Genomic DNA, 60,948 nt, shown 5'->3' with positions numbered 1-60,948 from the left:
CGTCGTATGTGTATGGAGAAATAAAGGAAGAAGTTTTTACTGCATCGCTGTCTGCTGCCACAGTACTTCCCTTCTTGCTCTGTTATTGGCACTGACATCTTAGAAGCCTTATCCGCATCCATGAAATTCTCACCTGATGGATCGGTACGGGGTTGAGACCTCAGGTGCCAGTTCAGAGGAATTTTGCAAACTAACTGCTCACTTGGTGGATCCGGCTCATGTATTTGTCCTGACAGCCGCTGAAGAAACCCAGCTTTCCATGGTTCCTGACAAATTGTGGTCCACCTCCTAGACAGACATACTGAAATTGAATGTATCCCCTATGATGGTATATCTGAAACCAGGATACACTACCCTGGGTCAAACAGTATCCCCTTACCTGTCTTTGGTGGCCTCCGACCGGGGAGGCAGGTGTACCTATAAGGTCATATGAAATGTCCTACCGTACTCTAGCAGGTGATTAGCCTCCACTGCTCTGCCTGGTTGGTTTTGGTCTCCAGCGACTTTCTCCAGGCCGCTCGTGTGGTCCAAACCCGGCAGTCTCATATGGGTTTGCTATTGATTGGTACTTAATGATACCTAATGAATATCTGCCCCCTTCCTGATTAGAAGGTTGAAGGCCTGAGGCCTGTGGATGCGCGGAAGAATCACACTGAAACCTGCTGTTCAGCTAAATGAAACTTCTCTATTCTAATCAAGCTGCATTGGGTTTTATAGACGGTGTGCATAGTTAGTACGTCATGAAGTACGAATTTGTAGCTGATTGGTTATTTTCCTGTATGAGTCTCTTCCTCCAAGTGCTGACATCCTTATCTTGGGATTTCTGGATGAGGAATGCGCTATATGGATAAACTCTGGAACACGGTGGGAGCGAGTAGTTAGTCAGCACTTTCAGACAGGCAGCTGTATAAGTAGTGGGAAAAAGAAACACATATTTGCAATAGACATTTTACTTAGTTTATTACAATCCATTACAGTAGCATATACCAACAAGGTACCTTCTCCTAGATGATATGCAACATGTGACAAGTGGGTAGAGGCCTGCACTCTCTGAGTGGTTTTTAAGAGGTGCTGAGGAGCTGTGTCACAGTAGCGATGAGTGCAACGTGCTCTATGTAATCTTGCACACAAATCAAGGTGAGCAACAGGTTATGGATAACTAGTGGAATTAAGTGAACGTGACACCAGTGCCTGACTTAAAAGGTCTTGGTAGAGAAATAAGACTAACACGTATTTGAGTAAACTACAGGCACATCATTTACTACTGAACATGGCAGTCTGCAAGAATATTAAATAGTATAACTTGCATATTGAAGTTGAACACATTATACATGGATGGACAAGCCCTGGGGAGGCAGTATATGAAATCTGTGAAGGCTATAGAGAGAACTGACTATGGCTGACAGTAATTTGCCATTCCGGACATATGAGCTAAAGTTCCCCAGTACTCACTCCATGGTGCTATGGAGATTCTCTGCTGTCTGAAGCTTGTGCTTTGTGTCGGCTGTTGGTTGAAATCAGGAATGAAACAGCTTGGGAGATTTTCAAGTCTGGAAGAACAAATGCCAACTTTTTTCAGTGTAGTGAATTATTGATTAGCTGCTGCACACATGATTGCTTGAAAGTGTAAAGGATTATCACTCAAAATTCATTTAAATGGTCGAAAATGAGCAATAATCGTTACATGTAAACACGGGCACCATGCACTTTTTGTTTGAACGATGGATTTCAGTACGCACAAAATCCATCATTCAAGACGTTGAAATTCATTCCATTTGAATGAATTTCACTCATCTTGCAAAAGACTGCACAATAACAGTGTACTGATCTTGTTTTGCTTTGCATACATAATCAGTACACTATGTACTCTGGAGAACAAAGGAATCTGCTGTCAGATGTTTACACCGCTGGGCGTATATTTAACATTTGCACAGCTGAGTAAATAACTCATGGTGGAAAAAGAAGGTCCCTTTACATGCAAATGAAGATGTTTAAATTGTTAAAGCCATCAACACAGCTTCACTGGGATCTAAGCATCCTTCCGCTTCCTTCTGCCTCTCTCTCCACTCTAACTCTCCTGTCAGCTTCCCCTACACTCTGGCTCCACTGTTCACTGACTTCCCCTCTCCCCGTTTATAATTCTTTACTGCGACAAAAGTCCAGGATACCAGAAGCTTTTCAGCCATCCTCCTTCTCTGGGAACTTCCTTCAGATCTGCCGTGGTTAGCTCCACCTTTGACCAATCAGGGATCTTCTTTCCTCTGCTGGGTCCCGTAATTGCTTTGTCATCGAAGGTCCCTCAACCACATACAGAGATTTTGCAGGTATTAAAATGATCGCTTTACAGTAAAATGACTAAGTTACTGTTACGATCGTGTGGGCAAACTAGGCACGGGGCCCACACGATCTTGACCAAAGCGGACTGGGTACGCACACAGGTTTCAGGCAAACTGACCCTGTGCTACAGGGGAGGAATGGCATGGCCCTACCTAAGCGGAGACATTGCCCCAATAAGGGCAGCCCAGCGGTCTTCGGATCTCGGCCCTAGCTGATGCTAGGAGCCACGCACCATAATAGGATGCATTCACATGCCACATAACAGGGACTGAACAACAGGACACAAAAAGCCAGAATACACAGCATACAACAGACAAAATGCAACCACTAGTAACAGATAGGAAGCTGAATACCAGGTATTAGTTGACATTTTGTACAAAACATGAAAGCTAGCAGGCCACTTCACGGCTCCTGGTTATACTGCTAGTCCCTACACTAATCAGGAGTCCAGCAGAACCGGACACTGTTCACACAGCATGCTGCAACAGGACAAGACACAGATAGCAGGTCACACAGCAAGCTAACACAAAACTGACAGAATTTAAACATACAAACGGACATGAAACAGCAAGACACAGATCACACAACAAGCTTGCAAAAGACAAGGATTCATGATTGCTTATCTTGAACACCATACAGAGACTGACCACAGACTCAGGAGATTGGCTAGCAGGAAGTACCACACCCAGCCAGCTCAATCAATTAACCCTCAGAGGTCTGTGCTGCTAGGAAGCCTAGAACTACAGATCCCAGCAGCACACGTAACAGTTACATTAACTAGTTCCCTATCTTGACTCCTTCTTATTAAATGAAATCCAGCACAACTACCCAGTGCTGATAGAGCTGTAGGACAGTTGCTCTTGACTTGCAGTTAAGTACTTTTATACTGTAGTGTCACACTTCAGGTCACTATTGCGAAATGAGATTCTCAAAGCACAATCGTTAACAATCCCTAAAAGAAGGAAAAAGGGAAGCATTTAAAGAAACCAGGAAGGATGAATACAGAACTTGCACACATGTTAAAAACGAAGAAAAATATGTTTATCAAATGGAAAGAGGGGGATATCTAAAGAGGAATATAATGTGGTCTGCAGAAACCCTAGGGCAAGTATCAGAAAAGCTAAAGCTAATAATGAATTGAGGCTTGCAACAGAAGCCAAAAGCAATAAAAAAGATTTTGGGGGTATGTCAAAAGCAAAAGAAAAGTCAAAGATGCTATTGGATGCTTACAAGATGAATTGGTTAAGAATGATGTTGAGAAGGCCGAACTTTTAAATTCCTATTTTGCATCTGTTTTCTCTCAGAAAATAGATGGAACATCAACTGATCTTCCCTGTGATATTGGGGGAATAAAAGAATGCAGGCTATCTATAAGCAGAGAGATGGTGAGGAAACACTTAGCTAACTTAAATTAATTCAAGTCTTAATGTCCAGATGAATTACATCTTAGTGTACTAAAGGAAGCAGCGGAGGTAATTGCTGAACCACTCGTCATAATCTGTGAAAATTCCAGGAGAACAGAAGTCCCAGAAGATTGGAAAAGGGCAAATGTTGTCCCTATCTTCAAAAAAGGGAAGAAGGTGGATCCAGGAAACTACAGGCCCGTGAGCCTGACTTCTATACTGGGAAAGATCTTTGAACAAATTATTAAACAGGATGTAAGCAAGAACTTGGATGAAAATAGAGTAATTAACCAGAGCCAGCATGGGTTTGTAACAGACAAGTCATGCCAGACTAATCAAATTTCCTTCTATGACAGAATCACCAACTGGGTTGATCAGGAAAAGATGGTGGATGTAGTACATCTTGACTTTAGTAAAGCATTTGACAAGATATCTCATACTATACTTATTTAAAAAATGACCAAATATGATATTGACAGGGCAACTCTTAGGTGGATTCACAACAGGCTGAGTGATCATTCTCAAAAAGTGGTTGAGTGATCATTCTCAAAAAGGGGTCATAAATGGCTGTACATCCAAGTGGAAGAATGCATCAAGTAAAGTCCTAGGCCCAGTGTTGTTCAACATTTTTATAAATGATCTGGAGGAGGAAATTGATGGGAAACTGATCAAATTTGCCGACAACACAAAGCTAGGAGGGATAGCTAACACTAGAAAAGAGAGACAGAGTATTCAAAAAGACCTAGAAAAGCTTGCACAGTGGGCAGTGACTAACAACATGGTAATGAAAAAAGCACATACAGAATGGGAAGAATTAGGCTAAGCAGCAGCACATGTGAAAAAGACTTGGGTATACTAATAGATCATAGACTGAACATGAGTCAACAATATGATGCAGCAGCTAAAAAGGCAAACACAATTCTGGTGTGTATTAAGGAAAGCATAAAGTCTAGATCACTTGAGGTAATTATCCCCCTCAACTCTTCCATAGTCAGACATCATCTGGAATACTGTGTCCAGTTCTGGGCACCTCACTTTAAAAAAGACATCGACAAACTGGAGCAAGTTCAGAGAAGAGTTACCAAGATGGTAAGCGGTCTGCAAATCATGTCCTATAAAGAATGGTTAAAGGATCTGGGAATGTTTAGCTTGCAAAAAAGAAAGCTGAGAGACTTAATAGCTGTCTACAAATATCTGAAATGCTGTCACAGTGCAGAGGGATCAAACCTATTCCCATTTGCACAAGTAAAGACTAGAAGCAATGGGATGAAACTGAAAGGAAGGAGACACATTAGATATTAGAAAAAAAGTTTCTGACAGTGAGGGTGATCAATTTGTAGAACAGGTTTCCACAGGAGGTGGTGAGTTCTCCTTCAATGAAAGTTTTCAAACAAAGGCTAGACAAATATGTGTCTGGGATGATTTAGTGAATCCTGCACTGAGCAGGGGGTTGGATCCGATGATCCTGGAGGTCTCTTCCAACTCTACCAGTCTATGAGTCTATAAGAGATTTACTCAAACAACAATATTGCTAAGTAATTCTGTTGTCCTGTTTAAATCTTGGATTTTATGGTCAATACAGAAGGACACACACTTGGGAGTCCAGAGAGCAGAGAAAAACAAAACCCAACACTTCCTCTTAATGTGTACACGTGTGTATATGCCAAAATTTCTTAAATTCAATTGCTATCTTTCATCTACAGTGTTAAATCGTAACAATTGTCCATAAATTTACAACATAGACACTACATATTAGTTAGTCCACTGTCTTCTCAGGGATGTCAGTCAGAGATTGAAGAAGTAGAAAAGAAGGGAGGGATGAAACGTCAGCAAGACCCAAGCATTCCAAAGTTCCTAACTAACTCTTCCTTTCAGTCCTGTCCAACTTTTGCTATTCATTCACTCAATCTCATCTCAGGGCAATAATGCACGTTCACAGCACTCACCTCACAAATGTCCAGACAGCATTTATGTACAGATTCCAAAACTACCCAAAAACATACCATCTGTCAGGTTCTTTGCATGGATCAAAGCAGGACAAATGCTCTCCTTGGCCAGCAACAGGGAATAATCAGTCAGATTTGTAAGAAATAAAATTTTGTTAAACTTATCTGGTGCGCTTGTTTGTTTTTCATGGAAAATAGAAAATCACAGTGGATTCTTCACTGGGGTCTGGAATAAATCCAATGCCCCAGTTGTGCACCAAATTGTTAGTGCAAATAATTCTATTTGCTATATGGTTTGTGTAATGGGAATAAATCATTTTCCAGAAGATTTCACTGGTTTGCTCCAGATAGGTTATAATGAAAAGCTTCATGCATGAATATATGTATTTGAACTTAGGGGTACTCCCTGTGAGCCCCCATACCCTTCTGGTTTATTGAAAGAAAGTACAATACAGTTATACTGAATATGACGCACCAATTACATGCATGCCCCTTCCAACATCATAACAACTCATGATTGGCCTCGTATGTAATAACGCTGATGATTAACATATGTTTACGACCCAGGTGTATGTTGCAATGTGAACACGTAATTCCTATATACCCAAGTAAAATAGACTTTATTAATATTCCAATCTGGACCAAGGAATCCAAGGGATGAGATAAGGAGCAGCCCCCCTCTTATAAGCAGTGGGCATTGCAGGTCTTTCTCATGAGAAACACATCTCAGGACCTTGTTAAGACTTGGAAACTTGTGTGTGTAGGAGTGTATTGCAGATATCAGCAGAAGAATGCAAAACCCAAACAGTGTGCAGTATTGAACCAATTAACCATTTCACTGCTAGCTATTTTCTATGAAGGTGAATATATGAACATATATATATATATATATATATATATATATATATACTAGCTGATATACCTGGCTTCGCCCGAGTTAATTTGGTACTGGTGTTTATCTGGTGTTCACACGGAAAATCTTATGAAGTGGTGGTTACTTTAGAGATACCGGGAAAAAATATGTTCACCATTTTGCATGGTTCTTTGCGTTACCCAGGAAACACCATGTGGAGGTAACCATGCGACGTTTCCTTTATATAAAATGACATCGGGAAGTGAGAGAATTAGATTACGTACGTAAAATTTGGATGCTAATTCTTTTGCGCTTAGAATTGAATAATCAAGTTGGAACCCATTAACTTTTCCAATTTATGACATAATCAATGCCTGTGCCAAATTTCAAGTTTCTATGACACCGGGAAGTAAAAGAATTAGATTCCGTACGTAAAATTTGGATGCTAATTCTTTTGTGCATAGAATTGAATAATCGAATTGGGACCCATTAGCTTTTCCTATTTATGACATAATAATCAATGCTCTTGCCAAATTTCAAGTGAGAGAATTAGATTACGTACGTAAAATTTGGACGCTAATTCTTTTGCGCATAAAATTGAATAATCAAGTTAGGACCCAATAACTTTTCCTATTTATGACATAATCAATGCCCGTGCCAAATTTCGAGTTTCTATGACACCGGGAAGTGAGAGAATTAGATTCTGTACGTAAAATTTGGACACTAATTCTTTTGCGCTTAGAATTGAACAATCGAGTAGGGACCCATTAACTTTTCCTATTTATGACATAATCAATGCCTGTGCCAAATTTCAAGTTTCTATGACATTGGGAAGTTGGAGAATTAGATTCCGTACGTAAAATTTTGACGCTAATTCTTTTGCGCTAGAATTAAATAATCGAGTTGGGACCTCATTACTTTTCCTAGTTTGGACATAATCTATGCTCTTACCAAATTTCATGTGTCTACGACAACGGGAAGTTGGAGAATTAGTGGCGAGTCAGTCAGTGAATCAGTGAGTCAGTCAGTCAGTGAGGGCTTTCGTCATATATATATATATATATATATATATATATATATATATATATATATATATATATATGCATAGGCTGATTTAAGAAACACATTTATATTATTGTTACTACAACAGTTTGCCTTTGGACTCAAAATTGGTTAGAAGTATATGGACGAGCTTGAAAATAACTGGTAAACCACAAACAACTGAATGTGATCAACAGTTATCTATTAATTGACAGGCATCAGTTTTTATAAACTCACATGCCTCAATTACAATAATTCTAATTTATTATAATTACCATTTATTCATAAAAACACAAACATTAATATGCGTGATAAAGAAAGTAATATTTAAATCACTCATGGCAGGAGAGTAATCCTGTGTAATCCTTTGTAAAATAAGTGTAATGATTGTCCTTATAATAATGAGAAAAGGGGAATGATATGACACCCTACTGGGAGCAATAGGTATTGCAGTGGGTGTACTGAACTCCACTGATATAAAGAGAATGAAGAATGAAGTATCTCAGGCCGGAGCAGACGTGGCTTAGGTACAATCTGCGGGCCCAGTGGAATGCCATCCATGTTTATTTTCCTCAGTAGTTAATGTTTGGATTATGATAAAATGTGTTAAGAATATTAAAATTTTAGCTTAGCTACTCAGTTTAACTTGTTTGGTGCTGTCAAGAGATTTGTTAAAGATACAGAATGTAGTTTTTGAGAGTTGTATGTATACTTGTGTGGGCTCTGTTATTTTATTCCTCCAGCATATGACGTCATTAGCTGGTTATACCATGCCTTCCCTCCAGTGGCATTTTGCCGCAACAGTTTCTGGTGGAGAATGCGGGCATCACAACAGCACCCCTAGCCATGGATGCTTCAGAGACAGAGACCAGGACACTGGAAGACAGCGGTAAGTAACCATTGTGTTACTGCCTGCCTCCTGGGCTCTGCTCACTGTTCTGTGGTTTAGTGTGTGATGTGATGCAATCTGCCATGTGCCAGTGAATGTGACTGCTTTACATGTGCTTAACTTGTCTTTTAAGGTGTATGATTCTGTAAGCACTTGATAAGCCTCTAATGGGGGAGGCTGCGAGAAGTGACAGCAGTAAAAGCTGCCCAGTTTGTTTGGATAAAGAGCTCTGTGGTTTTTCGTTGGGACCCATGTGAGGCGCAGCAGGCCAGAACACGTTATATGTGTAAAGCATCTTAAATTAGGGACACCCGATGAGTCTGACGTGTATAGAGACTAGATACATGTCAATTTAGGCAGGGACATATTGAGTGAGAAGAATGTCTGATCTGTGTATTCATGAGTTTGTATGATTTCTCCTGTAATGAATGTTCTCTAATTTTGTGCAAAGAACATATATTGGTCCTGTTGGAACAACAGCTTGAATTTGTGGATTGGATGGCATTGATCTTGACTCGCTGGTTGTTGTCGTGATAATTCTGCACATATGTGTATGCAGTTGAGTTTCCCCAGACGGAATCAGCCCTTTAAGACCTGTGTCATTACCCATCTTGAGTACTTTGGGGTGGTATCAGCCCCAAAGGGTACAAGACAGACGGAGGTAGATTTTGAACTTCGCCTAGTGACCCGCTGTAACGGCCTTGGGGTGGTATCAGCCCCAGAAGGCTGAAGACAGACAAAGGGGAGGGGAGGTTCCACCTATATGATGACATTTGTAGGTTAATTTGCTGAATAGACTTGAGAAGTAATAATCAAGTGGATCATGGGAGGCTCACTGGGAAATGAGGGGGAAGGGGAGGAATATGTTCAAATACCCACTAGGCAGATAGTCCAAGAGACAGAAAGCTCTCCTGTCAGATGCGCTGACTGCAATATATTGACTTATAAGTGTCTCGATAGCTTAGATAAGAAAGACACAGAAGGAACAGGTGACAGTACATTTTTGCATACACAAACAGTTGCTGGACTGGAGAAGTGTAGAGAGATGCCTTCTGAGAAAAAGATTGTGGTGGTGTGCATTCAGGAATTGACTGGAGAAACTAGAGCTGTTACTGTAGGTTCGGCAGGTGCAGCCATGAATACATGCCCGAGTCAGTGGCAGAGGGAAAAAGAGATTATAAGTAGAGATGAGCGAACGTGTTCGTCCGAACTTGATATCCGTGCGGATATTAGGGTGTTCGGGATGTTCGTTATTCGTAACGAACACCATGCGGTGTTCGGGTTACTTTCACTTCCTTCCCTGAGACGTTAGCGCGCTTTTCTGGCCAATTGAAAGACAGGGAAGGCATTACAACTTCCCCCTGCGTCGTTCAAGCCCTATACCACCCCCCTGCAGTGAGTGGCTGGGGAGATCAGGTGTCCGCCTAATATAAAAGTCGGCCCCTCCCGCGGCTCGCCTCAGATGCCTTGTGAGTTAGTGAGGGACAGTGCTGTTTGTACCGGAGCTGCTGTAGGGAAAGAATTGGTAGTTAGTGTAGGCTTCAAGACCCCCAAAGGTCCTTATTAGGGCCACTGATAGCTGTGTGTTGGCTGCTGTTAGCAGTGGCAATTTTTTTTTCTCTCAAAATCGGCTCTGCAGAGCGTTGCACCCGGCATTAGGGACAAAAGTGTTGCATAGGCAGGGAGAGTGTTAGGAGTGAGTGTAGCCTTCAAGAACCTCAACGGTCCTTTCTAGGGCCATATTTAACCGTGTGCAGTACTGTGCTGGCTGCTGTTAGCTGTGCTGCATATTTTTTTTCTTCTCAAAATCGCCTCTGCAGAGCATTGCACCCTCCATTGATACTGCAGGGAAAGAATTGTGTAGGCAGGGCCACAACACAGTTATTATTCATTGAATATACGCAGTGCGGCCTTTTGCTTGTAAAACAAGTGAAAATAATTCTATTTGTCCTGCCTCTGTCCGTCCTAAGGGCGGTGGACACGTGTCGGCTGCGTGTGCAACGTTTAAAAATCAGACGCACCCAGCTACGTTTTACTCCTGGCTTCGCCATTTGCTTTCCTTAATTTGGAAAAAAATACCTGCTCTGCCAGAGTTATAATAACTCTGCTACCCTCAAGTTCTGTGCCACATTAGCAGGGCCACAGCACAGTTATTAAACTTCTCATGTTCATTGAATATACGCAGTGCTGCCTTTTGGTGGAAAAAAACTGAAAATAATTCTATTTGTCTTGCCTCTGTCCGTCCTAAGGGCGGTGGACACGTGTCGGCTGCGTGTGCAACGTTTAAAAATCAGACGCACCCAGCTACGGTTTACTGCTGGCTTCGCCATTTGCTTTCCTTAATTGGAAAAAAAAATACCTGCTCTGCCAGAGTTAATAACTCTGCTACCCTCAAGTTCTGTGCCACATTAGCAGGGCCACAGCACAGTTATTAAACTTCTCATGTTCATTGAATATACGCAGTGCTGCCTTTTGGTGGAAAAAAACTGAAAATAATTCTATTTGTCCTGCCTCTGTCCGTCCTAAGGGCGGTGGACACGTGTCGGCTGCGTGTGCAACGTTTAAAAATCAGACGCACCCAGCTACGGTTTACTGCTGGCTTCGCCATTTGCTTTCCTTAATTGGAAAAAAAAATACCTGCTCTGCCAGAGTTAATAACTCTGCTACCCTCAAGTTCTGTGCCACATTAGCAGGGCCACAGCACAGTTATTAAACTTCTCATGTTCATTGAATATACGCAGTGCTGCCTTTTGGTGGAAAAAAACTGAAAATAATTCTATTTGTCCTGCCTCTGTCCGTCCTAAGGGCGGTGGACACGTGTCGGCTGCGTGTGCAACGTTTAAAAATCAGACGCACCCAGCTACGGTTTACTGCTGGCTTCGCCATTTGCTTTCCTTAATTGGAAAAAAAAATACCTGCTCTGCCAGAGTTAATAACTCTGCTACCCTCACGTTCTGTGACACATTAGCAGGGCCACAGCACAGTTATTAAACTTCTCATGTTCATTGAATATACGCAGTGCTGCCTTTTGGTGGAAAAAAACTGAAAATAATTCTATTTGTCCTGCCTCTGTCCGTCCTAAGGGCGGTGGACACGTGTCGGCTGCTTGTGCAACGTTTAAAAATCAGACGCACCCAGCTACGGTTTACTGCTGGCTTCGCCATTTGCTTTCCTTAATTGGAAAAAAAAATACCTGCTCTGCCAGAGTTAATAACTCTGCTACCCTCAAGTTCTGTGCCACATTAGCAGGGCCACAGCACAGTTATTAAACTTCTCATGTTCATTGAATATACGCAGTGCTGCCTTTTGGTGGAAAAAAACTGAAAATAATTCTATTTGTCCTGCCTCTGTCCGTCCTAAGGGCGGTGGACACGTGTCGGCTGCGTGTGCAACGTTTAAAAATCAGACGCACCCAGCTACGGTTTACTGCTGGCTTCGCCATTTGCTTTCCTTAATTGGAAAAAAAAATACCTGCTCTGCCAGAGTTAATAACTCTGCTACCCTCACGTTCTGTGACACATTAGCAGGGCCACAGCACAGTTATTAAACTTAGATTATTCATTCACTAGAGGCAGTGGGGCCTTTCGTTTTCAAAAAAGGGAAAAAATTATATTTGGCCTGCAGTCTTGCGCCAATTTATTTCCTGCCTGTGAAATCAAATCACTGGTAATACAGCATGCTGAGGGGTAGGGGTAGGCCTAGAGGACGTGGACGCGGCCGAGGACGCGGAGGGCCAAGTCAGGGTGTGGGCACAGGCCGAGCTCCTGATCCAGGTGTGTCGCAGCCGACTGCTGCGCGATTAGGAGAGAGGCACGTTTCTGGCGTCCCCACATTCATCGCCCAATTAATGGGTCCACGCGGGAGACGGTTATTAGAAAATGAGCAGTGTGAGCAGGTCCTGTCCTGGATGGCAGAAAGTGCTTCGAGCAACCTATCGTCAACACGCAGTTCTGCGCCGTCCACTGCTGCAAATCCGAATCCTCTGTCTGCTGCTCCTCCTTCCTCCCAGCCTCCTCACTCCACTACAATGACACCTGCTCAGGAGCGGGAACACTCCCAGGAACTGTTCTCGGGCCCCTGCTTAGATTGGGCAGCAGCGGTTCCTCTCCCACCAGAGGAGTTTATCGTCACTGATGCCCAACCATTCGAAAGTTCCCGGGGTCCGGGGGAAGAGGCTGGGGACTTCCGCCAACTGTCTCAACAACTTTCTGTGGGTGAGGAGGACGATGACGATCAGACACAGTTGTCTTGCAGTGAGGTAGTAGTAAGGGCAGTAAGTCCGAGGGAGCAGCGCACAGAGGATTCGGAGGAAGAGCAGCAGGACGATGAGGTGACTGACCCCACCTGGTGTGCAACGCTTACTCAGGAGGACAGGTCTTCAGAGGGGGAGTCAAGGGCATCAGCAGGGCAGGTTGCAAGAGGCAGTGCGGTGGCCAGAGGTAGAGGCAGGGCCAGACCGAATAATCCACCAACTGTTTCCCAAAGCGCCCCCTCGCGCCATGCCACCCTGCAGAGGCCGAGGTGCTCTAAGGTCTGGCAGTTTTTCACAGAGACGCCTGACGACCGACGAACAGTGGTGTGCAACCTTTGTCGCGCAAAGCTCAGCCGGGGAGCCAACACCAACAGCCTCACCACCACCACCATGCGCAGACATATGATGGCCAAGCACCCCACAAGGTGGGACGAAGGCCGTTCAGCGCCTCCGGTTTGCACCCCTGCCTCTCCCCCTGTGCCCCAACCTGCCACTGAGATCCAACCCCCCTCTCAGGACACGGGCACTACCGCCTCATGGCCTGCACCCACACCCTCATCTCCGCTGTCCTCGGCCCCATCCAGCAGTGTAGTTCAGCGCACCGTCCAGTCGTCGCTTGCGCAACTGTTGGAGCGCAAGCGCAAGTACGCCGCCACGCACCCGCACGCTCAAACGTTAACCGTCCGCATAGCAAAATTCATCAGCCTTGAGATGCTGCCGTATAGGGTTGTGGAAACTGAGTCCTTCAAAAGTATCATGGAGGCGGCGGCCCCGCGCTACTCAGTTCCCAGTTGCCACTACTTTTCCCGATGTGCCGTCCCAGCCCTGCACGACCACGTCTCCCGCAACATTGTACGCGCCCTCACCAACGCGGTTACTGCCACGGTCCACTTAACAACGGACACGTGGACAAGCACAGGCGGGCAGGGCCACTACATCTCCCTGACGGCACATTGGGTGAATTTAGTGGAGGCTGGGACAGAGTCAGAGCCTGGGACCGCTCACGTCCTACCCACCCCCAGAATTGCGGGCCCCAGCTCGGTGGTGGTATCTGCGGAGGTGTATGCTTCCTCCACTAAAGCACCCTCCTCCTCCTCCTCCTCCTCCTCCTCCTCTGTCTCGCAATCAAGATGTGTTAGCAGCAGCATGTCGCCAGCAGTCGGTGTCGCGCGGTGTGGCAGCACAGCGGTGGGCAAGCGTCAGCAGGCCGTGCTGAAACTACTCAGCTTAGGCGATAAGAGGCACACGGCCCACGAACTGCTGCAGGGTCTGACACAGCAGACCGACCGCTGGCTTGCGCCGCTGAGCCTCCAACCGGGCATGGTCGTGTGTGACAACGTCCGTAACCTGGTGGCGGCTATGCAGCCTCACGCACGTGCCATGCCTGGCCCACGTCTTTAATTTGGTGGTTCAGTGCTTTCTGAAAAGCTACCCACGCTTGTCAGACCTGCTCGTAAAGGCACGCCGGCTCTGCGCACATTTCCGCAAGTCCCACACGGACGCTGCCACCCTGCGCACCCTGCAACATCACTTTAAGCTGCCAGTGCACCGTCTGCTGTGCGACGTGCCCACACGGTGGAACTCTACGCTCCACATGTTGGCCAGGCTCTATGAACAGCATAGAGCTATAGTCGAATACCAACTCCAACATGGGCGGCGCAGTGGGAGTCAGCCTCCTCAATTCCTTTCAGAAGAGTGGGCCTGGTTGGCAGACATCTGCCATGTCCTTGGTAATTTTGAGGAGTCTACCCAGGTGGTGAGCGGCGATGCTACAATCATTAGCGTCACCATTCCTCTGCTATGCATCTTGAGAAATTCCCTGCAAACCATAAAGGCAGCTGCTTTGCGCTCGGAAACGGGGGCGGTGGAAGACAGTATGCCGCTGGATAGTCAGGGCACCCTCCTGTCTATTTCTCAGCGCGTACAGGAGGAGGAGGAGCATGAGGAGGATGAGGAGGAGGGGGAAGAGACAGCTTGGCCCGCTGCTGACGGTACACCGGCTGATTGCCTGTCATCCTTTCAGCGTGTATGGCCTGAGGAGGAGGAGGAGGAGGATCCTGAAAGTGATCTTCCTAGTGAAGACAGCCATGTGTTGCGTACTGGTACCCTGGCACACATGGCTGACTTCATGTTAGGATGCCTTTCTCGTGACCCTCGCGTTGCACGCATTCTGGCCACAACGGATTACTGGGTGTACACACTGCTCGACCCACGCTATAAGGAGAACCTGCCCACTCTCATTCCCGAAGAGGAAAGGGGTTCGTGAGTGTTGCTATACCACAGGACCCTTGCGGACAAGCTGATGGTAAAATTCCCAGCCGACAGCGCTAGTGGCAGAAGGCGCAGTACCGAGGGCAAGGTAGCAGGGGAGGTGCGGAGATCGAGCAGCATGTACATCCCAGGCAGTGCAACAGTCTTTAAGGGCCTGGCCAGCTTTATGGCTCCCCAGCAAGACTGTGTCACCGCTCCCCAGTCAAGGCTGAGTCGGCGGGAGCACTGTAAAAGGATGGTGAGGGAGTACGTAGCCGATCGCACGACCATCCTCGGTGACGCCTCTGCCCCCTACAACTACTGGGTGTCGAAGCTGGACACGTGGCCTGAACTAGCGCTGTATGCCCTGGAGGTGCTTGCTTGTCCTGCGGCTAGCGTCTTGTCGGAGAGGGTGTTTAGTGCGGCTGGGGGAATCATCACAGATAAGCGTAGCCGCTTGTCAACCGACAGTGCCGACAGGCTAACACTCATCAAGATGAACAAAGGCTGGATTTCCCCAGACTTCTGTTCTCCACCAGCGGACAGCAGCGATACGTAAGCAATACGTAGGCTGCACCCGCGGATGGAAGCTACGTTCTCTCTCACCATCCAAAACGGGGACATTTCTGCTTCATCAATCTGTGTCTAATATTCCTCCTCCTCCTCCTGCTCCTCCTCCTGAAACCTCACGTAATCACGCTGAACGGGCAATTTTTCTTAGGGCCACAAGGCTCACTCAAATAATTTTTCTGAACAATTTTTATAAGTTTCAATGCGCTTAAAAGCGTTGGAACTTTAACTTGAACCAATTTTTCGTTACACTGGGCTGCCTCCAGGCCTAGTTACCACTTAAGCCACATTAACCAAAGCGATTCACCTGCCATCTTGGTTGGGCATGGCCAATTTTTACTGAGGTACATTAGTACTGTTGGTACACCAATTTTTTGGGGCCCTCACCTACAGTGTAATCATAGCAATTTGTATGTTCTTCGCCTGCACTCATGGTACAGAAAGGTGTGTGGGGTTGGCCTACACTTTAGCTACATAAATGTAACTTGGGCCTTGGCTATACTAAGTCTACTGAAATGGAACTAAGACTGCGCTCCCACTATACTGCTGCTTCAGAATTGTTACTGGGGCCTGTCTTGAGTGCTACTATTGCTGACATGGAACGAAGACTGCGCTCCCGCTATACTGCTGCTTCGGAATTGTTACTGGGGCCTGTCTTGAGTGCTACTATTGCTGACATGGAACGAAGACTGCGCTCCCGCTATACTGCTGCTTCGGAATTGTTACTGGGGCCTGTCTTGAGTGCTACTATTGCTGACATGGAACGAAGACTGCGCTCCTCCTATAATGCTGCTACTGATATGTTAGTGGGGCCTGTCCTAATGCTACGGCTGAAATGTTACGAATTCTGGGCTCTGCCTATACCGCTGCTAATGGTATGTCTCTGGGGTGTGGAAACAGAGGCTTCCCAAAGACATGATGGCGGCGAGGCCATTTCCCACCAACGCGGTTACTGTTAAGGTGCATATAACCACGGACACGTGGAGAGGACACGTAGTGCCTCAAAAACATCCCCCTCCTCCTCCAACAGGGAAAACATTCTTGGCAAATGCCTTTGCATTGGTTCGTCTGGTGGCAGTCCAAGAATTTCACCTTTACCGACACAACAAGAGAGCCCCCACACCATCCCCCCGCCACGGCCCACTTAATCCTGGCCGCATTCCGAAAACCAACAAAATACAACCGTGCTACTAGGTCCGCAGTCACCACCACATTACCACCAACGCGGTTACTGTTAAGGTACATATTACCAGTCTGACTGGGGCATGCAGACACCTTGACAGAATGAATAGTGTGTGGCACATAGGTTCCCCATTGCTATGCCCACGTGTGCAGCTCCTGATGGCGGTGGCACAGGATTATATTTCTCATTGCTTCTGTACAGCATTGTGGGCTATCGCCCCGCCCCATTTAAAGAGGGTCGCTGCCTAGCCGTGCCAACCCTCTGCAGTGTGTGCCTGCGGTTCCTCCTCATGGCAGACGCACTTCTAAATAGACATGAGGGTGGTGTGGCATGAGGGCAGCTGAAGGCTGAGCAGGGACACTTTGGTGTGCGCTGTGGGGGGGAGGGGGGGCGGTTGGTCAGCATGTAACCCAGGAGAAGTGGCAGCGGAGTGTCATCCAGGCAGTGATTGTGCTTTGTTGTAGCTAGTGTGGTGCTTAGCAAAGGTATGCCATGCTAATGAGGGCTTTTCAGAAGTAAAAGTTGTTGGGAGGGGGGGGGGCCCACTCTTGCCGGTATTGTGGCTTAATAGTGGGACCTGTGAACTTGAGATGCAGCCCAACATGTAGCCCCTCGCCTGCCCTATCCGTTTCTGTGTCATTCCCATCACTTTCTTGAATTGCCCAGATTTTCACACATGAAAACCTTAGCGAGCATCGGCGAAATACAAAAATGCTCTGGTCGCCCATTGACTTCAATGGGGTTCGTTATTCGAAACGAACCCTCGAACATCGCGGGAAGTTCGTTTCGAATAACGAACACCCGAACATTTTGGTGTTCGCTCATCTCTAATTATAAGAGTTAAAATTGAAAATGAAAATCTTCAGAAGCAACTTCACGCTAAAACAATAGATATACAGGAAAAGAGAAGGATTATAAATTATAACATAACTGAAGTTAGGGATATTCCAGGGACCCCAAATGATATCTTGCCGAGTTCCAAATTATTATTGTATATCCGGCGGGAAGGAATCAATGAGATACAATCAGTTCGATGTATACCAAAGAACTCTACGTTTATTACTACAAACAAGTGTTTTATCAAGAAAAAGAGAGAAAAAAGGAAAGGAGTATACATGGCTTTATGCCAAAGCTTCACATAAGGTCTCGTGGGAAACTATTAACCGTGCAACGAACAGACAGTACATTTCTACAAAAGATGTAACATTTTCTACTGTGGAATGCTGAGATAACTGAGCAAGCTGTATTTCATGAGAGATTCTGGAAGAACAAAGGAATGACTATACACTGATAAATCCTCATCTAAGGTGAAAAACAAAATTGGGTTAAAGTTCATAGTTAGTGTTGTATGAGACAAGACAAAATGGAATTCAACAGAGCTTCAGTCTTAACATTCCCCCATTTAAAAAAGTTCATCTGAAGATTCTTGGTGACGTTGCGTTAAAGGTATATTCAACTGTGTCTCTGATGGATTCCTACTGTCACCGACTCTTCAGTGGCTGTTTTATTTACAGGTAGACATTCTGAAGTCTCCTTGCTTGTCTCTGTTCTTAGCAGAACCAAAATGTTTATCAAACATAAAATGACAAAGAAAAACAAGACAAAATTACCACAGGTACAATAACAGATTGCATTATTATTACTTCTGTTTAACGTGTGGTTAGGCTAAGGGTTTTGTAAAGACTGTTTCTGGTGTGCCCAAAGCATCACATACATAGAGATATTAAAGAAGGTATACATTGTATGCAGCAACACAGTAATATACAGATAACCACTACCCCGCATACTATTCCGAACAACTGTCAGGGCCAAGATAGGCTGAACCAGGACAACCCGAACAACCAATCAAACCATCCCTGATTCTTATCTTGTTTCATTGATTGTACTATGCTCTGTATCCCCTGTATCTTATTATGTATATATTCTGCATTGTTAGTTAAATTAAAACAGCACATTCCCTCAAACTCTGCACACTGGTGATTTAAGGCCATCAGCATGTAGTCAATAGTGGCCCTGTTCTGTAAAGTGGCTTTACGCACCCCTTGTACATCTAGAAGCAATGAGTCCAGGGCTTGAGAAGTAGCATTTAGAGCCTTCTAGAGAATTAGGATCTGGAATGTAAGAGAACACTTGGTCATGTGTTACTTTCAGATGCTTGCTTAGAGACTGTACATACTCAGCCAGTGTCCCAAACTGTGCCTGCAGTTGTTGAGGAAAGTACAGGCCCAGTCTTGGCACATTGCCAAACAAAATTTCATAGGGAGACAATCCTGTCTTTCTATTAGGTATGTACCTAACTGAGAAAAGGACTAATCGAAGGCACTTAGTCCAAGGTTTGCCCGTTTCCTCATTGCCTTTTGTATTTTTAATTTCAGGGTACCGTTCATCCTTTCTACTTTCCCACTACTTCGTGGATGGTAGGGTGTGTAAAAAGGCCTGGGATATACCCAGAGTAGACATGATGTGTTGCATTATTTCACCTGAGAAGTGTGTACCTTTGTTTGACTCAATCACTTCCAGTAACCCATATCTGCAGATTACCTCATTCATGAGCTTCTCTGTGGTTACCTGCTCATTTACCTTGGTAACAGGGTAGGCCTCCAACCTGAAGAGAAATCAACAACAACAAGCACATATTCATAGTTCCCAACAAGTGAGAGCTGAATGTAGTCAATTTGCAATCTCTGAAATGGGTAGAGTGGCCCAGGCAAGTGTCATGTGGCAAATTTTACTTCTGCCCTGTTGCTTACGGCATAGATCATGCAAGATTGGACAAATGATATATCGGCTGCAGAGAACCCATGAGCCACCCGTCCTTGTTCAAGTGCCGACATCATTGCTGCTTTAATAGGTGTGTCTTTCCATGCATCAGCTTGGCCATCATGAGGCACAGGGACCGTGGTAGGCAAGTACTGTTGACTGTTCACCATACGCTGTCCTGTTTCTGCTGCTCCCATTTTTAGTCCATTTTTCCTTTTCTTCTTTGCTGGCTTGTAACTGTAAAGTCCTTACCATATCAAAGTCCAAAGTTTTCATCAGTGTTCAAAGTTTTGTCAATGTCCAAAATTTAGTCAATGTCTTCTTTTCTTCCACGGCTTGAGGGCCACTGCCTTTGCTATGTGGTCTGCGAGGGTGTTGCCTCATGTTTCTCCGGTGTAGGAACTGGTGTGAGCTCTCTACTTTGTCAGGTAGAAGTAGGGACTCCATGAGACTCTGCACCATTCTTAATTGGCTGTCCTACTGAGGTAATAAACTGTCTGGCCTTCCATATTGGGCCGTAATCATGAGCTATGCCAAATGCATACCTGTAAATCAGTGTAAATGTTTGCCATCTTACCTTCTGCCACTCTACACGCCTCAGTGAGGGCCTTCAGTTCCGCTTCTTGTGCTGAGACATGTGGAGGCATTCTGATTTTAGGACATCTTGTTGTGTGACCACTGCATATCCGGTATGGAGTCACCAATCTTCACCCTGGGACCATCTAAAAAAAGCCTGGGGGTTTCAGTAACGTTTTTAAAACTTAAATTTTCTTGTTGCATCAATGCTAAACAATCATGCTGATATTTTATTTCAAATAGATCATGATCTTATTGCAAACAACAACAAAAAAAAAATTCAAAATAGCTGATCTGAAATACCTAGATCACCTATGCCTCCGCCTCCCCCATTTGAACCAGGATACTCGATTGGAGGAAGAGTAGACGGGTTCAAGGTAGTACAACATTGAAAAGAAATATTAAGGGGGGGGCATGAAAAGAGCACATTGTAGCCGGATCTGACGGGCCAGAGATAAGTGCTTAAGTTGCACTTGCGTGAGTATGCTCTGGATGTCATGAGGGGTGACGACCACTAGGGGGTAGTCCAATACCAACTCAGAAGATTTGTCAACCATTGCCTGTACTGCTGCCACCACACAAACACATGAGGGAGCTCCTCAAGCCACTGGATCCAGCCTCATGGAGTAGTATCCAAGTGGCCGTGGTTGTCTTCCGTGCTTTTGTGTCAATACTGTTGTCACATGGCCAGAAAGTTCAGTACAGAAAAAAGTAAAGGGTAAAGTGTAGTTGGGAATGCCCAAGGGTGGAGAGCTGAGAATGGAGCTTCAGGGGTGAGAGAGAAAGGAATGATTGAAAGACAGTCATAGAGTGGTTGCATAAGAGAGGAAACAGAGTGAATGCATTGGCGGCAGTATGAAACAAGGCCCAGAAGGGTGCAGAGTTTGGCAACGGATGTAGGTACGGGTATGGCCTGGACAGCAGCCTTTTGTTCCTCTGTCAGATGTATAGTTCCTTGGGCTAAGCAATGATCCAGGAGAACAACCTTTGTTTTGCAGAATTGGAGTTTTTGCTTTGAGGATTTACAACCGTTTTCTGCAAGAAAAAATTAACAGTGAAATTGTGGCCTGTTGGCAGGCTTCTAAATCATCAGCACAAAGCACCTACATGTGGTAGGTGTCTAGCTGACCCTTCAGTGTCTTTTCTTGACTGGAAAAAGAGGGGTTTTTGCTGGAGAACGTATCTCGCGCAAAGCCCCGATCGGAACCAAGTCTCCCACTAGTTCCCCAATCAGCATTTTTCTTGTGGGAAACTAAGGGGATACTGTTTGACCCAGGGGTGTGTATCCTGGCTTTAGATATACCATCATAGAGGTTACATCCAATTTTCCTATGTCTGTCTTGGAGATGGCCCACCATTTGTCAGGACCTGCGGAAAACTGAGTTTGTGCAGCAGCTGTCAGGACAAACACATGAGCCAGCTCCACCGAGAGAGCAGTTAGTCTACGAAACTCTCCTGAACTGGCAACTGATGTCTCAACCTGTACCGATCCATCTGGCGAGAATTTGATGGATGCTGATAAGGCTTGTAAGATGTCAGTGCCAATAACAGAGACATAAATTACAAGAAGGCAGAATAATCTACAAACATCTATCCACATTGGAAATGTGATATCCTTTAAGCAAATTCATTAATAATCTGGTCCTGCCTGCAATGTCTCATCAAATTTGAGGAGAAAAAAACTTTTCCTTACTGCCCAAGATTCTCACCCCCTCTTTTGTGGACAAGAGAGGGATGACCCATTACGTACTTTTACATCATCTAGCCCCACCCCTTCGATAAACGCCATTTGCGTCTTTCTTCATACTTTCATTTAAACTTTACAGTCTGCCCATCCACATCACAAACAAGTAAAGTCTTATGCAGAGGGGGGAAGAAAAACTTTTATCCCCAATCAATATCTGCATCACACATTTTACATTCATCACAGCCTGAACACGGGTCATTAACTCTCATCCATCCATGCGGTCAAGTCTGTCTCTCTCATATTAATATTAAGCCTCCACAGAAAGGCTGACTAGAGACATTTCTCCTGCAGTACAATACTAACAGCATTTAGCAGTTATACACATGTCCAACCAATCACAGAACTGACATTTACACAAAGAACAGCAAGAATATACCTTAAGATTCCTATAGGTTTTCTAATTTAAGACAGTATAATTCACTTAATTCATTACAGGTTTCTATTCAAATCACGCAATCAGATGCAAGATTCACAGAGTCAGTCTGACACACTATGCCTTTCTGCTGGTTCTCTTATCTATAAGGAGGGGGCTGTGCCTTGCAGCACACATTCCTTCTCTGCAAAGTCAAGGATTCGCTTCAATTTCACTAAACTCTGAAGGGGGGAAGGGGGGGTGACAAGGGGGAACAGAGCTTTACACAGATCAAGCATTAACCCTATATATATATATATATATATATATATATACACACACACGCACACATATATATACCTCCTTCTTTGTTGTAGTACATTGGAAAAGGGACAGGGGGGATTCCTATAACTTTTCTTTAGCCCGGTGCTGTAGTCCCGTGATGTACAATGGACCAGATAACTAATCAAGGGGGTTTATCTGATTGAAATCGCACCCACAATGCCATTTTACATGGTCATTTATGATCGCTCCAACTGCTTCTCCAGCTTTGAGTTCAGTTAGGGGTGTCAGGTCCTGCCATGTGGCATTGTAGGTGCTCTGTATTTGTACTATTTGTCTGTAGTATATCATCGAACTGGCAATTGGGTCCGGCAATTGTTGGATCAGTGACATGAGCTCCTGGGGAATCCATGGTCTGTGCTCCGCCATGCACACCCCGCCATGGACACCCGCATGACTCCCTCAGGTGCCGTCCCTCCGTTCCCTGAAGAGGAGGAAGCATTACGGAGATCAGAACTGTCCGCCCCTACCTCTGCTACGGCTGCTGCTCATTGTGCTATTGCTTGACTGTGTGTTACTACAGGGTAAATTCCTCGCATGACTCCTGAGCAAGGAGCACTACAAGTCAAACAAGAATCCCAGTTATCTGTATTCTGTTGACCACACACCCTACAAGTCAAACCCTCAAGTCCGTTTGAGGCAGAGGGATTGGGGTAGGGAGGTGTCCGTGTGGATTGTCAGGGGGTGCATAATACATACGTCCCTTGAAATCCTTCTTCTGATAGCCCATTCCTGCTGTGTCTATACTTGTCTTGATCCATCTGTCTCACATAATTTTATCCAACATTCATGACTATCTGTGAATCTTTCCCAAACTTGCTGGTCTAAGACTCCATTCTCCCAAAATTCTAAACACCTGCTTTTCTCAACAACTTACTACATTCTTTTCCCACAGCTTGCTTACCTTCCCTCTCCTCCACTATTTCTTTGGCTGTTTTCCATATAGGCATACTCTTGCCATGTACAATACATACTCTTATCTGTCGTTGGTGCGCTATACTTCCGTCCTCCCTTATTTCTCCTGCCTCTATTTTTCTCTTCTTTTACAAAAGAAGATTTCCCCAGGAGCTACTATTGAAAGTTAGTCCTGTTCTACCTGGGCTTCTCGCAACCCAAAGGTTGTACCTATTCAGAGGTCAGTAAGGGGGCTCCACGGCTTATAATTGCCTGTATCTTTGCGCTACCTTCCACAATACCCAGACTAGGAGTAGTACATATAAACAAATACCAACAGCCAAGCAAATACCTTCCCACTCAAGCAACATATCAGCCCATCTGGGTTCTTATGGACTTGAGGTCTTACAAGGAAGAATGCACACCTACCCTCAGATCTGTAGAAAGATCAACCAGGAAAACACAGACCAGGTTGGCAAGATAATGTCTTACCGTACAGCGCTGTTTTTCAGTCTGAGGTTCCGGGTTGCTCCTTCCCACTCGTGTTCTGAGAGTCGGGGTACAATGATCGTCCTGCTATCGCCTCAAGCCCCGCCGTTGGGCAGCCAGTTTGTTAGGGATATTCCAGGGACCCAAAATGATATGTTGCCGAGTTCCAAATTCTTATTGTATATCCGTCCGGAATGAATCAATGAGATACAGTCAGTTCGCTGTATACCAAAGAACTCTACGTTTATTACTACAAACAAGTGTTTTATCAAGAAAAAGAGAAAAAAAAAAGGAAAGGAGTATACATGGCTTTATGCCAAAGCTTCACATAAGGTCTCGTGGGAAACTATTAACTGTGAAACGAACAGACAGTACATTTCTACAAAAACTTGTAACATTTTCTACTGTGGAATGCTGAGATAACTGAGCAAGCTGTATTTCATGAGAGATTCTGGAAGAAAAAAAAAGGAATGACTATACACTGATAAATCCTCATCTAAGGTGAGAAACAAAATTGGGCTAAAGTTCATAGTTAGTGTTGTACTAGACAAGACAAAATGGAGTTTAACAGAGCTTTAGTCTTAATGCTGAAAAAGATTGGGCGAAGATAAAGGATGCTGTATGAACAGCTTAAGGTCCAGCATAATAAATTAAAATCTTTAACTTGTTACACTAGTATAAGGGTGAGACATCTAAAGAAAGAGTGTAGAAGAATGCAGTATTACACCTTATCAAATATTTGAGCTGTTGACAGAAATTTCTTTCGGAGTTAATAACTGTATACCAAACAATAAACTTGAAAGTCATGCTGCATCATCCTCTGAGCAGTCTCAGAACACTGAAGTTACTGCCCAGCAGCCTACAGTATTTATGTCTCAGCTACATGACATGAGTGCTGTACAAGATTGGGATGATGATGGGTTTTCAGGTAAACACTAGTATACATATTACGATACTGGACCCAGAGGAAATCCCTAAGTATTTCCCAGGGTATTCTGTTAGACCCATAGTAAAAAGAGATAAAGATGGTTAATAAATAAACGTTCCTAATTAGAGATGAGCGAGCACCAAAATGCTCGGGTGCTCATTGCTCGAGTCGAGCTTTTCGGAATGCTCGAGAGCTTGTTTCGAGTAACGAACCACATTGAAGTCAATGGGAGACTCGAGCATTTTTCAAGGTGACACATGCTCCGCATAGGGGAGGTTGTGTGAATCACCTGAAAACATCAGAACGTGATGTAAACACCACAGAAATGGATAGGGAACAGCAGGGGCAGCATGCATCTAAGGCTCCCAGGTCATACTATTAAGCCAAATTGTGGGCAAGAGCCTGGCAGTCACCCCCCTAACAATTTAGTTGGGACAGACCATAATCAGCAAGGCATATGCACTGGCACATGTTAGCTAAGCACCACACTAGGTGCAAAAAAGGCCAATCACAGCCTGCGGATGACACCACTGCCTCTTCTCCTGTGTTACATGCTGGCATTGCTGTCCAATCCACCCACAACGCAGGCACGAGCCTGCGTCCACAGCATACTCAAATTTTTTGCAGCGCAGCGTTCAGCTGTCCTCATGCCACACAGTCGCTTGATAGCCACTCCACCCTCATGTCTATTTATAAGTGCGTATTGGATGAGGAGGAACAGGAGACACACACTGCAGAGGGTTGACAGGGCCTGGCAGTGACCCTCTTTGAAATTGTGGGCAATAGCCCACAATGCTGATGAGAATTACTGATAAATTAACGTATGATCATAATTCCAATCCCATGCCACCTCCGTCATGAAATTATCAGGAGCCACAAACGTGGGCATAAAGGGGACTCAGATGCCAGTACTTCTACACATCTTCACAATTCTGCAACGCATTCTAAAACCAAAGACTGGTTTGAAGCACGAGGTGTCGCAAAAGTATGTGAGGGTATATGCATATATTGCCATATGTTTTTATGCTTTTATACCTGTATGCAAATTCTATGCAATGCTATAATGGAAGAAAAAAAAAACTTAATATGTAGCCTTAAAAATCATATCAGATATGCCAAGGCTCTGCAAGGCGAAGACAAATGTATCTTGAAAACCGCAAGGAGGAACAAGATGCAAGGGCCGCGTGCTTGGCTGTTTTCCCAGAAACGCCTTATCTAAGATAACGACTACTTATGTAACTAACACTGCCTCAGACGGACATTACATATATTGTTATGCGATGGATTTAAGCCAATGAGACCATTACACATTCCTAGTGACGTGACAGTGTAATAAACTGCGCAGTTACGTCTCGTGTGAGGAACTATAAAAGACCTCTGTGTGTGGTGTTTCTTCTTTACCGCCAGCAACGAGGCATTAGGGTGGGCCTGATTGGTGCTGTACGTAGAATTTCCCTGACAAGTAGCCACCACAGGTATACAGTGAACCTGTGAAAGTCTCATTAAATCAGTTACGCTTCCTTTGATCGCTATGAGGACTGTGGGCACATGAAGAAATTTGAGTGGCCAAAGCAGGACCCCGCGCTGCACAGCAGATCTGGAGCAGATTGTACATGCCGACCAGCACAGACCCCCAGGGAAGTGTGCGTTTCTCCGGCCTAAACCAATCCGGCTTTTTACGACTCTGGGTATTTTACGCCCGCTTAAATCCAAAAATAGACAGTGTACAATGAGTTCTGTCTTGCTATACAGTGCTGATCAGAATTGCAATGCCCATGCCACCTCCGTCACAAAATTGTCAGGAGCCACAAACTTGTCCATAAAGGGGACTCAGATGCCAGTACTTCTAACCATCTGCACAATTCAACAATGCATTCTAAAACAAAAGATTTGTTTTAAGTAGGAGGTGTCACAAAAGTTGCCACCACAGGTCAACAGTGAAACTGTCAATGTCTCATGAAATCAGTTACGCTTCCTTTGATCACTACAAGGACCGTGGGACATATAAAGAAGAAATTTGAGTGGCCAAAGCAGGACAATTTCTTCTGTGTAGGTGTCAGATAGGTGGACACTGCGCTGGGAAACATTTGTGGACTCTGTGGGCGTATAATGCTGGAACCAGCGCATCTGCTGAACTGTAGTGGTGAATCTCTTCAAAATTTGTGGCGAGAACCTAGAGGCGGCCCTCTGAAAAAATATTTTTGACAGAGGCTGGAAGCAGCCCTGGTAAAAATACTCTTTTTAAAGAGCCTATGGGGCTCTCTGAAGAATTGGCTGTTCAGCATGCTGACATGCTGGTTTATGAGGAGGAGGAGGAAGATCAGAGAAGGATAGACCCAGCTACTTCTATCAATGAGGCACACACTTGGGCCTATTATGCAGATGCTTTCAGCAAAAAACAAATAAAAGAATGAAAAATGAGGAGTTTTGTTAGTTCCTATATAGTCTGTGTACACCAGTAGCAGTATACTGTATAGAACCAGTAACAGTATGCAGTATACAGCTGGGTTGCTTGTGAATGCTTTGTGCGCACTACTGGTCCCAGGCAGCCAAACTGATGATGCCCACTATGAGTGGAGTTGTAGTCTTAGAAAGGACTGTTAGGTTCCAATTATTCCAATCCCATGCCACCTCAGTCACCAAATTTCCTGAGCCACAAACGTGGGCATAAAGGGGACTCAGTATAGACGAACCCCTGAAACATTTGTGTACCAAAACTGTATAGGCGAACCCCTGAAACATTTGTTGACTAAGAGTATAGGCGAACTCCTTAAAAATGTGTTGACCAAGAGTATAGGCGAACCTATTAAAAATTTGTGCAACAAGAGTATAGGCGAACCCCTGAAAAATTTGTTTACTAAGAGTATTGGCGTGTCAGGGAAATTCTGTGTACAGCACCAATCAGGCCCACCCCAATGCCCCGCTGCCGGCGGTAAAGAAGAGACACCACACATGGAGGTCTGGTATAGTTCCTCACACGGGGACATAACTGCGCACTTTATTACAGATTACATGGGATCTTGTACCCTTTGGTCTCATAACTAGGAATGGGTAATGGGCTCATTGGCTCAAATTCACCGCATAACCATATATGGGAAGTCCGGATTTCCGGCTGAGACACTGATGATTATATACGTAGTTGAACAGTCGTTATCTAGATACGGCGCTTCTGGGAAAACAGCCAAGCACACGGCCTTCGTGTTCGATTCTTCTTTGCTGTGTTTAAGATACATTTTGTCTTCGCCTTGCAAGGCCTTTGGAATATCTGATGTAAGGCGACAGATTAAGTTTTTTCTCATTTGGAATTGAATAGAACTTGCATACAGGTATAAAAGCATAAAAAACATATGGTGATATATACATATACCCTCACAAACCCCCCTAAAAACTTAATATGGAGATCAAGCACCAGGCCTTGCACTCTTCCTCGGTCGCCTCTCCCTTGCGTCAGGGTTTCCCCACTGCCCGTAAGTCCCTACTCCTAGGAGGGGGGATTCCTACCTCACCTCAGAAGGAGGCCATGGATTCCCTGGAGGGCATCCATACCCTCTATCTGTACAAGTTAACACCCCGCAGGGTGTGCCCTCGCCGGAACCTAAGGTCTTCTGCACTAACCCTAGGCAAATGGGAATTCCACTGACGGTCCATCTTATGAGACCGGGGAAGACACAGTACTAGTACATCTCTCCATTCTTCTGGTAACGTACGTGGTTGGCACTATCGGAACTGGCTCTTCATCTTTTTAAAACAAGGGAAACGTTGGTGTCACATTGTCCATTCCCTTACTCATACTCTTTTTGATCAAAGGGATAATACACGTACAGGAAGTTACATACCCCACCTCTTTCTGCTAAAATCATATCCAGGCCACTCTATTTTGGAACGCCATGGATGCAGTGGGCCCTAACTGGTCAGCTAACCCTTGCAAAGCATCCCTGGTGTAGTTTACAAACCTCTGCTGATTGTAATAGATATAATTCATCCAATCTACATTATTATTAACAGTGACAATAGCAAATAAGGACTCAAAACCTGCTTTAACCTGATCTCTAGAATTAAATTCCTCTGGCACCCCCCTTGGCACTTCTATTGCATCTATGTATATATGTGGATCAAAGTTACCACCTGGAGTGTCAACGTCTCTCTTAGCACGATGCGGTGTTGGATTCTCACCCTCAGTGTAGGCTTCATATTGCACATTTGATTGTATTAATTTGTTCTGATCCCTGAAACAGGGGGCTAGTGTACAGTAGTCAAAGGTGTGTGTTAGAGGAATTGTACCACAATATAGCATGTAAAGGATATGCAGGATCATGAGTTTTTTCAGTGCGAGGTGTGGATCCAAGTGGGCTTTCCTTCGAGCTTGACTGCAGTTGGGGTGGTGAGCAACATCTGGTAGGGACATTCAAACAGGGTTTCTCTCTCAAACTTTTTCACATAGACCCTGTCACCTGGTTTCAGATAGTGACACTCATCTGTAGGACCTGGGAGAAAAGCAGAGACTGCAGAATGCCTTATTGACAATTCCTTGGAGAGGCCTATGACAAAATTAACAAGAAAATCATTCCCCAAACTCAGCTACTGTGGCATGTACCCCCCTGGGAAAGAACTAATGGGAGACACTCAATTCAAGATTTGCCCGTTTTTCTTCATTGCCTTTTGGATCTACTTTCCCACTACTCCGTGGATGGTAGGGTGTGTGAAAAGCCTGGGATATACCCAAAGCAGACATGATGTGTTGCATTATTTCACCTCTGAAGTGTTTACCTTTGTTTGACTCAATCACTTCCGGTACCCCGTATCTGCGGATTACCTCGTTCATGAGCTTCTGTGCGGTTACCTGCTTATTTACTTTGGTAACAGAGTAGGTCTCTCCAACCTGAAAAGAAATCAACAACAAGCACATATTCATACTTCCCAACAAGTGGGAACTGAGTGTAGCCAATTTTCAATCCCTGAAATGGGTAGAGTGGTCTAGGCAAGTGTTATGTGGCAAATTTACTTCTGCCCTGTTGCTTACGGCAAAGATCATGCAAAATTGGACAAATGAGGCAGCAGCTACAGAAAACCCAGGAGCCACCCGTCCTCGTTCAAGCGTTGACTTTATTGCTGCTTTGAGAGGTGCGTCTTTCCGTGCGTCAGCTGGGCCATCATGGGGCACAGGGATCATGGTAGGCAAGTTCTGTTGACTGTTCGCCATAAGCCGTCCCTTTTTATTCCATTTTTCCTTTTCTTCCTTGCTGGCTTGTAACTGTAAAGTCTTTAGCATATCAAAGTCCAAAGTTTTTAGTCAAAGTCCAAAGTTTTTAGTCAAAGTCCAAAGTTTTTAGTCAAAGTCCAAAGTTTTGTCAAAGTCCAAAGTTGTTGTTAAATTCTTCTTTTCTTCTTTTCTTCCACGGCTTGAGGGCCGCTGCCTTTGCTGTGTGGTCTGTGATGGCGTTGCCTCTTGCTTCTCCGGTGTAGGAATTGGTGTGAGCTCTCCACTTGTCAGGTAGAAGTAGGGCCTCCGTGAGACTCTGCACTGCTGCACCATTCTTAATTGGCTGTCCTGCTGAGGTAAAAAACTGTTTGGCCTTCCATGTTGGGCCGTAATCATGAGCTATGCCAGATGCATACCGGGAGTCAGTGTAAATGTTTGCCGTCTTACCTTTCGTCACTCTACTCGCCTCAGTGAGGGCCCTTAGTTCCGCTTCTTGTGCTGAGACCTGCGGAGGCAGAGCTTCTGCTTTTAGGACATCTTGTTGTGTGACCACTGCATATCCAGTGTGGAGTCGTCAATCACCCTGGGACCATCTATAAAAAACAACTCAAAATATGCATTGTTAACAAGGGCTTTCAGTAACTTTTTTTAAAATTTAAATTTTCTTGTTGCATCACTGCTAGACAATCAGGCTGATATTCTATTTCAAAAAGATCAGAATCTTGTTGCAAAAAATTTTAAAAATGGCTGATTTGCAATACCTAGATCACCTATGCCTTCTCCTCCCCCCCTTTGAACCAGGGTACTCAATTGTAAGAAGAGTAGCCGGGTTCAAGGTAGTACAACATTGTAAAAAGATTTGATGGATGCAGATAAGGTCTGTAAAATGTTAGCACCAATAACAGAGACATGAGTTACATCGGGGCAGAATAATCTACAAACATCTATCCATATTTGAAATGTGATATCCTTTAAGCAAATTCATTATTAATCTGATCCTGCCTGCAATGTCTTATCAAATTTGAGACAGGAGGAAAAAAAACCAAAAACTTTTACTAGCTGCTCAAGATCTACACCCCCTCCCTTGTGGACAAGAGGGATGAAACATTACGTCCTTTACATCATCTAGCTCCACCCCCTCGATACTGGTCGCTTGCGTCTTTTTCACACCTTCATTTAAGCTTAACAGTCTAAGCATCCACATCTCAAACAAGTAAAGTCTTATGCATGGGTGGGGGGGGCAACTTTTATCCCCAGTCAATATCTGCATCACACATTTTACATTCATCACAGCCTGAACACTGGGCATTAACTCTCATCCATCCATGCGCTCAAGTCTGCCCCGTCACCCCCCATTGAAAGTGTACCAGTACATACAGATGCACAGACAAAAAAAAGTGTGACAAACAAACATACATCAGTTGAAAAACTTTGAGGTGAGTGCTACAATGTTATAAAGTACATGATTCTATTGAGATGAGATTGTGAATGAGCGCTATTTATGACAAATTATGTGAAAAAGTTTGAGTGACTGAGACATTCTATCTTTCTTATTTACTGAAGCTATTATATGCTATATTAAACGCTGAAGTATTTTAGAATGCGTGGGTATCTTTCAGCCCCCCTTCCTTTCCTTCTCTGTGACCCTGAGCTTAGAGTGAATCTGAAAGCCCCCACCTTTGCAAAATAACTGTTCTCTATGAATATGCATTCACCGACAAAGTTGTTTTAGTTTAACTATTCCCTGCATTTGAACTCATAAATAACACATATGTTGGGACCTTCTGACAGCGCAACATGTTCTGCATTTTCAACCCCTGTATTCTTAAAAGCCCCCACAGGATGTGAGTGGGGTATAACTTTCTTACTATAACTTTCTTACACCTGTATGAAAGAGACCAAGATGTCTCCATTTGTGACCTCAGAACCCAGTAAGAATATACCTTAGAAATTGTTATATTTCCTGCCTTCTTAAGACAGTATAAATTCATTCCATTACAGCAAGCAAGGCTACTTTCCAGGGTTAGTATTGCATTTTCTCTTGCTTTGTTATCGCTTGACCTTGAAAGCTAGACACAAGCTGCAGCTTCAAGTAAACAATCCTTCTCCTCTAAAAGCAAGCTCAGTTAACCATTTGCACATATATATATATATATATATATACACATACATCTATATCGATCTAGTATTATACACCTTTTCCTCTCTCTTTGCCAACAAATCACATGCTTTGTAACTTTCCTCTCGACTTTGCTTGTTTCCCATATTTCTCTCCCTACCTAACTGCCAATGTAACCTTCAATAGACACTCTCCCGACACCCTCTCGATCACTTACTGTACTTTCCAACATTTCACTTACGGATACTTTCTTAAACAAATAATGTGCACATACTTAACTTTCTCTGACTGTCTCTCTGCTCCTCATTTTAGCACTTTCTAGCAAACCTTTGGTCTTTCAAGGCGCCCTTCTTGGTCCTAAAGACCTCCTCCCAGTCCCTATATTGTAATCTACCGCGCGGGTCGCTGTCACACATTTTCATAAGAGTTTTCTTACAGTTTACAAATTGGGACCCTTGTCTCTCCGCCATCAATTGATCCGCACGGCGGCAGCCCTTGAGGGGCTCCATCTTCTTTAATAAGGTCTTATGCATATTAGAACAACAACAATAATAATAATAACACGCTCCATAGAATGTATCCTTCTTAAACCAAATTGTCAGGCCCTTATATACTGGCAAAACAACCGAACATCTCTTCTCCTATGGAACCAGCCTCACAGAATGCATCCCTCTGAAATCAAATCGTTAGCCCCATATATAGAGCAAAACAACCAAGGGTCCCTTCTCCTATGAAGCCTGTCTCGCAAAATGCATCCCTCTTAAATCAAATTGTTAGCCCCTTATATGCTGGAAAAACAACCGAGGGTCCCTTCTCTTATGAGACTAAATGAAAAGAAAGAGAAAAAAATTCTGCAGATACAACAAACAATCTCCATTATCGTTAAAACACTACAGACTTCAAAGTACAAATACACTAATGACTAGTCCCTGGGTGAGCGATTGGTGCGCATATCACAGTCAGTGGTCCGTGATGGCAAACCCGAAGCCCACACGAGCTACCATGTAGAACTCTTAACCCAACCCGTCCGGTCACAAAACACAGATAGTCCCTCCTGCTGCAAGACTCTCAGTGTAAAACACAACATAAATATATGCCGGTCTTACCTGGAGTTCTGTGAGTTGATCAGGCTCGGTTTGCAGCAGGACGGCTTCCCCATGGAGTGGATCCGGGTGGACAGGGCTGCACGGCTCCGGTTTTACCGCCCCACCTTGTTGGGCGCCATTTGTCAGGGAAATTCTGTGTACAGCACCAATCGGGCCCACCCCAATGCCCCGCTGCCGGCGGTAAAGAAGAGACACCACACACGGAGGTCTGGTATAGTTCCTCACATGGGGACATAACTGCGCACTTTATTACAGATTACATGGGATCTTGTACCCTTTGGTCTCATAACTAGGAATGGGTAATGGGTTCATTGGCTCAAATTCACCGCATAACCATATATGGGAAGTCCGGATTTCCGGCTGAGACACTGATGATTATATACGTAGTTGAACAGTCGTTATCTAGATACGGCGCTTCTGGGAAAACAGCCAAGCACACGGCCTTCGTGTTCGATTCTTCTTTGCTGTGTTTAAGATACATTTTGTCTTCGCCTTGCAAGGCCTTTGGAATATCTGATGTAAGGCGACAGATTAAGTTTTTTCTCATTTGGAATTGAATAGAACTTGCATACAGGTATAAAAGCATAAAAAACATATGGTGATATATACATATACCCTCACAGGCGAACCCCTGAAAAATTTGTATACTAAGAGTATAGGCGAACCCCTGAAAAATTTGTTTACTAAGAGTATTGGCGAACCCCTGAAAATTTTGTATACTAAGAGTATAGGTGAACCCAAGAAAAATTTGTGTACCCAGAGTGCAGGGGAAACCCATAAACATTTTTTTTAACATATAGCTCGTACTTGCATAATTTGCTAACAGAGCCTGGAGGTATCTCTATGAAAAAATTTGTTTTTACAGAGCCTTTTGGCCCTCTGAAGAATTGGCTGTTCAGCGTGCTGGTTTAGGAGGAGGAGGAGGCAAATCAGAGAAGGGTAGACCAAGCTACTTCTCCCCTTTTTGCGGTGACTGAGGGTGCATGGTTCTCCTGTTCCAACTTAAAGAATCTTTATTTTACGCTGCTTTCCACTGGTGGAGAAGAGAAGTTAGGGGAAATCCAGGCTTTGTTCATCTTAATGAGTATAAGCCTGTCGGCGCTGTCAGTTGACAGGCGGGTACACTTATCCGTGAGAATCCCCCCAGCAGTACTAAACACCCTCTCTGATAAGACGCTAGCGGATGGGCAGGCCAGCACCTCCAAGGCGTACAGCGCAGGTTTCTGCCACGTGTCCAGCTTTGACACCCAATAGATGTATGGAGCAGAGGAATCACGAAGGACATTGGTACAGTTGGCTATGTACTCCCTAACCATCTTTTTACAGTGTTCCCGCCTACTCAGCCTAGACTGGGGAGTGGTGACATAGTCTGGATGGGGAGCCATAAAACTGGCAAAGGCCTTGGAGAGTGTTCCCCTGCCTGCGCTGGACATGCTGCCTGTACCCCACACCTCCCCTGCTAGTTGGCCCACTGAACTACGTCCTCTACCGCTATCGTTGTCAGTGGGAACTTTAGTATCAGCATTTCCATCAGGGCCTTGTGGTATTGCATCACTCTCATATTCCTTTCCTCTTCGGGAATGAGAGTGGAAAGGTTCTCCTTATACCATGGGTTGAGAAGGGTGAACACCCAGTGAGAAGGATACATATATATCCTTGTAGGTAGAAAAGAAAACACTGGAATATATACATTTATATAGATAAAGTTATGTGCCTTTTTTTTTATATGTATACTAACTTTATTCTTATATGTACTAACTCTATGAAAAACTTAATACTTCGCCTTATATCAGATATGCCAAGATGCTTTGCAAGGCCGAGAGAGATGTGTCCAGAAATTCAGAGATGATACAGAACCGAACACGAAGGCCACGTACTTGGCTGTTTTCCCAGAGGCGCCATATCAAGATAACGACTGTTTAACTACGTACATAGCTTTCACTGTCTCAGCCGGAAATCCGGACTTTCCATATATGGTTATGCGGTGAATTTGAGCCAATGAGCCCATCACCCATTCCTAGTTATGAGACCAAAGGGTATAAGATCCCATGTAATCTGTAATAAAGTGCGCAGTCATGTCCCCGTGTGAGGAGCTATACCAGACCTCTGTGTGGTGTCTCTTCTTTACCGCCGGCAGCGGGGCAAGTGGGGTGGGCCTGATTGGTGCTGTACTTGGAATTTTCTCTGACAAATGGTGCCGAAACCCGGGACGACAAAACCGGAGCCGTGCAGCCCTGTCCACCCGGATCCACGCCACGGAGAAGCCGTCCTGCTGCAAACCGAGTCTGATCAACTCACAGAACTCCAGGTAAGACCAGCATATATTTATGTTGTGTTTTACACTGCGAGTCTTTCAGCAGGAGGGACTATCTGTGGTTTGTGACCGGACGGGTTGGGTTAAGAGTTCTACACGGTAACTCGTGGGCTTCGGGTTTGCTGTCACGGACCACTGACCGTGATATGCGCACCAATTGCTCACCCAGGAACTAGTCTGTAGTGTATTTGTACTTTGAAGTCCATAGCGTTTTAGCAATAGTGAAGGTTGTTTGTTGTATCTGCAGAATTTTTTTTTCTCTTACTTTTCATTTGGTCTCACAGAAGAAGGAACCCTCGGTTGTTTTAGTTGTTAATGGTTTAGCTGAGGAGAGGGATGCACTCTGTGAGACACGTCCCATAGAAGAAGGAACCCTCCATTGTTTTAGTTGTTAATGGTTTAGCAGAGAGGGATACACTCTGTGAGATAGGTTCCACAGAAGAAGAGACCCTCGGTTTTAGTTTAGTTAAGTTGTTGATGGTTTAGCTGAGGAGAGGGATGCACTCTTTGGGACTGGTTCCATAGAAGAAGATGCCTTCGGTTGTTTTGCCATATATAAGGGGCTGACAATTCGGGTCAGAAGGATGCACTCTATGGAGCGTGTTATTATTATTATTGTTGTTGTTCTAATATGCGTAAGATCTTATTAAAGAAGACAGAGCCCCTCAAGGGCTGCCGCTGTGCGGATCAATTGGTGGAGGAGAGACAGGAGTTCCAATGTGTAAAATGTAAGAAAACTTATGAAAATGTGTAACAAGGACCCGCATGGTAGATTAGTTACATTGGCAGTTAGGTAGGGAGAGAAATATGGGAAACAAGCAAAGTTGAGAGGAAAGTTACAAAGCATGTGATTTGTTGGCAAAGAGAGAGGAAAAGGTGTATAATACTAGATATAGTAGATATAGATAATAGATATAGATGTATGTGTATGTGTATGTATATATATATATATGTGCAAATGGTTAACTGAGCTTGCTTTTAGAGGAGAAGGTTTGTTTACTTAAAGCTGCAGTCTGTGTAGCTTTTCAAGGTCAAGAGATAACAAAGCAGAGAGAATGCAATAATAACCCTGAAAAATATCTGCTTGCTTAAATGGAATGGAGGCTTGAAATGAATTTAATTAATTATACTGTCTTAGTAGGCAGGAAATATAGCAATTTCTAAGGTATATTCTTACTGGGTTCTGAGGTCACAAATGGAGACATCTTGGTCTCTTTCATACAGGTGTAAGAAAGTTATACCCCACTCACATCCTGTGGGGGCTTTTAAGAATACAGGGGTTGAAAATGCTAAACATGTTAAAATTGTCAGAAGGTCCCAGCATATGTGTTAATTATGAGTTCAAATGCAGGGAATAGTTAAACTAAAACAACTTATTCAGTCTGTGTTTCATATTCATAGAGAGATAACAGATATTTTGCAAAGGTGCGGGCTTTCAGCTCAGGGTCAAATACAGAGAAAGAAAGACAAGGGGGGCTGGAAGATACCCACGCATTCTAAAATACTTTAGCGTTTAATACAGCATATAATAGCTTCAGTAAATAAGAAAGATAGAATGTCTCAGTCACTCAGCAAATGTTTTTCACATAATTTGTCAAAAATAGCGCTCATTCACAATCTCATCTCAATAGAATCATGTACTTTATAACATTATAGCACTCACCCCAATGTTTTTCAACTGATGTATGTTTGTTTGTCAAACTTTTTTTGTCTGTGCATCTGTATGTACTGGTACACCTTCAAAGGGGGTGACGGAGCAGACTTGAGCGCATGGATGGATGAGAGTTAATGACTGGGGATAAAAGTCCCCCCCCCCCCACCCATGCATAAGACTTTGCTTGGTTGTGGTGTGGATGCTTAGACTGTACAGCTGAAATGAAGTTGTGAAAAAAGACGCACACAGCCAATATCGAAGGGGTGGAGCTAGATGATGTAAAGGACGTAATGTGTTTCATCCCTCTTGTCCACAAGGGAGGGGGTGAGGATCTTGAGTAGCTAGTAAAAGTTTTTGTTTTGTTTTTTTCTCTCTCAAATTTGATAAGACATTGCAGGCAGGATCAGATTAATAATGAATTTGCTTAAAGTACATCACATTTCAAATATTAATAGATGTTTGCAGATTATTCTGCCCTGATGTAACTTATGTCTCTGTTATTGGTGCTAACATCTTACAGGCCTTATCTGCATCCATCAAATCTTTTTACAATGTGGTACTACCTTGAACTCGGTTACTCTTGTTCCAATTGAGTACCCTGGTTCAAAGGGGGGGAGGAGAAGGCATAGGTGATCTAGGTATTGCAAATCAGCCATTTTTAAAAATTTTTGCAACAAGGTTCTAATCTTTTTTTGAAATAGAATATCAGCCTGATTGTCTAGCAGTGATGCAACAAGAAAATTTAAGTTTTAAAAAGTTACTGAAAGCCCGTGTTAATAATGCATATTTTGAGTTGTTTTTTATAGATGGTACTAGGGTGATTGACGACTCCACACTGGATATGCAGTGGTCACACAACAAGATGTCCTAAAAGCAGAATGCCTCCGCATGTCACAGCACAAGAAGCGGAACTAAAAGCCCTCACTGAGGCGTGTAGAGTGGCGAAAGGTAAGACGGCAAACATTTACACTGACTACCGGTATGCATTTGGCATAGCTCATGATTACGGCCCAACATGGAAGGCCAGACAGTTTTTTACCTCAGCAGGACAGCCAATTAAAAATGGTGCAGCGGTGCAGTCTCATGGAGACCCTACTTCTACCTGACAAAGTAGAGAGCTCACACCAATTCCTACACCGGAGAAACAAGAGGCAACACCATCACAGACCACACAGCAAAGGCAGTGGCCCTCAAGCCGTGGAAGAACAGAAGAAAAGAAGAATTTGACAATAACTTTGGACTTTGACTACACTTTGGACTTTGACTAAAAACTTGGACTTTGATAAAAACTTGGACTTTGATAAAAACGTTGGACTTTGATATGCTAAAGACTTTACAGTTACAAGCCAGCAAGGAAGAAAAGTAAAAATGGACTAAAAAGGGGCGGTGTATGGCGAACAGTCAACAGCACTTGCCTACCATGGTCCCTGTGCCCCATGATGGCCCAGCTGATGCACGGAAAGACGCACCTCTCAAAGCAGCAATGATGTCAACGCTTGAACCAGGACGGGTTGCTCCTGGGTTTTCTGTAGCTGCTGCATCATTTGTCCAATTTTGCATGATGTTTGCCGTAAGCAACAGGGCAGAAGTAAATTTGCCACATAACACTTGCCGAGGCCACTCTACCCATTTCAGGGATTGCAAATTGGCTACACTCAGCTCCCACTTGTTGGGAAGTATGAATATGTGCTTGTTGTTGTTGATGTTTTTCAGGTTGGAGACCTACTCTGTTACCAAAGTAAATAAGCAGGTAACCGCACAGAAGCTCATGAATGAGGTAATCTGCAGATATGGGGCACCGGAAGTGATTGAGTCAAACAAAGGTACACACTGCACAGGTGAAATAATACAACACATCATGTCTGCTTTGGGTATATTTCAGGCTTTTCACACACCCTACCATCCACGGAGTAGTGGGAAAGTAGATACAAAAGGCAATGAAGAAAATGGGCAAATTTTGAATTGAGTGTCTTCTATTAGTTTTTCTTTTTCTCCGGAGGATACATGTCACAGTAGATGAGTTTGGGGATTGATTCTCTGGTTAATTTTGTCATAGGTCTCTCCAAGGAATTGTCAATAATGCATTCTGCAGTCTCTGCTTTTCTCCCAGGTCCTACAGATGAGTGTCACAATCTGAAACCAGGTGATAGGGTCTATGTAAAAAAGTTTGAGAGAGAAACCCTGTTTGAATGATCCCACCAGATGTTGCTCACCACCCCAACTGCAGTCAAGCTTGAAGGAAAGCCCACTTGGATCCACACCTCGCACTGCAAAACGGCCCTGTATATCCTTTACATGCTATGATGTGGTACAATTCCTCTCACACACACCTTTGACTACTGTACACTAGCCCCGTGTTTCAGGGATCAGAACAAATTAATACAATCAAATGTGCAATATGAAGACTACACTGAGGGTGAGAATCCAACACTGCATCGTGCTAAGAGAGAATTTGACGCTTCAGGTGGTAACTTTGATCCACATGTATACATAGATGCAATAGGAGTGCCAAGGGGGGTGCCAGAGGAATTTAATTCTAGAGATCAGGTTAAAGCAGGTTTTGAGTCCTTATTTGCTATTGTCACTGTTAATAATAATGTAGATTGGATGAATTATATCTATTACAATCAGCAGAGGTTTGTAAACTACACCAGAGATGCTTTGCAAGGGTTAGCTGACCAGTTAGGGCCCACTGCATCCATGGCGTTCCAAAATAGAGTGGCCCTGGATATGATTTTAGCCGAAAGAGGTGGGGTATGTAATTTCCTGTATGTGTATTATTTGATCAAAAAGAGTATGAGTAAGGGACTGGACAATGTGACACCAAAATTTCCCTTGTTTGAAAAAAGATGAAGAGCCAGTTCCGATAATGCCAACCACGTACGTTACCAGAAGAATGGAGAAATGTACTAGTACTATGCCTACCCCGGTCTCCTAAGATGGACTGTCAGTGGAATTCCCATTTGCCTAGGGATAGTGCAGAAGACCTTAGGTTCGAGCGAGGGCACACCCTGTGGGGTGTTAACTTGTACAGATAGAGGGTATGGATGCCCGGAAATAAGCCCAGGGAATCCATGGCCTCCTTCTGAGGTGAGGTAGGGATCCCCCTCCTAGGAGTAGGGACTTACAGGCAGTGGGGAAACCCTGACGCAAGGGAGAGGCGACCGAGGGAGAGTGCGAGGCCTGGTGCTTGATCTCCGTATTAAGTTTTTAGGGGGGTTTGAGAAGGATACATATATATCCTTGTAGGTAGAAAAGAAAACACTGGAATATATACATTTATATAGATATAGTTATGTGCCTTTCTTTTTATATGTATACTAACTTTATTCTTATATGTACTAACTCTATGAAAAACTTAATACTTCGCCTTATATCAGATATGCCAAGATGCTTTGCAAGGCCGAGAGAGATGTGTCCAGAAATTCAGAGATGATACAGAACCGAACACGAAGGCCACGTACTTGGCTGTTTTCCCAGAGGCGCCATATCAAGATAACGACTGTTTAACTACGTACATAGCTTTCACTGTCTCAGCCGGAAATCCGGACTTTCCATATATGGTTATGCGGTGAATTTGAGCCAATGAGCCCATCACCCATTCCTAGTTATGAGACCAAAGGGTATAAGATCCCATGTAATCTGTAATAAAGTGCGCAGTCATGTCCCCGTGTGAGGAGCTATACCAGACCTCTGTGTGGTGTCTCTTCTTTACCACCGGCAGCGGGGCAAGTGGGGTGGGCCTGATTGGTGCTGTACTTGGAATTTTCTCTGACACCAGTAATCCGTGTTGGCCAGAATGCGTCTAATGCGAGAGTCACAGGAAAGGCAGCTTAATATGAAGTCAGCCATGTGTGCCAGAGTCCCAGTACACAACACATCGCTTTCCTCACTAGGAGGATGACTCTATGTCTCCTCCTCCTCTTCAACTCATACACACTGAACAGATGCAAAGGAAGTAGCATGGGTACCCTCTGAAGTGTGGGCAGCAGTCTCTTCCCCTCCTCCTCCTCCTCCTCCTCCTGCAATACGCATTGAGAAACAGATGTGAGGGTGGTCTGGCTATCAAGCGACGTATTGTCATCACCCATCTCCTGTTCTATCCGAAAAGCGTCAGCCTTAAAGGGGTTGTCCGGCCACACAGGGTAAAAATTTTTATAATGCTGCTGCTTCCCTTTCAGTAAGGATAGTAACACACAGCATACAGGGGCTCAAACCGGCAGGCAGATTAGCTGCAATGTCAGTTTCTTACCTTAGAATCTGATGTTCACTGCAGCTTTCAAAGATGGCGCCTCTGTGCTGCCTTCCCACAATGCTCTGCGCTCTCCCTCTTCTGTGTGCGCGCTCCCGATGGTAGTAAGAGACATGAAAAGGCAGGATTTCATGCCCTCCCTCAGCTCACGTCCTAGCCCCGCCCACGACACGCCCACCTCTATTGAACTGCTCTACAGTCTCTCCCCACCCAGGCCCCGCCCCCTGCTGCATACTATACTCAGAGGGGTTGTAGCCAGGGGACACTTATACACTCATGGTTCTGGATAAAATCCTGGCATGAGTGTATAGTGAATGGAGAGGGGCTGGGGAGAGCCGAGAGAGAACTCTCCTGCAGCCCCCCACTGCAAGGCTACCTACTGCCCCCCCCCCCCCCCACCCTGCTAAAGTAAAGTAAAACAAAACATTTCCCCACACAGACATGCCCTCATAGTGTCCCTCCCACAGCGACCACCCCCCTCACAATGACCCCCCCCCCCGACTTCTGTCAGCCGGGTCCCTGCATACACACACACATCACTGCACACACCCCCCCCTTGCACACATCCATCCATCCATCTCTCCCTCTCCACCCCCCCCCCTTCCCCCGGGACTTCTGACAGCCGGGTCTCCAGACACCACTAACACACACACACATCACTGCACCCCCCACCCCCCCCCTTGCACACATCCATCCATCTCTCCCTCTCCACCCCCCCCCCCCCTTCCCCCGGGACTTCTGACAGCCAGGTCTCCAGACACCACGAACACACACACACATCACTGCACACCCCCCTTGCACACATCCATCCATCCATCTCTCCCTCTCCACCCCCCCCCCCCGCAAGAGCCCGCCCCTCCACTCATTCTTACCTTGGAGATGAAGAGCCAGCAGCCACGCCTCCCCTGCAGGCAGAACTGAGCTTCCCAGCGGCTGAAGTTCTTCTGCACATGCGCAGAGCTGTGCTGGAGGAGCGTGTCCCCGTCGTCCCGACAAGAAGAGGACAAGAGACTTGTCGGAACCCATGGCAACCGAGGAGCAACACAGGGGGGGCATCCCAAAAGGTAAGTGAATAACTTCTGTTTGCCTAATTTACAATGCACAATGTATATTACAAAGTGCATTGTATTGGGCAAACAGAAGTAATGAGACCTAATGTTTATGGCCGGACAACCCCTTTAATGCTTAGCAGCGACATTCTCAGCAGGCAAAGCAGCGGGATGTTTACTCTGATAATGGCCGCATCGCCGCTCACCATTTGTGTAGACTCCTCAAAGTTTTCTAAGACCTGACAGATGTCAGACATCCATGCCCACTCCTCTGTGAAGAACTGCGAAGGCTGACTACCACTCCAACAGCCATGTTGCAGCTGGTATTCAACAATGGCTCTATGCTGCTCGTAAACCCTGGCCAACATGAGCAACGTTAAATTCCAGCGTGTGGGCATGTCGCACAACAGTCGGTGCACTGGCAGCTGGAAGCGATGTTGCAGTGTCCTGAGGGTGGCAGCATCTGTGGTGGACTTTCTGAAATGTGCGCACACGCGACACACCTTGCTGAGCAGCTCAGACAAATTAGGGTAGTTTTTAAGAACGCGCTGAACCACCAGATTGAACACGTGGGCCAGGCATGGCAGGTGTGTTAGTCTGCCAAGCTGCAGAGCCGCCACCAGGTTACACCCATTGTCACACACGACCATGCCTGGTTGCAGGTTCATTGGCGAAAGCCACAGATCTGTCTGCTCTGTCAAACCCCGTAACAGCTCTTGGGCAGTGTGCCTCTTGTCACCTACAAATAAGGGAGATGGAATAAAACCTCTACAGCTCCACCTATTGAAAGGTAGCATTGCTTCGAGCCAAAGTCAGACTTTCTATACAAGCCTTGAAATTAAAAGCAAAGCCAGACTCCATGTACATACAGCTGTTTCAGGGATTTTGCCCTTCATCAGTGTACAGTAGGAATCTGGCTTTGCTAGTGAGAGGCCTGGGATGGTCAGAAACGCTATCTTTTCTCCTTAGGGAGAGCACCTAGACGGTGAGTGAGGAGACTCAAAAGGCCATACATATTACTCAGTTCCTCTGAGTAATATGCAAATAAGGGAGATGGAATAAAACCTCTACAGCGCCAGTGCTTTTAATTTCCAGTCATTGTTACAAGGCTTGTATAAAAAGTCTGACTTTGGCTCGAAGGAATGCTGCCTTCCAAAAGGTGGCGCTGTAGAGGTTTTATTCCATCTCCCTTATTTGCATATTACCCAGAGAGAGGAGCGTGGCATAATAACCCAGAGAAACCATGACCAACGTAGTACCCGTAATCCTTGGTGTGGGTAGCACGTGAGTGGACCCAGGGTCAGACTCGGTCCCAGCCTCCACAAGGTTAACCCAATGTGCCATCAGAGAGATGCAGTGTCCCTGCCATCCAGCACTTGTCAACGTGTCGGTGGTTAAGTGGACCTTCCCAGTAACCGCGTTGGTGAGGGCACGGTTTATGTTCCATGAGATGTGCTGGTGTAGGGCGGGTACAGCGCAGCAGGAAAAATAGTGGCGACTGGGGACCGAGTACCGAGGGACCACCGCCGCCATGAGGTTGTGAAAAGCCTCAGTTTCTTCAAGCCTATATAGCAGCATCTCCAGGCTCAGTAGTTTCGAAATATGCACGTTTAGTGATTGTGCATGCGGGTGGGTGGCTGCATATTTCCGCTTGTGCTCCAATGCTTGGGTTATCGACAGCTGAGCGCTGCGCTCGGACACATTGGTGGAGTCAGTGGAGGACCGTGGAGGTGAGGGTGTGGGTGCAGGTCGGGAGGCACTCGTGTCTGCATCCTGGGAGGGGGATTGCATCTCAGTGCCAGCAGGTGACACAGGGGAAGAGGCAGTGGTGTGACCCGCAGGCGGTGAGTGGCCTTCGTTCTACCTTGTCGGGTGCTTAGCCATCATATGACTGCGCATGCTGGTGGTGGTCAGGCTGGTAGTGGTGGCACCCCTGCTGATCTTAGTGCGGCACAGGTTGCACACCACTGTTCATCGGTTGTCCGCGCTCTCAATTAAAAACCTCCAGACCTTCAAACACCTAGGCCTCGGCACGGAGGCTGGCCGCGAGGAGGTGCTGTGGGGAACAGTTGGGGGATTCTTTGCTCTGACCCAGCTTCTCCCTCTGGCCACCCCACTGCCTCTTCCAACCTATTTTGGTGCTGCACTTGCCTCCCCCTCTGAAGCCCTGTCTTCAGTAGGCTTAGCAATGCAGTTGGGGTCAGTCACCTCATCATCCACCAGCTCTTCCTCTGAATCCTCTGTCTGCTCCTCCCTCAGACTTACTGCCCTAACAACAACCTCACTGACAGACAACTGTGTCTCATCATCATCATCCACAAAAATCTCTTTAGACACTACTTGGAAGTCCCCAGTCTCATCACCCTGAGTCTGCAAAAGGTCCAAATTTTGGGCATCGGTCACGACAAACTCCTCAGGTGGCTGATGAACCTTTTTTTTCGACTCAGGACAGGGACCTGAGAATAGTTCCTGGGAGTATACCTGTTCAGAATCTCTCCTTTTCCTGGAGTGAGTAGGCTGGGAGAAAGGAGGAGCAGCCTGAGGATTCAGAGGTGCAGTCCCCCGGCTAGACTGGACTGCATGGAAGACTGGGTGTTGGATAAATTACTGGATGCATTATCTGCTCTCCACGTCAGCGCCTGATTGCACTGTTGTGCTCTTAATAATGGTTTACCACGCGGACTTGCAAAATGTGAGATGAATCTAGGTAGCGGAGATACGTGTCGCTCTACTAATCCCTCAGCTGCAGGCACTATTTCACCCCGCCCAGAACCTCGGCCTCTGCCCACACCCTCATTCGGACGCCCACATCCACGTCCACGTCCTCGACCTCGACCCTTAACCCTAGTCTTCCTCATGTTGCATAATGCACTTGGACAAAATACTACGCAAAATGCAAGTTATTTTGCGTATGCTTATAGGAAAAATAATCGTGCAGTAAAAAGTAAAAAAGTGCCCGCGCCGTGAAAGAAGTTCCCTTTATTGTTAGCTACGCGTTTCGACACTTACAATGTCTTTTTCAAGCTAATACATACATTCAATATCGGTACATGTATATATATAAAAACTTTTTACTTACGGCGGTTGACGCTCTACCTTCTCGCAGTGGGGCGTGTTTACGAGTGGGAGGGGTTTGGTCTCACCTGATCTATCACATGATTAGTTTTGGAACGCAATTTGCGTTCCAAAATTTTTAACAACTTTGTTGTTTCTTGGGCTTTACATTCATATGCTGTTTTTATGCATTCTCCGTTTGGAATAACTAACCTGCTTTATATGGTTGTTTTCAAATTTTATATTACAGGCATTATTAAAATTAATATTTTATATTTATAGCTGTAAAAATTCTATTTTATTTTTCTTAAAAATAATATAAAATTATTTTTAATTAAAAAATTATATTGTTAAGAAAGATAAAATCGTCTTTATGTATCTGAATTAATTGAAAAAAATTATTGTTATATTGTTTATTTATAACAGATTTTTAGGCTATGTTTTTTCAGATTTTTTTGAGGACTTCATTCAAGCCATTTGGCATTAGAGTGTCAAGGCGAAATATCCAGTACATTTCTTTTCGCCTTAATTTTATTATGGAATTTTGTTTTATTATTTCTAAGGAATAAGTTTTAATCCTTTGCTGTTTTTATTGTGTTTTTCAGTGAAATGTCTAGACAGACTATGCGTAGTATATCCTCTTTTTATATTGTATCGGTGTTGATTAATTCTAAGGTTGAGGCAATTTGTTGTTCTTCCTACGTATCTATATCCACAGGGACATTCTAATAGGTATATTACATTTTTACTTTTAAAGGTGATTTTTTGTTTTATATGAATAATTTCCTCTCCTTTAATTATGGTATTTTGTTTTTGTTTTATAGGCCAAAATAGACACAATAAACAGTGTATACTGTTGTTAGATAGCGTAGATTCACAGCACCCAGACACGGGTATATACCGTACGCTATCAGCAGGCCACCAAAAAATTTAAAGTGTGTATACTGTTGTTAGATAGCGTAGATTCCCACCACCCAGACACAGGTATATACCGTACGCTATCAGCAGGCCCCCCAAAAATGTAAACAGTGTATACTGTTGTAAGATAGCGTAGATTCACAGCACCCAGACACGGGTATATAGCGTACGCTATGAGCAGGCCCCCCAAAAAATGTTAAGTGTGTCTACTGTTGTTAGATAGCATAGATTCACAGCACCCAGACACCGGTATATACTGTACGCTATCAGCAGGCCCCCAAAAAATGTAAACAGTGTATACTGTTGTTAGATAGCGTAGATTCACAGCACCCAGACACGGGTATATACCGTATGCTATCAGCAGGCCCCCCCAAAATTTAAACAGTATATACTGTTGTTACATAGCGTAGATTCACAGCACCCAGACATGGATATATAGCGTACGCTTTTAGCAGGAAAAAAAACAAAAAAAATGAAAAATGATAGGAGTTTTCCTACTTCCTATCTACTCTCTGTACACCACTAGCAGTATACTGCATAAAACCGGTAACAGTATGCAGTATACAGCCGGGATGCTTGAGAAAAATTTGTGCGCACTACTGCCAGCCAAACTGCTGATGCACACAATGAGAGGAGTTGTAGTCCTAGAAAGGAGCAAGGATCTCTGCCTAACCGCAACCTCTACCCTACACTATTGCTTTCCCTATAGCAGCAGCTCTATCCTTCAGCTCATGCAGAATGCGTGTGAGGCGAGCCTTAGGTGACCAGAGTTTTAATACTCGGAGGTCACCTGAGCAGCCCAGCCAGTCACTGCTATAGACGTGCACAGGGTTGGCACGTCACAGCCGGAAGTGGTAAAGCCTTCCCTGCATGTTTATTGGCTAACAAATGGCGCTAAACATGCGGGAAGGGGAGATAAAATTTTCTCGAGCACCGCGTGGTGCTCACTCGAATAAAGAGCACCTTCGAGTATGCTACTGCTCAAACGAGCATCAAGCTTGGACGACCATGCTCGCTCATCTCTATTCCTAATGTTTGTGTAAGATAACGTTGCAGCCAAATAAGGGAAAGGGGTTGTTAGCTTTACAGAATTCTATGAGAATTTATATTCCTGCAGCATCTTGTAGCCAAGGGTAAATTGTGATAATAATGGTTACGGTAGCTATTTGTAGCCTCCAGTTTATAAGTTCTATAAACTATGTTTTTAGGTAGGTTGTTGTAGATTCCCTAGGATCTTGAAAGCATCTGGGCATAGCGCCATTCTTGTCTGAGGCTTAAATTTTGTGATTCTGACTCTCTCACAACCAGTAAGTGGCCACTGCTGGGGAGTGATGGTTTTGGTAAAAACAAAATATCAGCCTTGAAATATGAGCACTTGGTTTGAGTGTAAAGTAAGCTGGGGAGCCCCAACTGAGTTGGAAGCTCTGTATGACCAGACAGAATGATGCTTGAAAGTGCCCTAGGTGAATAAGTAATTCACCTGTGCTAGAAATTATTGTAAAAGTGTGTACAAAGATAATTGCGATATACTCGTACAACGAGGATGTGCAGCTCAGGCTGTGTATGATATATTGAGAAATATATGAATGAAATTCAGTCTCACCATATTTCTATGGCAGACAGTTATGTTTAATATGAAAGAAACCTCGGACACTGAGCCAAACCATAAAGGTGTGAATGCTCATGTTCAAGAGACGGGCCCTGTGGGGATTTGGGTTACACAAAATCTGTTGGGGGATACACAGACAGATGGATTTTGTGTGACCCAGGTCTTCATGGAATATGTTATAAAGACCGTTAGTCAGACTCAGGACTTGATATTGGGTTCTGCTTAATTGAGGAGCTATGCAGACCTGATAGGTATGTAACAAACAGAATCTCAGGCTTGTATAGCATTCCTAATGGGCAAAGAAAAAATAAATAAATAGGAGAAAAAGCTGAGAGTAGATGTTTGATGTCAGGGACATGCCCAGTAAATATGTGAAAGGGCAGTATTGTGGTATTAGTTCCTTAAACATGTGTGCAGTTGCTTCTACCCCCAAATGTTGGTTTGGGGTGTGGTGTAGCTCTGAATCTGGCGGAAGCAATGTGGCTGGATTGAGGGTTATACCACGCTTCAGTCTTCCGCTGGATTTAGAAGGGGGGAGGAAGGTTGAGAACATTTTGTATTTTAGAATATTAAAGCAATTAGATTAACAGGATGCATTCCTGTCACCTAACTGCACTGCCCTCATGTCACAAGAAACTGAGGGGTTTGGATATGTAAAAGATGAACCGATGGCTAACCCAGCTTTCGAATTTTTGTTTTGTAGATGGCTCAGGATACCAGGAAAATGGCAAGTACAGCTGTATGCAGTAGTCACACAGAATGAGGTAACAAGAGCAGAACCATTTCCACCTCATCTGTCAGCACAGGAGGCAGCAATGAAGGCCCTTACAGAAGCATGTAGAGCGGCAGAGGGTAAGACAGCAAACATATACACAGATTCCAGAGATGCTTTTGAAACAGCATACAACTATGGCCTAATATGGGAACTCTTATGTTGCCTACAGGGATAATAAAGAAAGACTGTATAGAAGCAAAAGGAAATGCATGTGCCAAGGCAGCTGCGGTAAGACCTAGAGAAGAGGGTTAGGTCAACGTCCAAACTGTAACATGGGCCCCTCCAGTGAGTGTTGATCTGCTCAAGTCTGAAATGAGCAGCTGGACGGAGGCAAGGACAAGCCAGACGGACACAGGCCTGTGGGGAAGAGACCACTGATTATGTCTCTCTCTCATGCCCTCTACTTGATGATGGCCCACTGTGCAGACGGAAAAACACACCAGTCAAAGACTGATATGTGGAAAACCTTGTCCCAACATTGGATTGCCCCTGGATTCAGCACGGTCTCAGCCAGGTATACCCAAGCACGTATGACCTGTGCTTTACATAACATAGGGAGAGTAGTGAAGACAGCACAGAGGAACACACCTGGGTCACTCTACACCCTTCTAAAGGTTGCAAATTGGATATATACTATGCCATATCTGTGTTGACAACTTATCTGTATGCATTAAGGTCTATCCGATCAGGTATCATTTTGCCACTACAGAGGCAGCAGCCAAATGGTTGAACGAGGTAACTTGTCGGTATCGGGTTCCAGAGACAATAGAAAAGTGAAAGAGGTATCTCCCTTTAGGAATATAACAGCTTTTCACACTCCCTACTGCCCACATAGCAGTGGAAAGGTAAAGAGAATGAATGGAATTCCTGAAAACTTAAAATACAAAAAGCAATAGCTGAGTCAGGAAGGCCATGGACGGAGTTCCTTCCTCGGCATTGTTTTGAGTCAAGTACATGCCCAATAGGAAGACAGGATTGTCTCCTTTTGTGATCCCCTTTGGATCAGCTTCCAGTACAGGGCTGTACTTTCAGCAGAAGCTGCAGATGCAGCATGATACCCTCCCTGGGTATGTCCAGGCCCTGTTGAAACATTTATATCTGGTGCATAAACAATAGTGATAAGCGAGCATACTCGTTAAGGGACAATACTCGAGCGAGTATCGTCCTTTTCGAGTACCTGCCTGCTTGTCAGAAAGGATTCAGGGGGCGGGGGAGAGCGGGGGGGTGGGGTGGGGGGACGGGGTGGGAGATCTCTCTCTCCCCCCCCCCCCCCCCCCCCCGCTTACTCCCGCAACCCACCGCTCACCCTGCCGGCAGCTGAATCTTTTCTGATGAGCAGGCAGGTACTCGAAAAGGACGATACTCGCTCGAACATTGTCCCTTAATGAGTATGCTCGCTCATCTCTAATAAACAAGTGTTTGCTTCCCTTCCAGATCCGTACATGCAACACATTTTCTGGAGCCAGGAGATTGGTGGGGGTTTTAAAGGAACATGTAAGAAAATCTCCCGGACCATGATACGAGGGTCCTTACCAAGTATTAATGACCACAACCACTTCAGTGAAGCATGAAGGGAAAACAAACTGGGTTCACGCTAGTCACTGCCAGAGAGCGACCGGGGCAGGAGAGTAATCATGTGTCATCTTTTGTAAAATAAGTGTAATGGTTGTCCTTATAATAATGAGGAAAGGGGAATGGTATGACACCCTACTGGGAGAAATAGGTTTTGCAGTGGGTGTACTAAACTCCACTGATATGAAGGAAATGAAGAATAAAGTATCTCAGGCCGGAGCAGATGGGGCTCAGGCAATAAATCTGCGGGCCCAGTGGAATGCCATCCATGTTTATTTTTCTCAGTATTTAATGTTTGTATTATGATAAAATATGTTAAGAATATTAAAATTTTAGCTTAGCTACTCAGTTTAATTTGTTTTGTGCTGTCAAAAGATTTGTTAAAGCTACAGAATGTAGTTTTTGAGAGATGTATGTATACTTCATGAAAAGGATAAGGCTCAGTCTAACTTAATGACCAATAATGAGCATCTGTGGAGAAACATTTATAGTTTCAAATTGTTGAAGAATACAATACATAGTAAAAAACACTTACAAATGACAAATCACACATTGCAGGTGGGGTCACACGAGCGTGTTTTTGTGCGTGCATACGCACGCACAAAAAAACGCTTGTATTTGCAACATTGCATTCCCTATGGTGTGTTCACATGTCCATACTTCGTAGGTGCGTGCCTGCAAAGATAGGACATGTGTGCAACATTGGGAATGCACTCATTGTTTTCAATAGAGCCGCAGCTGCTGTCGGCGGCTCCACTGAAAACAATGCTCTGCCGGCACCCCTGCATTCTTTTTCAGGTAAGGGCTTTACATATAAGCCCTTCCCTGAAAAAGAAACATTTTAGTGTAAAAAAAAAAAACTTACCTATCCGCCGCTGTCATGCCCGCTGTCATGCCCGCTGTCATGCCCGCGGGGATGCAGAACCCATCTGCTGCGTGCGGCAGATGTTTCCTGCATCCCCACAAGGAAAAAGAATTCCCTGCTGCACCTGCCACATCTGTGACAGATGCAGCAGAGGAATTCTAAATCTCTGCTGGGAATAAAGGATTCCCTACTGCAGCTGTCACACATGACAGCTGCGGTGGAGGATCCTGCTGCCGGCACCTCTGAAATGTTTTTCAGGAGAGGGCTTTAAATATAAGTGTAAAAAAAACAAAAAAAAATACCATTGACGGCTGCCGGGGATCCCCGCCTACTGGTAGCTCTGATTGTGATTGGCTGTAGCTCTTCAGAGATATACAGAGTCGGGGACAGCCAGGAGAGGACGCGGCTGAGCCTGGCAGCTGAAGGGAGGTGAGTATGCATTTTTTTTTAAACACTTTTCTTTGTTTTTTAGGGAAGGGCTTAAATTTAAAGCCCTCTCCTGAAAAACATTTCAGGGGTGCCGGCAGCAGGATCCTCCACCGCAGCTGGCATGTGTGACAGCTGCGGCAGGGAATCCTCTATTCCCCGCAGGGATTTAGAATTCCTCTGCTGCATCTGTCACAGATGTGACAGGTGCAGTAGGGAATTCTTTTTCCTTGCGGGGATGCAGGAAACATCTGCAGGGGTGCCGGCAGAGCATTGCTTTCAATGGAGCGGCCGGCAGTTGTGTTCACTTGTGTTTTTGCTCGTTCCTAGGGGCGCACGTATATATGCACCTAAGTATGCACAAAAACACGCTCGTGTGAACCCACCCTGAGACTGAGAAACAGACAATTAAAACTTTAAAATGTCTAATATTTATGTGTGCTTTTAACATTGTGGAATTCAGTTTCATCTCCAAGGAGAAATCGCCATAATGTATATCATATTGGTCGTTGACCTGATCTATGGAACTATTGAGCTGAATAGAACAAAGCAGCAAGTAATGTTCGCTTACAAGAGAGTGCATTCTGCATGAATGCCATAGGTTCCAGTGAGGGAATGCCCTACGGGGGGTTACCTCGTATGGGGAAAGGGTATGGACTCCTGAAAAGTGCCCAGGGCGTTCATGCCCTTCTCCCAGTGTTAGGTAAGGAAACCTGCCCCTGTAGAACAGTTTAGTATGGGATGGGGTAGGAGATTGAGAGGTTTGTGTGGTATTGCATAGTAAGACAGCAGAAGTGATCACAAAACGGTGAAAATGATGGAGAATATATTTATGTAACATTGTCAAATTGATTATTTACATGACTTAATTACTTATATTGATAAAAATTGTGTATGTATCTTTGTGTTAACATAGATTGAAATATTAAGAGTAGTTTCAGTTATAGGGCATAGTCTTGTACAGACATTTTGGCTATACAATCTAAGATGGCATAACCAGACGACGTACTGGGATAAGAGCCATTGACATCATAGTATGTACTCTTATCCTAAAAGATAACATAGCAGGACTAATGTTATAGAACATTAATAGGAAGGGTCTAGCCATTAACCTTAGAAGTGGATTTATAAAGTGTGCAGTGAATATATTGTGTGAGATATATGCTGTGTGCAGAAAGTGAACACAAACTGAAAGAAAACACCTTCCAGATCCAGATGCAAATTCAAACAGGAGGAGGGAATGTGAAGGACGCCATTTGATTATGGACAATTATGAACTAAGTAATATATTTATTTAAGTAATGTTTGAATTAATACTACGCCACAAAGTTGGAATCTAGGTGAAAGATTGTTGATGTTTTCTTTAAGACAACTAGAGCCATGGAATGTACTAGATAAACCATGTGACTATGTGGTTTTAGCTATGTGCAGAGACACATATGTGGAGATAAGATAAAAGTTGTAAGAATATTTACTGGGCCACTTGGAACTCTGTCAGGAAAGTCAGAATGTATCCAATGAATGCAATTTTTAGGCTGTGCTGGCTGGGATCTGTTGTACTATGGTTTCTAGCAGCACAACCCCACAGGTGTGGCATAATTGAGGTGACGGTGTGGTGATCTCCTGCTAGCCAATCTCCTGAGTCTTTGCTCACATATACACCCAGCTCCTGTCAGTGTCTTTTTGGTATCCAAAGTTAGCAGTCATCTATCCTTGTCTGTTGCAGCTTGCTGCGAGTTTGTTGGTTCATGTCCATTTGTACATTTATTTTCTGTCAGTTTTGTGTCAGTTTGTTCTGCTGAGTTTGTTTGCTATTTCTGCGCTAGGGTAGCCTTAGGTTCCTCTAGTAGATGTGTCCATCTATGTTTATGTTTGTCCATCTGTCCAGTCCGCAGTATGCAATTCTCTGTCCAGTTGGTGTTTCCGTCACCATGTCCAGTCTGAATTCCGTTTTACGTTTCATAGTTTGTATTTTACCCAGCCTGTTTTGGGACATGTACGTATGGGCCCTGTACTAATTTACCCACACGTACGTAACAGCAATGTAATGTCTAAAGTAACCAATCAGATGTTGGATTGAAAACCATCCAATGATGTTGTGACACCCCAATGTATAGGGGCTATAAATAAAGCTGCCTGATTTTGGTCAGGTAGGCATATTTTACTGAAGCCATATCTGTGTGGGCTCTGTTATTATGTTCCTCCGTCATATGACGTCATTCGCTGGTTACACCTTGCTTCCCTTCTAGTGGCTTTTTGCTGCAACAAAAAAATACACAAGTTACATTGATTAATGTTTATGTCCCAAATTTCAGACAATTAAATTTCCTCAATAGAGTTCTGAATAAAGTTAGACGTATAGCAAGGGGTTCAGTGTTAATGGGTGGGGATTTTAATCTGATCCCAGACTGTTCCATAGACACTACAAGCCAAAAATCGAGAGGTGGGGCTACCCTAGGTGACTGGCTGTGCAAGGTGGCATTGTATGATTCAGTTTGGAGCCTTAATGCATCTGCAAGAGAATATTCTTACTGTTTCCCTCGTTATAGGTCATTCTCCCAAAATTGATCTGTGTTTTGTGGATAAGAGGAGCTCCATGCCTCAGTGAGAAAATCAGAAATAGCAACCACTACGTGGTCGGATCATGCCCCTACAGTGACAACCTTGTCCTTTGAGAGCAACCAACACATAAATAGAACATGGAGATATAACACATATCTGATGGGGCTACCGGAATATAAAGAGTACTCTACTCCGCTTTGGAGGTATACTTCAAAATAAATGACACACCAAAAATAGACTCATTTACCCTATGGAATGCACATAAGGCATATGCGAGGGGAGAGCTAATAAAGCTGGGAGCTAAATATAAAAAAAATAAAATAAAACAAACAAAGAAACTCTTGGCCCAAATGCAGTCCCTGGAGAACAACCTGCAACAGTCCCCCTCTATAGAAATCCATGAAAACCTTTTTAAAAAGAGACAGGAATTGCATAAGGTTTTAATGGAAGACTTCGATAGGTAAGTTAATGCACAACGCGCAAACATATATGCATCCTTGAATAAATCTTCTAGATGGATGTCCAAACTTGTAAAAAGCAAAGTGATTAGGGCCAGTGTTGCATATGTGTGGAACTCTACAGATAAAAAAAATCATAAATTAACTAACCCAAAACAAATTGCTGACTCATTTGGAGCCTACTATAGCAACTTGTGTAGTTTAAAGGATGATGCCCAGATAGGTTTTCCGCTGAATACTATAAGACATTCTTAATACCATTGTCCTCACACATGGTCAATACTTTCAACACAGCTATGCAGAGAGGTAGTTTTCCCACAGAAATGTTACAGGCCACAATAGTAGTGCTGCCTAAACCAGGAAAAGAGCCTAATACTCCTGTGAATTTCAGACCGATCTTGCTGCTAGACACTGATATAAAAATTTATGCAAAAACAATGGCGGGTTGATTATTAAAAATTCTCCCTGATATAATCCACTCAGATCAAATAGGTTTTGTGAAGGGTAGACAGGCTTTGGATGACACGAGAAGGATCTTTTTTTTGTAAACTCTTTTTTATTTGCATTTTCATAGATTATAAACATGGGTGTACATTTCTACTTCCTCTGTCTTTGCGGTAGCAACTTATACAAAAGGAGTTTCTCTAATAAACTTGTTTTCGTACAAAGAAAAGGTTTTTATGCGTATTCTATTTTGTATTCTTACTGATAATTCAGATTTATCTCATTCCCATGTATAATCTTTTCCTTTTTCTTTATTGTCTCCCCTCTCTTGTCTTATAGCTTTTAGCAAAAAAACATTTAAACATTAAAATATAGAAATATTGAACTGAAATATTGAACTGTTGGGACTCGTTGACGGTGTCCAATTTTCCGTGACGTTTATCTTTCTTTAATCTAGATCTTTTGTGGACGGCTTCTCTCATGACGTCTCTAATACTCCTAATCTGTTCATATCTTTCTGGCTGTAATACCATGTAATGTTAGTGAATTGCATTATGCATTCCTTGATTTCGTTGGGGTCGAGGAGTTTCTCGATGAATTCCCTCCATTTCTCAAAAAACTTTTTGGCTTGAGATTCCACCTTGCGTTCTATTTCAATTCTTTCCATTTTAACGAGGTGTTTTACTTGCTGTATGACCTCTCCTACCCCCGGTGGGTCGCTTTGTAGCCAATTATTGAGTAAGCATCTTTTGCTAATCAGAAGTATGGTGTGGGTTATTGCAGTTTTTTTGTCTGGTTTGGTATTATATGTAGTATGAATGTTTGTGGTGTAAGTTGTAGAGGTTGGGGTTGCCCGCCTACTTCTTGTATCAGTTTTTGGATCTCTGCCCAGAACGTTTTAAATTTTGGGCAGTGCCAAATGCCATGCAGGAAGTTAGACTTGGGTGCCGTACATCTCGGGCACGCCTGTAGTCTCATCGGACCGTTGGAGTTTTGGGGTTTGTCAAATTGCCCTGTGTATTATTTTGAAATAGGTTTCCCTCCACCTTTCGTTTAGTATCACTTTTCTTACTGAGTTCCAGCCTTCAACTATTCCCTCTTGTAAGTCAGGGTCTTGTAATTCACGGGTCCATGATTTAAATATGCTCGAGCTCTTGTCTTTCCCCCCTACTTCCCTGATCCTAGCGTATATTGTAGAAATTGAGTTTCTATAGGCATGGTTGTTGGCAAGAGTGTCTATGGGATTAGTAGTTGCCTCTTTTGAGGCATCAGCTAGTGTATTTCGTAGAAAATTTTTCACTTGTGCATATGGAAGGAAATGTGATGACGGTAGGTTATATTCCTCACTCAGTTCCTTGAAGTTTTTATACCTTGGGGTGTCCAGGTGCATAAGATGCTGGGTATTTAGGATACCGTTGTGTTGCCACATTCTGAACATTTTATTTTCCTGCCTTCTTTAAATTCAGGATGTTTCCATAATTCCATGTGCTTGGATATTTTAAATGGCAAGTCGTATAATTTATGGGTTATCTTCCATGCTGCTATGGTGTCTTTGGCCATGACCGAATGTTTGCTTTCTATTGGGAGTTTGGAGAAGCTGATATGTAAAAGTGCATTTAGGCTTCATGGGGCGAATAGCTCTGATTCAAGGTCGTAGTTGGAGAAGTTGCTAGTTCCCTTTAGCCAATCCAGGGAGTGTCTCATAATGCTTGCTATATTATACAGTTTAAAGTCGGGGAAGTTTAAGCCTCCCTCACTTTTAGGGAGCATCAATTATTTAAGTGCAATGCGTGGTCATTTTCTTGACCACAGAAAGGTCGTGAACGCTTTATGGAGTTTTTCCAGGTCTCGTCTTTGTAGTAGGAGGCGAATTGTTTGTAATCGGTATAACATTCTTGGGAAGCTTATCATTTTGATTAGATGGGCTCTGCCTATCAAGGAGAGTGGTAAGTTGCTCCATTTGTCTAGTTCCTTAACTATTTTGGCTATGAGAGGAGGATAGTTTAATGAGTATATTGATTCTGGTCTTTTTCCTATATGTATCCCCAAGTATTTGATACTATTTTTGACTATGTTTACTGGGCAGTTGAGAAGGATCTTGAACCTCCTTCACTTGGTGGAATCCTCTAAGTTGCTGACAATATTGTTGGCAGTGAGTGTACACATGTTAAAACCTTCTGGGAATAGTCATTATCTTTATTTCCGGCCTGTTGCCAGTCCCTCTAGAGCTAGACCCCAAAGTGGCAATACTAGGGCTGATGGATGAAGAGGCATGGACTCACCATGATAAAATATTCATCAGAGAAACATTATTCATAGCTAGAAAAGCAGTGGCTATGAGATGGATGGCAACGAGACCGCCCTCCATTTCATACTGGATGAGAATGGTTGACACTATAGTACCATACGAAAAGGTGATATATCAGCACAGAGGGTGCCCAGACAAATTCGAGAAAGTATGGGGTCTATGGACAAACTCGTACAACACACTATAATTAGAATAAATGTAAGTTTAATAAATAAGCAAGGAAGAAACAAATAAGCATGCACATACGCAACGAACCAAACATATCAAAAGGTTTGTTTTGTTTATTGTAATTTAAATGTTAACGTTATAAATAGAGATGAGCGAACGTACTCGTCCGAGCTTGATACTCGTTCGAGTATTAGCGTGTTCGAGATGCTCGTTACTAGAGGCGAGCACTACGCGATGTTCCAGTTACTTTCACTTTCATCTCTGAGACGTTAGCGCGCTTTTCTGGCCAATAGAAAGACAGGGAAGGCATTACAACTTCCCCCTGTCATGTCCTGACTGTACTGCGTCTCTGCTGGGGGTAGTTGTCCTAATTCATAAGCAGCCAGCTAAGTGTTACAGCAGGCTTGCGCAAAATTCTTTCCTGCCTCTGCTGTGCGTTCCGTAAGCGAAGTCAGCCTCCAACCACAGGCCAATAAGAGGCACATTTAATTACAGTGTTCTGTTTCTGCACTACTGGTAATATAGCATGCTGAGGGGTAGGGGTAGGCCTAGAGGACGTGGACGCGGGCGAGGACGTGGAGGCCCAAGTCAGGGTGTGGGCACAGGCCGAGCTCCTGATCCAGGTGTATCGCAGCCGACTGCTGCGGGATTAGGAGAGAGGCACGTTTCTGGCGTCCCCACATTCATCTCACAATTAATGGGTCCACGCGGTAGACCTTTATTAGAAAATGAGCAGTGTGAGCAGGTCCTGTCGTGGATGGCAGAAAGTGCATCCAGCAATCTATCAACCACCCTGCGCCGTCTGCGCCGTCCACTGCTGCAACTCTGAATCCTCTGGCTGCTGCTCCTCCTTCCTCCCAGCCTCCTCACTCCATTACAATGACACATTCTGAGGAGCAGGCAGACTCCCAGGAACTGTTCTCGGGCCCCTGCCCAGAATGAGCAGCAATGGTTCCGAATCCTCTCCCACTGGAGGAGTTTGTCATGACCGATGCCCAACCTTTGGAAAGTTCCCGGGGTCCGGGGGATGAGGCTGGGGACTTCCGGCAACTGTCTCAAGAGCTTTCAGTGGGTGAGGAGGATGATGACGATGAGACACAGTTGTCTATCACTCAGGTAGTAGTAATTGGAGTAAGTCCGAGGGAGGAGCGCACAGAGGATTCGGAGGAAGAGCAGCAGGATGATGAGGTGACTGACCCCACCTGGTTTGCTACGCCTACTGAGGACAGGTCTTCAGAGGGGGAGGCAAGTGCAGCAGCAGGGCAGGTTGGAAGAGGCAGTGCGGTGGCCAGGGGTAGAGGCAGGGCCAGACCGAATAATCCACCAACTGTTTCCCAAAGCGCCCCCTCGCGCCATGCCACCCTGCAGAGGCCGAGGTGCTCAAAGGTCTGGCAGTTTTTCACTGAGAGTGCAGACGACCGACGAACAGTGGTGTGCAACCTTTGTCACGCCAAGATCAGCTGGGGAGCCACCACCACCAGCCTCACCACCACCAGCATGCGCAGACATATGATGGCCAAGCACCCCACAAGCTTGGACGAAGGCCGTTCACCGCCTCTGGTTTGCACCGCTGCCTCTCCCCCTGTGCCCCAACCTGCCACTGAGATCCAACCCCCCTCTCAGGACACAGGCACTACTGTCTCCTGGCCTGCACCCACACCCTCACCTCCGCTGTCCTCGGCCCCATCCACCAATGTCTCTCAGCGCACCGTCCAGCCGTCACTAGCGCAAGTGTTGGAGCGCAAGCGCAAGTACGCCGCCACGCACCCGCACGCTCAAGCGTTAAACGTGCACATAGCATAATTTATCAGCCTGGAGATGCTGCCATATAGGGTTGTGGAAACGGAGGCTTTCAAAGGTATGATGGCGGCGGCGACCCCGCACTACTCAGTTCCCAGTCGCCACTACTTTTCCCGATGTGCCGTCCCAGCCCTGCACGACCACGTCTCCCGCAACATTGTACGCGCCCTCACCAACGTGGTTACTGCCAAGGTCCACTTAACAATGGACACGTGGACAAGCACAGGCGGGCAGGGCCACTATATCTCCCTGACGGCACATTGGGTGAATTTAGTGGAGGCTGGGACAGAGTCAGAGCCTGGGACCGCTCACGTCCTGCCCACCCCCAGAATTGCGGGCCCCAGCTCGGTGGTGGTATCTGCGGCGGTGTATGCTTCCTCCACTAAACCACCCTCCTCCTCCTCCTACGCAACCTCTGTCTCGCAATCAAGATGTGTCAGCAGCAGCACGTCGCCAGCAGTCGGTGTCGCGTGGAGTGGCAGCACAGTGGTGGGCAAGCGTCAGCAGGCCGTGCTGAAACTACTCAGCTTAGGAGAGAAGAGGCACATGGCCCATGAACTGCTGCAGGGTCTGATAGAGCAGACCGACCGCTGGCTTTCGCCGCTGAGCCTCCAACCGGGCATGGTCGTGTGTGACAACGGCCGTAACCTGGTGGCGGCTCTGCAGCTCGGCAGCCTCACGCACGTGCCATGCCTGGCCCATGTCTTTAATTTGGTGGTTCAGCGCTTTCTGAAAAGCTACCCACACTTGTCAGACCTGCTCGGAAAGGTGCGCTGGGTCAGCGCACATTTCCGGAAGTCCAAGACGGACGCTGCCACCCTGCGGACCCTGCAACATCGGTTTAATCTGCCAGTGCACCGACTGCTGTGCGACGTGCCCACACAGTGGAACTCTACGCTCCACATGTTGGCCAGACTCTATGAGCAGCGTAGAGCTATAGTGGAATACCAACTCCAACACGGGCGGCGTAGTGGGAGTCAGACTCCTCAATTCTTTACAGAAGAGTGGGCCTGGTTGGCAGCCATCTGCCAGGTCCTTGGAAACTTTGAGGAGTCTACCCAGATGGTGAGCGGGAATGCTGCAATCATTAGTGTCACCATTCCTCTGCTATGCCTCTTGAGAAGTTCCCTGCAAAGCATAAAGGCAGACGCTTTGTGCTCGGAAACGGAGGCGGGGGAAGACAGTATGTCGCTGGATAGTCAGAGCACCCTCATGTCTATATCTCAGCGCGTTGAGGAGGAGGAGGAGCATGAGGAGGATGAGGAGGAGGGGGAAGAGACCGCTTGGCCCACTGCTGAGGGTACCCATGCTGCTTGCCTGTCATCCTTTCAGCGTGTATGGCCTGAGGAGGAGGAGGATGATCCTGAAAGTGATCTTCCTAGTGAGGACAGCCATGTGTTGCGTACAGGTACCCTGGCACACATGGCTGACTTCATGTTAGGATGCCTTTCTCGTGACGCTCGCGTTACACCCAGTTCCGAGG

At 44.8% G+C, this 60,948-nt stretch overlaps 1 long non-coding RNA gene across 1 annotated transcript; it reads right to left on the bottom strand.

Moving 5' to 3' along the window:
* Positions 1-17,760: 17,760 nt before the first annotated feature.
* Positions 17,761-24,102, bottom strand: LOC136610517 (uncharacterized). The gene is made up of 2 exons (XR_010790093.1): positions 23,888-24,102; positions 17,761-20,206 (listed from the first exon to the last, which is right to left on the bottom strand). It is a non-coding gene; the product is annotated as an uncharacterized lncRNA (long non-coding RNA).
* Between the last annotated feature and the right edge of the window lie 36,846 nt (positions 24,103-60,948).

This window comes from Eleutherodactylus coqui, chromosome 2 (assembly GCF_035609145.1).
Source record: "Eleutherodactylus coqui strain aEleCoq1 chromosome 2, aEleCoq1.hap1, whole genome shotgun sequence".
Classification (NCBI taxonomy): domain Eukaryota; kingdom Metazoa; phylum Chordata; class Amphibia; order Anura; family Eleutherodactylidae; genus Eleutherodactylus; species Eleutherodactylus coqui.
Note: the sequence above shows the minus strand (reverse complement) of the source record. Positions and strands in the feature narration are given on the sequence as shown.